The sequence below is a fragment of the Chiloscyllium plagiosum genome, unplaced genomic scaffold (assembly GCF_037043375.1).
Source record: "Chiloscyllium plagiosum isolate Xiang-an unplaced genomic scaffold, Cpla_swu_hap1 HiC_scaffold_42, whole genome shotgun sequence".
Taxonomy (NCBI): Eukaryota; Metazoa; Chordata; class Chondrichthyes; order Orectolobiformes; family Hemiscylliidae; genus Chiloscyllium; species Chiloscyllium plagiosum.
Genome location: NW_028270180.1, coordinates 79,869,568 through 79,941,656, shown reverse-complemented (window position 1 = coordinate 79,941,656; position 72,089 = coordinate 79,869,568). Strand labels below are relative to the sequence as shown.

At 45.4% G+C, this 72,089-nt stretch overlaps 1 protein-coding gene and 1 long non-coding RNA gene across 6 annotated transcripts; both read right to left on the bottom strand.

Moving 5' to 3' along the window:
* Positions 1 to 22,199: 22,199 nt before the first annotated feature.
* Positions 22,200 to 50,578, bottom strand: LOC148137945 (uncharacterized). Of its 5 annotated transcripts, none has more exons than XR_015754202.1 (6): positions 50,560 to 50,578; positions 49,900 to 50,006; positions 47,671 to 47,753; positions 39,913 to 40,012; positions 26,678 to 26,785; positions 22,200 to 22,360 (listed from the first exon to the last, which is right to left on the bottom strand). It is a non-coding gene; the product is annotated as an uncharacterized LOC148137945 (long non-coding RNA). The 5 variants fall into 5 exon arrangements; XR_015754200.1 differs by lacking the exon at positions 50,560 to 50,578 and adding an exon at positions 50,178 to 50,263; XR_015754203.1 differs by lacking the exon at positions 50,560 to 50,578 and adding an exon at positions 50,178 to 50,263 and having other exon boundaries at positions 26,678 to 26,729.
* On the bottom strand, positions 42,219 to 43,954 carry LOC148137946 (uncharacterized). The gene is made up of 2 exons (XM_087982013.1): positions 42,885 to 43,954; positions 42,219 to 42,368 (listed from the first exon to the last, which is right to left on the bottom strand). The coding sequence occupies exons 1-2, from the start codon at positions 43,952 to 43,954 to the stop codon at positions 42,341 to 42,343; spliced, it is 1,098 nt and encodes a 365-aa protein (XP_087838139.1). The 3' UTR covers positions 42,219 to 42,340.
* Positions 50,579 to 72,089: the final 21,511 nt, after the last annotated feature.

Sequence of the window (72,089 nt, the reverse complement as noted above, 5' to 3'; positions counted from 1 at the left end):
TGAGGGGCAACTGTTCTACACAGAGGTGGTATGTATATGGAATGAGCTGCCAGTGGAAGTGATTGAGGCGGGTCTGTTAACAACATGTAAACGACATTTGGACAAATACATGGATAGGAAAGTTTCAGAAGCAGATGAGCCAAGTGCATAAAAATGGGGTTAGCGTGGATGGACATTCTGGTCGGCATGGGCCAGTTTGGGCCAAAGGTCCTGTCTCTGCTGTAGGATTTTATAACTCTAAGTGCATCTGCTATTTCTCCCACTAACTCTGTTGGTATCTTGGTATGTATTCCATCAGGGCAATGAGACTTGTCCACCTTTAGCTCCATTATCTTGCCCAGCTCTAACTCTTTCATGATAATGGTCTTTCTATGTCCTCACCTTCCTCAGTCTCCTTATCAATTACTGGCATGGTCTTCGTATCCTCCACTGTGAAGACTGACTGCTGTGTCCTCATATTCCTGAACCCTGCTGGGTAGGAATAACTAGGCACAGAACTCTGAGAGGTCTTCTTTGAGTCTTTATTGATGAGACATGATAGTTACCTGGATATTTTACGTGCAAAATGCCTCCAGGCAGCATCAGGTAACTCCCTGCCTGTCCGGTGTACGGCTCCCATTCTTCAACCTTTGTGGTTTGTGACTTTGAATAGAGACTATCTCTCAGGATTATCTCCACGGCAACAGCAGTTTAAAAAGTCTAGTTCAGTTCAGCACTTTGTGGTTAAACCACACACCCCTCTCCCCACGCCCCTTTGGCTCCCTCAAGTATCTGACAGGCGCTTCAGTTTCAGTGGGGCTGTCTGTCAGGATTCTGATGTGGAGGAGCCGGGGTTGAGGTGGGATGGACAAAGTTAAAAACCACACAACACCAGGTTATTTGTTGTCTTGTTGTTAATTGTCTAACTGGCACATGCGTGGACCCTGTGGGCAATTTAGCATGGCCAATCCTTCAAACCTGCACATCTTTGGACTGTGGAAATAAACCAGAGCACCCAGAGGAAACCCACGCAGACAGAGGGAGAATGCGTAATATCCACACAGTCGCCTAAGGCTGGAATCAAACCCGGCTCTCTGACGCTGTGAGGCAGCAGTGCTGCCCTTTATTAACGTCCCCACCCCGCAATTGGCTGAATGTATATTCCTTCCGTCAGAACTCGGGTTGTCTAAGCAGATGTCTCAGTAAAACCCAGTGACAGCCCACATGTCCTGTGTGTCTGAATGGGGATCCAACACCCTCCAGCCCACAATTTTCATTCACTTTCCAGAGGTTTCATGGGGACAACAACTCCCACAATCCCTGAGGCAGGGACCACACATGTGTAGGGAAACCCGGCACTGTCCATGTACGGAATGTGGGCGAGTTTTGGAGCATGTGGTTTGGGTGACTAGCGGAAAGCATTTCACACTGATTGGCTGGAGAAGGGACGCATCTACTTATAGTATTGATCGGTTGGGAGGGGTCAATGTGCCATCACACCCACGTGGAACCAACTTCCATCCCCAACTCATTGTAATGCTGGGAATTGACCAGTGGGAAACAAGGAAGAATCTGACACCTTCTCCCATACTGAAGGTTCCTCTTCTGTCCAGAATCTGCCACCTCCCTGTCTGTTTCCTTTTGTTTAATTCTGCTGTTACATTACTGACTTGCAGCAACTGAAGGGAAAGGAAGTGAACCCAGAAAGGGTGCAGAGTCTAACCAGGGACGGGAAGTGGTGGCATGGATCTGTTTATCAGCAACTCCATGAGAATGGGGAGGGTGTACATTAGGGGTAGCAGAGTCAGAATGGAGGGAGAGAGTAGGTAGGCTGGAGGGTTACATCTTTGGGGGAAGAAAGGGGAAAAATATTCCAGAGAAACTAGAATTGTCTGTTCTGAATTTCTAACCTGTACATATTCCTTTATACGGGGTGCTAGATGGTGAAGATTTGCAGACTGAAATCTCAACATCACGTGCAGATCATGATTAAGTTAACCAGCATTTGAAGAAGCAAAGATGGAGAATCACTCGGCCAAAATCCTGCAACACTCTCCTTCCCAGCATTGTCAGTCTCTCTGCGCCAAATGGACTGTGAATGGTTCAAGACAGCAGCTCACTACCATCTTCTCAAGGGTAACTAGAGATGGGGTATAAATGCTGGCTGAGCCAGTGATGCCCATATCCTGGAAATGGTTTCTATCTCTAGTTGCTAAAACCCAGTTGATGTTACTGCAGGATGATGAGGGATGCTGAGTGCATCCTCCAGGAGGCAGCACCATCACATTACCCCTGCCTACACCCACACAGTAACACAGCAACGTCACTGAAACAAAAGGCAGTGAAACCAAAGGAGGACTTCGATGAATTTATCTCGAAGAACTATATCTAAGGGGATTGGGACACAGCAGGAACAGGAGACTGAGCTGGATGGTCAGCTGGTTCCCATTGGTTGGTGGAGCAGGATTGAAAGGCTGAATGGCCTCCTCCTGCTGCTATCTCCAGGTATGTATATAGTCATGGAGCCTGGGTAGGAAGAAGTAGGCAGGGCAGGGATTCTCCGGGAGATTGCACCTCCACATCAGTTTTCAGTGAGGGATGGTTTGATGGATTTTATTTAATATTTGTCTTTTACGTTTAAAAAAAATAAATTTGCAAACCTTGTGTTAAAGTTTATGCCAGAATAAAAGTAAAAGAATCGAAACGATCTGAATATAACAGTTTTTAAAATTTCAAACGCCCTGTAAAACAAAATCCTGTCTATTCCCGGACACAATCACTTCCCAGTTACTCAAATTCCAGGGAAATATTCCCTCCCTGACTGAACCATTGGTTAGATTTAACTGCTTTTCAGTTCTCGTTCTGTGAGCTGTGAAGCGTTCTTTTCCCCCCCATTTCTCCGACCCAGAAATGTTATCTCACACAGCTGTGCAACCTTCCCACCATCAACATCATCATTACTCCATTTTGCTTTTGGTTACCAGCAGTAAGCCACCCGTGTAACCAATTGAATATTTCCAAACAAGACCCCTTACAGGCAAAGCAAACCATTACAAGTGACAAAGTGAGAAGGGACTAAATCAAGGTAGAGCTGTAGGGAGGTGGCAGCGACAGAGAAAAAGCAAATATCCCCGGCAGTGCCCACCTCTATCTAAAGGCATTGAGAGCATTGATACACACCACATGCTTCTTCTCCAGGGACACCCTACTGTGTAGCATTTATCCTCAATCATAGAATAAAATCCCTACAGTGTGGAAGGAGAGCATTGGCCCATCAAATCCCACCGACCATCCGAAGAGCATCCCACCCACTGCACTCCATCCCTGTAACACTGCATTTCCCATGGCTGATCCACCTCGTCTGCACATTCCTGGACACCATGGGCAATGTAGCACGACTGATCCACCTAACCTGCACATCTATTGACTGAGTGTGGGTCCTTTGGTTTCCTCCCAATCGTGGGGAGAATGTGGAAACTCCACACAGGCCGTTGACCAAGGCTGGCCTCCGACCTTGTCCCTGGTGCTTTGAAGCAGAGGTGCTTCAATCCCAATTTAAATCAAAACAGATGATCCCTGCTCATTGTCACATTGCTGTTTGTGTCGCCTTGTGCTCAGAGAGACATCCTGAGGTTCAGAAAGTGGCAATATAAATTCAGTCAACTCCAGCCCAGTTATGTGGTTAACACCAACAACAACATCAATATTCCAACAGTGTCATCATGTACAAGGTCCACTCCTGATTCTGATTAACAGTAACTGCAGAATCAGAGTCCTGCAGTGATGTGTGAACTCTACCCCACACGGAGCAGAGGGATGACCACTTCCCTGTGTGCACTCACTGGGCTCTCAGTCATATTGAAGATGCAGCAAATCCCTTGTCACACTGAGAGTTAAACAACTCCTACCCAGTGTGAATCCTCTGGTGTATCAGCAGGAGGGATGATTCACTGAAACCCTTTACACACACTGAGCATCTGAATGGCCTTTCCCCAGAGTGGGCTCACTGGGGTCTCAGCAGATCAGAAGACTGGGTGAATCCTTTCCCACACATGGAGCAGGTGAATGGCCTCTCCCCGGTGGGAACGCACTGATGTCTCTGCAGGAGAGAGAATTGAATGAATCCTTTCTAACACATGGAGCAGGTGAAGAGTCTAAATCCTCTGTGCCCTCTCTGGTGCCTCAGCAGATTGCAAGAGTGAGTAAATCCCTTCCCATACATGGGGCAGGTGACCAGCCTCTTCCCAGTGTGACTGTGTCAGTGAGTGTCCCGCTGGGAGGGGTAAGTGAATTCCTTCCCACAATCCCCACATTTACACAACTTCACCCTGGTCCCATCAGAATGGTGTCTTCCCAGATCACATGACCAGTTAAATCCTCAACCACATGCACAACACAAATGGTTTCTCTGGGCTGGGAATACTGCTTTCCCCTTCCGTATTATGTATAATGTTCGGGACCTGCGGAATTGGGTGCGTTAAATGTGATGTTAAAGCTGAGTTTCCCATCTGTGAACTCTCTCTGTAAAACAAATTTATCTCCTTCATTACTACTGCTCCCAACACCAACTCTCCCTTTAGTTCTCCTGAAATTCTAAATTTGGACTAATGCAATAATGTGGCTTTCTCTCACTTGTTTCTGAAAGTAAATTAGGATGATTTTGAATAACTGGACTTTACTAGCCAAACTCGTTCCTACTCTATCATATACGACCTTTAATCCATGGGAAATGTGTTACCAGCTTCGATGACCGTTATAATGCTCTGACCACTTCTATGGAGTCGGTATAAGTTGATTCTAACAATTATCAATAGATTGTATCTAAACAGGATGCCCACACAACAGTGGGCGCTCTGACACTCAATGCCTGTAAGTTGTTATTTTTCTTAAAGTCCCACATGTGTCTGGCAATCTGACAATACAATTGAAGATAGTTTATACAGTAACCTTACAGTGTTAGTTGCCAATTCCAATCCATGAAGCAGTCAGTAACATTCCCCAGTGAATTGAATTCTATTAGCAGCTTTGTCCTGTCAGGAGAGATTGAGGATCATGAAGCTGTCTTCTCTGGAGGACTGAAATATGAAACACTTGAAATGAACAAAATTCTTCAAGAGCTCAATAGGATAGATATAGGACGATGTGCACCCTGGCTGATATGTCTTGAATGAAATAAGCACTAACTCCGGTATCTTTACCCAGCATCCCCTTTAGCTGCATAAATGTTCAAGATTTATTTGCTGCTCTAATTCCACTCTCTTATTGAATCCCATTTGTAATTTGTGTAATGTTGGTTGCCGTGCAAATTGGTAACATTTGATTCAATCTATCCTGAAACCTCTCTGTATCTGTGTCTCGCTTTTGTTCACCAAGACCCTCATTCCATCTGACCTCTTTACAAACCCTGCCCTGATATTTTCTTAGAGGGCTCAGAATTAAATGTCCACAGAATTGTTACTGCACAAAAGGAGGCTGATTGGCTCATCAGCTCTCCAAAGGATCACCTCACCGAATGCTATTCTTCTACCTTTACCCCATAAACCTTCCCATTCGTCCTCTTCCAATAACTGTTCTGTTCAATTCTATTCTCTTCATTATACCTGGCTCCCATTGTACTCTTTGGCAGTGCATTCCTGACCATAAACTTTCTCTGCATGAAAACACTTTGTATCATGTTACATGTGCTTCTTTTGTCAATCCCTTGACATCGGTGCCTTCTCGTTATTGATTCTTTCATGAAAGAGAGCAGTTTCTCCGGGTCTACTCTCAATAGATCCTTTTTGGAGGTATCTTTACCCAGTATCCCTCGGGATGGTGAATATCATCTCTCCGATCACAGGAGACCAGTGCGAGACCATTCAGTTGCTTTCACTGTGGGGCTGGGTTCAGGACACCATCCAGCCTCACTGCACTCCAGCAAATACACACTGGGGAGAGACCATTCACCTGCTCTGAGTGTGGGAAGCAATTCACTCAGATATCCAGCTTGATGAAACACCGGCGAGTTCACAAGTAACCACAGCGATTGGATTTATTTTGTTTGATCATGGGATCATGGCATCACGTCCTGGGGCAGCATTTGTCATCCATTCTGACTGCCCAGGAGATGGTCCAGGGTCAACCCCATTATTCAGGGTCTGGATTCACATGTAGGCCGGTCAAGGTCAGAATTAACACAGTTTCCAAGACCCAGTGACATGAAGAGGGAAAACACTCAGACACTGACCAACCCATCTGATTGTTAACTCAGACAGAAAGACAGAAAGAAAGATGCACATTTAGATAGCACCTTTGATGACCTGGGGAAATAAAACATGCTTCCATCCCAATGATTTCAACCACAAATCTCTGAAAACACAGGCACAAAGCTTCCTACTTGTACCAGGTTGTCTCTCAGCCTCCTCTTAAGTTTTAAGCTGTTTAGACTTTCCTGGTGATTATAACCTCTGTGTTCCTGTAAGATTTGTGACTGAACCTTTATTTTCCTGTTCCTTGTGAGTGATGCCAGCAGCAGAAACAGTTCTTGACCTGTGCGGGTTTCGGTTGGAGTATTTGTATTTAAAAATGCATTTTCACCCTCATGTACAGTGTGAAATTGCTGTAAAACAGAAGGAAAGGATTGAGTGAGAACCCACAGAAACACAAAGGCAGCGTGTGTACCTGAACTGAATGAACCTGGCATGAGGAAAACGTGACGACAATCACAACTAGTTAGAATCACAGAATCTCGTAGGTGCAGAAAGAGGTTATTCGGTCCATCAAGCCTGCAATGAACTGCTCTCCCACCCTACCTCCATAACCCCACATTTACCATGGCTAACCCAACCCGCTAAACCTGCACACTACAGGCCATGTTAGCACAGCCAATAGAGCAAACCTGCACATCTATGGGAGGGTCACAGATTACATCCAAATGCTCAGAATTGTGGATGAATTCTCACGAATATTTGACTCTGATACAAATGCTCTGTTTTAAAAAATAAAATCTGGGGCAAACTGCAACCAGAAAGATTTCCAATTATCTCTGGAGGAAGAGAATTCAAAACTCGTGCCATTGACCCAGGGAACACAGTGAAGTCACAGAGGTCTGGGAACCATCAGACATTTAACAGATTGTGAGCAAGGTGGGGGTGAGACAAGGACAAACAGACAGTCTGTCACACAGGGGAAGGCAGGAGAGATTAAACAGTGGAAATGGTAGTCCCTCAAGGCCACAGGGAACAGAGTTCAGGCTGAGATTGAAACTAGGAAACAAGGTGTGCAGCTGTCAAAGAAATACATTGAAAAACAGATAATAAGAACATAGAGGGCAGAGTTCACAGTCTGAAATTGTTGCTGTCAATGGTGAGTACAGAATGCTGTAAAGCCTGGATAGTTCTATTCCAACCAACACATACAGGATGGGCCAAGTGGCCGCGATCTGTGCTGTAACTTTCTGATAAATCTATTCCGACATTTGGATATCAAGTCTGATGATGCTCATAAATTCTCAAATTCAACTTGAGTTTAATATGCTGGAGAAATGTCAAATAAATCACATTGATCCCATTCTGCAGACTTTAGTCCGCAGCCCTGCATGTTCCAGCATCTCAGTTACATCCATAACCTTTTGTCCTAATGTGATGCTGGTTACTGCCTCTGCCACCCCATCAGTGAGTTCCTGCTCCTCACCATCTCCGAGTGAAATGAAGTCTCCCTTCCCCTTCTTGCTGAGAATTAGTTTCAATCTAAAACCTTCAGTTTCTGACCTCTCTGTTAATGAATAGCTCCTCCCTATCCACTCGATCTAGATTCTTCAGCATTTTATCACTTCAATTAAATCTCAGCTCATCCTCCTCAGAAATCATCCCCAGTCTATCCAACTTTTCCTCAGAGCAGAAATTTCCAATCGGAGAAACATTCTGATCAATCTCCTCTCTGGTGTGATCACATCAATCCTGGAATGTGGGGATCAGAAATGTGTGCAGTACTTTAACTGTGGTCAAACGAGTGTTCCTGACATTTCCCGTGTCACCTCCGTGTTCTTGTGGTTGTCGCTCACACAAGAAGTGTCTTGGATTTCCCACATGGAACTGGATGTGCACTCCATGAGGCTGGGATTCCCTACCATGTGTTTATTTGTTAACTAATCCTAAATTAACTTCAGATTAAAACAAGATTATCAGCTACCCACCAATCAACTTCTTCCATTATACTCAAGTCACCTTACTTGTTAAAAAATTCTTTAACATTATTACTATCTAAACACAACAGGCTTTAATTTGCTGATCAAGTATTCAGATGTCTCCACTGTTACAATCACTTGAAGATTATCTTTACCTTCAGCTACATTTGGTCAATTGAACACTGATTGTAAATATATGAATATCAAAAGGACGTGAGTTTTATGATGATTAATCCAGTCTGACATTCTTGTTGGTTAATATCTTGAAGAGAACTGTCCTCAGAACTCCAGCTGTGCTCGGACTTTATTGACAACAGTCCATGGCTGGACTGCAGATCTTCGATCTATTCTGTTGTTTCCCGGATTGCTTCACTCTGCCTATCACTTGCTGCTTATGCTGTTTGGAACACAAATAGTCCTCTTTGGGAACTTCATCAGGTTGACACTTCATTTTTAGGTATTCATGCTGCTTTTATTGTTTTGTTGGAGTATAATTTTACTGCTGTTGGTGGAAGGAAAGAGCTAAAATCTTACACTGTCGGCCCCATACCCAAGAAGCTACATGCAGTATCATGAACACTGAAAGGCCAAGACATGAAATACGAGCAACTCTGTACAATGATGTAGGATCACAACTGCAGCAAGGGGAGTTTAAGATCCAACCAGACATAGGAGTATGGAAAGAAGCAGCTGATCAGATTGTCTCATTCAGAGTCACAAAGAGACTCTGTGAGATTATTGTACTGTTGGGGGTGAGGATGGAGGAGGTTGGGGAGATGGAGAGCCCTTCAAAAGAAACTAATCTGCCTGAGAGTTATGGGATTGACTTGATTGCCATGCATTTAACAGAAAGCTAATTGAAACTGTTTTTATCCCCAATAGATAACAAGGCATCAGAAACAAAGCCCAGAATACATGGTTCCGAGATGGATGTCAATAGCCCATCAACATCCAACTCTTGCAATGAATAAAGGAAAATAAAAGTCTCTACCCAGTGTGAATCTGCATGTTCAACGATGTTGTGAACATTTCCAAAACTAAGTTCTCTATATGCAAAACTTTATGAACTGCCAAAACCATTGTTCATTACTTGGTGTGAACAAGAGAAAAAAAAATCCTTCAACTTGTAGTTATGAGTAAATTGACTGGTGTCTCAGCAGGATGGATGCCTGAGTGAATCGCTTCCCACCCCCCACCACACACACACACACACAGAGCAGGTGAACAGCTTCTCCCCAGTCTGACTGGTTTGGCCAGTTTTCAGGTGAGATGGGTAAACAATTCCCTTCTGGCATTCCCCACATTTCCAGAGTCGGTCCCTAGTGTGGCTGCACTGGTGTTTTGCCATTTCAGTTAAATGCTGGCAGACTGTTATACACACCGTTACACCCCCCTCCCCTCCCCCACCCCCGAACCCAGTATAAAACAGTAAACATTATCTCCTGCTGTGGAGGGACAGCCTGTGTTGGTCTGAGTAGGAACACTGAGCAGATTTACCTCAATGACAATTTAATCGGTGACCAGAGCAAGTTAAGTAGGTCCAAATAAAATGCATGACAGCACAGAGAGAGGCCCATCAAATCCAAGCTGGCTCTTTGCAGCAGAATCTCACATTCTCATTCCCCATACGTACCCCAAACTCTGCAAGTTTATTTCCCTCAGAACTGATCTAATTGTTTTTATCAATTATTCATCTTCTCCTCTGCCTGCACCACCATAATAGGCAGTATGTTCTGCATATTTCCAGCCAATACAGACAGCAGAAACAATGGCTCATCTCCCACTGTCTCAAAGTGGGGGTGGCGTTTTTGCCGGTTTGATGGTGAGTTTGGGGAGGCGCAGTGGTAGTTTGGCGCACTGATCTTTACACTGCTGAGGCTAAACGCCAGCTCACAGACACCTCCTCCTCCTGCCCCCTTGACCATGACCCCACCACTTCCCACCACCAAACCATCATCTCCTAGACCATCCATAACCTCATCACCTCAGGAGATCTCCCATCCACTGCCTCCAACCTCATAGTCCCACAACCCCACACCGCCCGTTTCTACCTCCTGCCCAAAATCCACAAACGTGACTGCCCCAGCCGACCCATTGTCTCAGCCTGCTCCTGCCCCACTGAACTCATCTCTGCATACCTCGACACGGTCCTGTCCCCCTTAGTCCAAGAACTCCCCACTTACATTTGTGACACCACTCAAGCCCTCCACCTCCTACATGATTTTCGCTTCTCCGGCCCCCAACGCCTTATCTTCACCATGGACATCCAGTTGCTATACCCCTCCATCCCCCATCACGAAGGCCTCCAAGCCCGCCACTTCTCCCTTTCCCACCAACCCAACCAGTACCCTCCCGCTGATACCCTCCTTCGACCGACTGAACTGGTCCTCACTCTTAACAACTTCTCGTTCCAATCCTCCCACTTCCTCCAAATCAAAGGAGTAGCCATGGGCACCTGCATGGGCCCCAGCTATACCTGCCTCTTCATCAGATATGTGGAACAGTCCATCTTCTTCAGCTACACTGGCACCACTCCCCACCTTTTCCTCCGCTACATCGATGACTGTATCGGCGCTACCTCGTGCTCCCACGAGGAGGTTGAACAGTTCATTCACTTTACCAACACCTTCCACCCCAACCTCAAATTCACCTGCACTGTCTCACACTCCTCCCTCCCCTTCCTCAACCTCTCCATTTCTATCTTGGGCGACTGACTCAACACAGACATTTACTATAAACCGACCGACTCCCACAGCTACCTAGATTACACCCCCTCCCACCCTGCCCCCTGTAAAAACGCCATCACATATTTCCAATTCCTTCGTCTCCACTGCATCTGCTCCCAGGGGGGACTAATTCGAATACCGAACAACTCAAATTGCCTCCTTCTTCAAAGACCACAATTTCCCCTCCGACGTGGTCGACGATGCTCTCCACTGCATCTCCTCCACTTCCCGCTCCTCCGCCCTTGAACCCCACCCCTCCAATCGTCACCAGGACAGAACCCCACTGGTCCTCGCCTTCCATCCCACCAACCTTCGGATACATCGTATCATTCTTCGTCATTTCTGCCACTTCCAGACAGACCCCACCACCAGGGATATATTTCCCTCTCCAACCCTATCAGCATTCAGGAGAGACCACTCCCTCTGTGACTCCCTCGTCAGATCCACACCCCCCATCAACCCAACCTCCACTCATAGAACATAGAACATAGAACATAGAAGAATACAGCGCAGTACAGGCCCTTGGGCCCTTGATGTTGCACCGATCCAAGCCCACCTAAACTACACTAACCCACTATCCTCCATATACCTATCCAATGCCCTCTTAAATGCCCATAAAGAGGGAGAGTCCACCACTGTTACTGGCAGGGCATTCCATGAACTAACGACTCGCTGAGTGAAGAACCTACCCCTAACATCAGTCCTATATCTACCCCCCCTTAATTTAAAGCTATGCCCCCTTGTAATACCCGACTCAATACGCGGGAAAAGGTTCATACTGTCGACCCTATCTAACCCCCTAATCATCTTGTACACCTCAATCATGTCACCCCTAAACCTTCTTTTCTCTAGTGAAAACAGCCCCAAGTGCCTCAGTCTTTCCTCATACGATTTTCCTTCCATACCAGGCAACATCCTGGTAAACCTCCTCTGCACCCGTTCCAATGCCTCCACATCCTTCCTATAGTATGGCGACCAAAACTGCACACAATATTCCAGATGCGGCCGTACCAGAGTCTTATACAACTGCATCATGACCTCAGGACTCCGGAACTCAATTCCTCTACCAATAAAAGCCAGGCACCTGGCACCTTCCCCTGCAACCACAAGAAGTGTAAAACATGCGCCCACACCTCCCCCCTCACCTCCCTCCAAGGCCCCAATGGATCCTTCTATATCTGTCGCAAATTCACCTGCACCTCCACACACATCATTTACTGTATCCGCTGCACCCGATGTGGTCTCCTCTACATTGGGGAGACAGGCCGCCTACTTGCGGAACGTTTCAGGGAACACCTCTGGGACACCCACACCAACCAACCCAACCACCCTGTGGCGGAACACTTTAATTCCCCCTTCCACTCCGCCAATGACATGCAGCTCCTTGGCCTCCTCCATCGTCACACCCTGGCCACACGACGCCTGGAGGAAGAGCACCTCATCTTCCACCTAGGCATCCTCCAACCACGAGGGATGAATGTAGATTTCTCCAGCTTCCTCATTTCCCCTCCCTCCACTTATTCAGCACCGCCTTCTTGACCTGCAATCTTCTTCCCGACCTCTCTCCCCCCACCCCCTCTCCGGCCTATCACCGTCACCCTCACCTCCTTCCACCTATCGTATTCCCAGCACCCCTCCCCCAAATTCCCTCCCCGCTACCTTTTATCTCAGCCCGCTTGGCGCACTAGTATCATTCCTGCAGAAGGGCTTATGCCCAAAACGTAGATTCTCCTGCTCCTAAGATGCTGCCTGGCCTGCTGTGTTTTTCCAGCACCACATTTTTCAACTCCCGCTGTCTCAAAACCCTACATCTGATCTTAATTCTTATGCCATCACCTATTGAATACAGATATTTTTGTCTGCTATATCTAGGTCTGTTGTAATCTTATACAGCTCTGTCAAAAATATATTCTACATCTTCACTTCAAAGAAAATAGCAATTTCTTCAAATCAATCCAGTGACAGCATTTTCTTCATCAGTGAACCACTCCAGTGAGTCTGTACTCCACACTCTGAAGATCACTCATATCCTTCATTGTTGATGTCTATTTTGTTCCACAAACCCAGACGACGCAAGTTTTCTGCACAACAGCAGTAGCTTTATTATTGGACAGCCGGCGAGAGTTTCAAAGCATCTCTAAAGTAGCTGAGTGTCTACTTGCAGAGGCTGTTCTTCCTGAATCTCTGCCTTACCCACAGAGACAGTATATTTAATAGGAATTAGACAAAGGCATATCAGTCACATGGGCGATTGTCAATAGATAGTTTAAAGTAGGTAATTATGACCTTACAAAGCTTGATGAATGGCGATGTCCTGTGATAACGTGTGAATGGATTACTTAAACTGATTATCGTATTGTTCATGTTTATGTGTTGATGGGAAGAGATTAAGGCAGAAGGGTTCTTCCTTCAGTTAGTGGGGGATTCACTTACCTATGCTCATATGGAGGGGAGGTAAGATAATGGGACCGGGAGGCAGTTTAACAGGCTTGTGCCCAGGGCTCTCAGTCTTGTCTGGCAAGGGCAAATCCGTCTGTCTGGGGTTATGGTGGATTCACATGTCCTGAAAGAGAAGCAAATTATGGAACTGGCCCCTCTGTGGTATTTTAACTTCCTCATTCTGATCAGGAATCTGTTGACCAGAATTGGATGCAATGATTGACTGTGACCTAACTAGAGCTTTGTCAAGGGTTAGCATCTTTTCCGTGTACAAAGTTAAAAATCACACAACACCAGGTTATAGTCCAACAGGTTTAATTGGAAGCACACTAGCATTCGGAGCGACGCTCCTTCATCAGGTGATAGTGGAGGGCTCCTGATGAAGGACCGTCACTCTGAAAGCTAGTGTGCTTCCAATTAAACCTGTTGGACTATAACCTGCTGGTGTGTGATTTTTAAATTTGTACACCCCAGTCCAACACGGGCATTTCCAAATCACAATTTTTCCGTGAGTTTGTTATCATTCCCCCTATTAATGAAGCCAAGCATCCCATATGTTTTCCTCAAAACAATTTATGTTCTCTCTCCATTAATGATATGTACACTTTGTTCCCCATTCCTGCTGTCCTGCTTTCTGTATCTGTGCCATTCAAATTATATATTCCCTTTCTACATTGCTTCTCTCAAAATGCATCAACTTACTGTATGTTCTAAAGAAGAGACATATTCCATTCAAAATATTATCTCTCGTTCCACGCATTCTACCCCCTGGAAAACAGAACAGCACAGCACAGGAATAATCGGCACACCATGTCTGTACGGATCATGATGCTATTCCAAACTAATGCAATCTCCCTGTATATGATCCATATCCCTGACAACGCATGCCTGCTTATGTGTCTGTCCAAATGCCTCTTGGACGTTGTGATTGCTTCTGCTTTTACTAACTCCCAGGGAGTACATTCTAGTCACTGACCACCTTCTGCTCAAGAAATTTGTCTGACACAGCTTCCTTTAAACTTGCAAAGATGTTGTTAGAAATGCTCAGCAGGTCATGCAGCATCTGTGAAGAAAACTCAGTTAATGTTTCGGTTCTGGTCACCCTTCAACAGAAACGTTAACTCTGATTTCTCTTCACAGATGCTGATAGAACTGCTGAGTTTTTTTCCAGAAACTTCTGTTTTTCTTTCTGGTTTACAGCATCTGTTGTTCTTTCGGTTTTCATTTCCTTTGAACTTCCTCCTCTCCCCTTAAATCTATGGCCTCTCGAATTTATCATTTCCACCATGGAAAAAGATTCAGATTATTCACTCTGTCTGTGTTCTCGGATTATTCCGCAGCCACTGACTTTCCAAAGACAGCAATTCAAGATTTTCCAACCTCTCCCAATCCAGGCAACATCCTGGTAAACCTGTTTCCACCCTCTCCAAAGCCTCCACATCCTCCTTATAACGTGGTGATCCAAACAGCACAAAATCCTCCAAAGGTGGCCTAATGACAGTTTTATATTCACTCCCCTGACAGAAGAAAGCTTTATTCCTGATGAAGGGCTCTTGCCCGAAACGTTGATTTTACTGCTCCTCGGATGCTGCCTGAACTGTTGTGCTCTTCCAGCACCACTAATCTAGAAGAAGGCAAGCCTGCCATCCAGCTCCTTCACAACATTCCGGGAGCTGTGAACTTGCACCTGAAGATCCCTCTGTATCCCAATGCTGATCAGGGCCCTTCCGTTTAGTGCATACATTCCTCTTACAATGAGCCTCCCAAACTGTATCATCTCACACTTATCTGAATAAAAAATTATCTGCAATTTCTCCACATAACCTTCCAACTGACCTCTTCCTTGCTGTATCCTTCGACAACATTCTTCATGATTCACAACTTCGTGAGTTTGTACAATCTACAAACTTGCTAATTAAATCATTTACATTTTCAAACTAATCATTTATATATTACAAACAACAGATGTCCCAGTTCTGATCCTTGTGGAACAGCACTAGCCACAGACCTCCAGCTGGCAACTTGCCCCAATACAACTGTTGCTGGGAGAAATATCAAAGAGGAGCCTTCAGTTCTGTGCTGTGCAGCACGACCGACGTTTATTCAGAGCTCCTTACTAATGCATGATGGGAGAGTTCCCTCTCTGGCTCCCCCAGCCAAGTCCAGCGTTTTGCTGCATTTCTTTCATACGTTCCAGTAATATATACCCCCTGACCCAATCTCTTGGGTTTGGGATGTCAGCTTGGAGGTTTCTCTGCTCCCTTTTCCAATTTCTGATTCTCTACCGTTCTGCAACTTCACCTCTCAGCTCATGCATTTGCTTAGCCAGTTCTTTCACAAATTGTTTAACCCTATCCTTACCATTGCACATCTTGTGCTCTCCCACTGCCACACCCTCTGGTAGCTGCATAGTCCATACAATTCAAAGGTGAACAGCCCCGTTCCCTTTGCTGGGGTTGCCCTCAGTTTCATTGGGATGATGGGGAGTACTCTAACCATCCCTGCCTGTCTCTGTCAGGGCCTTAGTCAGACTAGCTGTCAGTGTCTGCTTCATTCCTTCCGCTTTACCTGAGCTCTGGGGGTTGTGTGGGAGATGGGATTTCTGTTCAGTAACAAATAGGGCACATATGTGTTTAACTACGTGTCCCTTGGTCAGAATCTGCAGGAGAATGCTTCCACCCACTGCGTAAACCTATTTATTAAGATCCAGCAGGATTTCCTTCCCTGGGCTTGGGATGGAGGTGTATGTAAAATCCATCTTAATTATTCCCATCTCCTTCTGGGTCTCAGCTGCTCGATCCACTTTATCCTGATTGATTTCTCTGGCTCACATAGTGTACAGACTACACACCTTCGACAAAAACCTCTCCCTGTTCCAGGTCACCCCGGTAGTGGGTCATCTGATATTGCATGGTATCCTGACCAATATGGTTCAGCCCATGATATGTTTTTAATAATGTTTGTCTTATACAGTGTAGTGGCACTGCTGGATCATCCAGACTCTGCCGTGTCCTATTATTGCCCCACCCTTTTCCTGTTCCTGTTTCTCCAGTTGTGTGACTGTTTATAAGAATGTCTTTAAACTTTCCTTTCTTGCTTCTGTAGCTACTGTGACTGCCACTTCCTCAAATGTCTGCACTGTTTCAGTCAGTATTTTACCTGCCTTACCCACATACTCACTGCCCTGTTGGTGTGGAGTTTCTACTTTTGTGAGCTTTAATCTTCATCATTGTTGCTTCACTGGGAAATTCAGCTGTTCCACTAACTCTCTGACCTGTTCCTGATGCTCTATGTGGCTGCCAGAGGGTGATGTACCCTCACAGAGCCCAGGCAAACAGATGGTCATGAACAATGTCAAAGGCATGCTGTGTACATGTTTCCTCCCTGTCCCCTGGCTAATGCCAGTGCTTCTTTCAGGGCTTTAGATGGCTCTGCCAATTCTGGATATTACTTACAAAATTCCCACGGTAGTTAAACAATCCTAAGGTTTGCCTTATGCCCTTCACGGTGTGCGGGTGGACAGTTTTAATATCATAGTTTTTGGTTCTGCTGGGACTGTCCCCTCACGCTTCATGATTTGATCTCCCCAGTATGATATTCCTACCTTCCCAGTTGCACTCTCTGTGAGTTAATTTTAAGCCCAGCCTGGATGACCTGACCCAATACTCTGTTTAATATCCAGAGATGTTCTATCTCACCGACTGAGGTGATAAGGTGTTGGTAAGATCAATGTGACTAACTCCAACAGCCATATACCGGTGGGATATACTGGAATATTGTGGGATCCCTGAGGTAACTGGATCAAGGTGTACTGTTTCCTCAGACAGCTATCCGGCTTCTGTCAATTAGTAAGGGATACTGTCAGTCTGACGATTCTCTGCTGCTCTCAATCTGTCACTGTCACAATTACAACCTCCTCAGCCCCAGCTTTAAAGGGATCCTGTTTGTGTGGGGAGTGAGAGGGTCCTCGATCTTTACAGGATCTACAGATAATAACCCACATTCCTGTTTGGGTTACCAACACCGCTGAGTGGGTCTTAGCTGTAACTCCCAAGATTCCCTGACTGTCCCACTCTCCCTGCAATTCAGCTACTTTGGTGATGTCGCCTCTTATTTTTTTCCTGTCCCATTACTGGCTGGAGCGTCCCTATGTCATAGTCCAGGTCTCTACATCAATAGTTGCTCCTCATTGTTCTAAAATGGCAACTACCAGAATGGTCCTTTCCTCAGTTTCACACTCCCATATCTGAATGTATTTTGTCATATTCCTGATCCACATCGGGACAGGTTCCTCCAGCTTCATCCAGCTTCCTCAGTTCCCACTCCGACTGCTCTCATTTTAGTAATTGAGAGGGTAAGGGGTAAATCCATATCGGTAACTGATATAGATGCTCCTGTGTTAACATCATGTGTTGCTGGAGCCCTAACAGCGTGTCAATAAATATTCATGGGCTATGCATATGCACACGTGAACACAGGCCACACACAATGTGAACACCTATCTCCCTCTCTCTGCCTACGTTCCTTGTCTATATGCCCTTTTCTGCTTCCCTTGCAACATTGCGAGTCTGGTTCCCCTCCCTGTACTGCAGCTATTCCCTTGTGTTTCTGAGTTTGCCTCAGCTCTCATGGCCCAATTCAGAATTTGTTTAGAATTATCTCCCACTGGGAGTCCCATGTTTATAATTACAGTTACATGGGGTTTCATGTCATCTTTTAAATACATCAAACAAATTTCATCATCACAGATTGAGGTTTGGTAATCCCGTGTTCCTTATACACCTCAAGCTGCCTCTCTGTACGATCCTCGATATTACCCCTGGGCCCTGAGTCACTCAGGTTATTTTAGCCCATTCAGCCTGTCCCCTCCCCAGTGTGTCCCTGTAATATCTGTAAATGCCTGGAGCCACTGATCGGCTGTGCACTGGGGGGAACCGGCTCCCACCCCCACCCTCTCATTGCAGGGACAGGTTCTGCTGTACACGTTAGGGCAGCTTGGCCTGAAAGGATTTGGCCTGACATCCTCATCAGTGAGATTGCGCACTTCAATTAATTCATCCATATTCTCCCAATAAGACCCATTATAACAATTTCTCTATCAGGCTGGGTGTTCATTCACCAACATCTATCATTCAGCCAGGTAAACGGTTCGGGTTTGGTTTCTGTCAGTTCCCTTTGTTGCCCCCTCCTGTCTGCCCAAGTTTGAGTTTTGATGCCAGGCGGTGCCATAGACACGGCCTTCTGGACTTTACAGGGCGGTGGGTCATCCCACCCAATGCGGCCCTCTCTCTATACATACAGTCATAGAGACATAGAGATGTCCAGCATGGAAACAGACCCTTAGGTCCAACTCGTCTCTGCCAACCAGATATCCCTACCCAATCAAGTCCCACCAAACCTTTCCTTTTCATATACCCATCCAAATGCATTTTAAATGTTGCAATTGTACCAGCTTCCACCACTTCCTCTGGCAGCTCATTCCATACACATACCACCCTCTGCATGAAAAAGTAACCCCTTAGGTCTCTTTTATATCTTTACCCTCTCACCCTAAACCTATGCCCTATAGTTCTGGACTCCCCAACCCCAGGGAAAAGACTTTGCCTATTTATCCTATCCATGCCCCTCAAAATTTTGTAAACCTCTATAAGGTCAACCCTCAGCCTCCGACACTCCAGGGAACACAGACCCAGCCTGTTCAGCCTCTCCCTATAGCTCAAATCCTCCAACCCTGCAACATCCTTGTAAATCTTTTCTGAACCCTTTCAAGTTTCACAACATTTTTCCGATAGGAAGGAGACCAGAATTGCACGCAATATTCCAACAGTGGCCTAACCAATGTCCTGTACAACCGCAACATGACCTCCCAACTCCTGTACTCAATACTTTGACCAAGAAAGGAAAGCATACCAAATGCCTTCTTCACTATCCGATCTACCTGCGACTCCACTTTCAAGGAGCTATGAACCTGCACACCAACGTCTCTTTGTGCAGCAACTCTCCCTAGGACCTTATCATTAAGTGAATAAGTCCTGCTCAGAGTTGCTTCCCAAAAATGCAGCACCTCGCATTTATCTGAATTAAACTCCATCACCACTTCTCAGCCCATTTGCCCATATCCTGCTGTAATCTGAGGTAACCTTCTTCGCTCTCCATTACACCTCCAATGTTGCTCTTATCTGCAAACTTTCTAATTGTACCTCTTATGCTCGCACCCAAATCATTTATGTAAATAACAAAAAGTAGAGGACTCAGCATCGATTCCTGTGGCACTCCACTGGTCAGAGGCCTCCAGTCTGATAATCAACCCTCCACCACCACCCTCTGTCTTCTACCTTTGAGCCAGTTCTATATCCAAATGGTTAGTTCTCCCTGTATTCCATGAGATCGAACCTTGCTAATTAGTCTCCCATGGGCAACCTTATTGAATACCTTACTGAAGTCCATATAGATCACATCTATTGCTCTGCTTTCATCAATCCTCTTTGTTACTTCTTCAAAAAACTCAATCAAGTTTATGAGACATGATTTCCCATGCACAACGCCATGTTGACCATCCCTAATCAGTCCTTGCCTGTGTTGGCTGTAATAGAACTACCTAGGCTTTACAGCATTCTGTATTCACCGATGAGAGCAATAATTTCAGACTCTGAATTCGGCCTTTCATGTTATAACCTGTTATTTCATTGACAGCTGCATACCATGTTTCCTTATTTGTTTCCCAGCCCTAACTCCATTCCCCGTGGCTTTGAGGCACTACCATTTCTGCTATTTAATCTCTCCTGCCTTCCCCCGTGTGACAGACTGTCATTTTGTCTTTGTCTCACCCCCACCTTCCTCACAACCTGTTACATTTCTGATGGTTCCCAGGCCTCTGTAACTTTTACTGCGCCCCCCTGGGACAATGGCACGAGTTTTGAATTCTCTTCCTCCAGAGATAATCGGAAATCTTTCTGGCTGCAGTTTTCCCCCGATTTTATTTTCAAAAACACAGCAATTGCGTCAGTCAAGTATTTGTGAGAATTCATCAACAATTCCAAGCATTTGGATGTAATCTGTGACCCTCCCACAGATGTGCAGGTTTGCTCTACTGGCTGTGCTAACATGGCCTGTAGTGTGCAGGTTAGGTGGGTTGGGTTAGTCATGGTAAATGTGGGGTTATGGGGATAGGGTGGGAGAGCAGATCATTGCAGACTCGATGAGCTGAGCATCATCGAAAAACTTTAAACATCAACAGAAAGCTAGATGGGATTGGGGGAGAAAAGTGATGAGTAGCTATCCCCAGGGACAGAATAGCAGTTTACACTGCTAGAGGGGAACCTATTGTGTGGGGAACATATGGCCTCTGTAATTGTTGAAGTACTTAACTGTTACCACAGAGATAATCCTGATCACATTACAAATCACAGCACACTCCAAAAGCCTGTACTTCCAAATAAACCTGTTGGACTATAACCTGGTGATGTGTGGTTTTTAACTTTGCCCACCCCGCTCCAACACCAGCTCTTCCACTTCAGAATCCTGACAGAGAGCCCCACTGAAACTGAAGCGCCTGTCAGACACCTGACTGAGCGACAGGGGTGTGGGATGTGGTTTAACCACAAAGTGTTGAGCTGAACTCGACTTTTTAACTCCCATTGCCATGGAGATAATGCTGAGAGACAACGTCCATTCAAAACCCCAAGCCACAAAGGTATAAGAATGGGAGCGGCACATCGGACAGGCGGGGAGTTCCCTGATGCTGCCTGGAGGTGTTCTGCATGTACACTATCCAGGGAACTGCCATGCTCATCAATAAAGACTCAAAGAAGACCTCTCAGAGTTCGGTGTCTAGCTATTCCTATCCAGCAGGGTTCAGGAATATGGGTACATAGCAGTCTTCAAAGTGGAGGATACGAAGAAAATGCCAGTAATTGATAAGGAGACTGAGGAAGGTGAGTACCAAGAAACTATTATTATCACGAAAGCGTTAGAGTTGGACAAGCAAATGGAGCTAAAGGTAGACAAGTCTCTTGCCCTGATGGAATGCATCCCAGGGTGCTACCAGAGATAGCGGGAGAAATAGTAAATATACTTGGAGTCAGAGTCCTACAGCAGAGACAGGCCCTTTGGTCCAAACTGGCCCATGCCGATCAGAATGTCCATCCACACTAACCCCATTTGCATGCACTTGGCTCATCTGCTTCTGAAACTTTCCTATCAATGTATTTGTCCAAATGTCTTTAAATGTTGGTAACAGACCTGCCTCAACCACTTCCACTGGCAGCTCAGTCGGTATACATACCACCCTCTGTGTAAAACAGGTGCCCCTCAGCTTCCCTTTCATAATTTCTCCTCTAACCTTAAACTGATGCCTCCACTCCTTGATTCCCTGGGGAAAAGACTGAATGCATTCTCCTTATCCAAGCCTCTTATACACGTCCAGAAAAGATCCCCCCTGTTTCCTCTGCTCTAAACAAAAAAAAATCCTCCCTTGCACAACCTCTCCCGATAACTCAGACCCCTGAGCCCTGGCAAAAATCCCTGTAAATTTCTTCTGCACTTTTTACAGTTTAATAATTGAAACCTACATTGCATTCATCACATTTCCAGTGTTTCCCAAAGGCACTGGAGCCGAAGTGACAACGCCAATGGATTAAAAGCCATGATCGATAATTAAGCCCTTTACAACAGTCCCGCTTTCATAGTTTTTTTTTCCATGGTGCAGGTATCGTGGTGTCTTTCTGGTTGCATGATTAATTAAAAACTTGTCCTCATACAAAACAATTCTGTAGCTTAATTGTTCCTGGGAAATGTGCCATGTTTTTTCAGACTTTTAAAAACAAATGAACTCTCTCTCCACAGTCACCACACTAACATGGACTTGGCTGCGTCTCAGTAATGTTTCCAGTCACACTGACATTTGAAATATTCGCCCATGGACAGAATACACACCTTTCCTTCCACTTGAAAAGGCCAATGATATTCAGATCGGCACGGATCAAGTAACCATCAAAACGGAACAGGAAGTTCAATTTGAATTTCTCATCCACAAATCCGCCCTTTCAGAACCCTACAATAGAGAAAACAGGTCACCACCGTTAGCACAGGATGGAAATTCATAAGACAATTATAGTAATACATTGTAGTTTCTTTGTTTTCCCCAAAGCTTAAAATCTCAGTCTCACAATTGCTCTCTTCTGTGAACTGAAATCCAAACCAATCTCCTCACTCCTTCCCACCACACCCATTTCCAACACTCTCTCCTCTCTTTTAATTGAGTTTCCTCGCTCCTGCCTGCAGACTAAGAACCAAAAAAGTGGGCAGCACGATGGCACAGTAGTTAGCACTGCTGCCTCATAGCACTAGGGTCCCAGATTCGATTCCAGCCTCGGGCTCATTTTCTCCATGTCTGCGTGGGTTTCCTCCGGGTGCTCCAGTTTCCTCCCACAATCCAAAGACTGATAGTGCATCAGGTGAATTGGCCATGATAAATTACCCGTAGTGTTAGGTACTTTAGTCAGAGGGAAATTAATCTGGGTGGGTTGCTCTTTGGAGGTTCCGTGTGGACTGGTTGGGCCAAAGGGCCTGTTTCCACACTGTAGAAAATCTAATCAAATCAATGAGTCTGACTCAGAGCCTCGTTGGTGTTGATGAATACTTCCCCCACCTCCCAGGGTGTCCTTCCTGGTCAGATCCACATTGATGTTTTCCCCCCAATCTGGAACGTCTTACTCATTTCCCCCACTCCGACCTCTGATGAGAACCATCCTGCACACACTGGCCAAATCATATCTGGTTGAACTAAAATGAAACAGATTAGAACTCTAATTACAGGTCCACCCCTGTCCCTTTCCATAACATTCCTGAATCATCATAAGAATGCTTCCCCATTGACACTTTGGCCACTCGTCAGGATACCAGGGGAGGGGCCATTCCGCTGGGTCCTGTTTTCAGAGGGAGGAACTGCCAATGGCAGATTAATCCCACACACCCACAGCCTTCCTGGCACTGACCCATACTGCACATACGCCAACAATTGCCGAGCACTGCGCCTGTGCACTGGTCTCCCCTCCTACATCACATGCTCCAGATCACACGGGAGCCTGGGTGATTGACAGCAGCTGCTGCCCAATAGGGTGGAGAGGGCGGGGCTGGCGGACTGGGACAATGGGATTGTAAACAATGAATGAATGTGGAGGACACTGGGGGATGGACAGGTCAGTGAGGGACAGGAGCAGTGTAGCAGCAGGAGGGGATCCTGGACAAACTGAGCAATGGGAGAGTCTGACAGGAGAGAAACTACAGGAAGGTTCTGTTTGGAGGCTCAGGCAGGGACAGCTGGAAGACAGTATGGCCTGGTGGCTTGGGCACGTTTTCTAATCAGCCTCTTCAAAGCCGCTGTTACCAAACCCTGAACCCAAGAGGCAGATGGAGTTTAATTTAGATAAATGTGAGGTGCTGCATTTTCGAAAAGCAAATATTAGCAGCATGTATACACTTAATGGTAGTAAGGAGACTATCACCACTTCTTTGTGGGCTAGTGGAAAGAAGGGAAGATTTTCTCAATCTCACTCACATGGAAACTCCATGAACTCCTCCCACTTACTTTCTACGGTGGGGATGGAGACAGAGCAGATGGGAGAGGGGTTAGGGATATAGGGACTGCCTTTCAAATGGAACTCACCTGTGTTTGTGATATCAACAAGACTCAATACACAGTCACTAACACAAAGCTGGCGTGCGTGAACTTTATCCAGAATATTAACATCTATAACTGGGTGACGCAGACCCCAATGTACAGAGTTAAGTCCTGGATATTATAACGGCTTTGTGTGTGAGAAATCACGTCTCATGAACTTGAGTCAATTTTTTTGAAGTAACAACAAAGAGGATTGATGAGGGCAAACCGGTGGAAATGATCTACATGGACTTCAGTAAGGCGTTCGACAAGGTTCCCCATGGGAGACTGGTTGGCGAGGTTAGATCTCATGGAATACAGAGAGAACTAGCCATTTGGATACAAAACTGGCTCAAAGGTAGAAGACAGAGTGTGGTGGTGGAAGGTTGCTTTTCAGACTGGAGACCTGTGACCAGTGGGGTGTCACAAAGGATCGGTGCTGGATCCACTAATTTTCATAATTTATATAAATGATTTGGATGCGAATATAAGAAGTAATGTTAGTAAGATGACACCAACATTGGAGGTACAGTGGACAGTGAAGAGGATTATCTCAGATTACAACAGGATCTTGATCAGATGGTTGAATGTGCTGAGGACAGACAGATGGAGTTTAATTTAGATAAATGTGAGGTGCTGCATTTTAGAAAAGCAAAATATCAGCACGGTGTATACACTTAATGGTAAGGTCCTCGGGAGTGCTGCTGAACAAAGAGACCTTGGAGAACAGGTTCATAGCTCCTTGAAAGCAGAATCGCACGTAGATAGGATAGTGAAGAAGGTGTTTAGTATGATATCCTTTATTGGTCAGAGCACCGAGTATAGGAGTTGGGAGGATATATTGCGGCTGTACAGAGCATTGGTTAGGTCACGCTTGGAATATTGCATGCAATTCTGATCTCCTTCCTATCAAAACAATATTGTGTAACTTGAAAAGGGTCAGAAACAAATTACAAGCATGTTGCCAGGGTTGGAGGATTTGAGCTACAGGGGGGAGGAAGAATACACTGTTTTCCCTGGAGGTTCAGAGGCTGATGGGTGACCTTTTAGAGGTTTATAAAATCAGCAGGGGCATGGATAGGGTAAATACACAAGGTCTTTTCCCTGCGGTGGGGAGGAGGTACGATGGGAGGTTGGAGACAGAGGGGAGAGACCGAGAGCGGAGGGTGACCGTTATTTTGTAGATTACAACGCAACCCTGTTCCTGTTTTCTCCCTACCCCCTTCAATCTCTCCGAAGGGCTCAGAACAAGTGCACAGTCCTTGGAAAGTAGAGCTTCAGGGTGATCAAGTGCTGAAGGTTGTATTTGGGGTGCTGAAGGTTGTATTTGGGACGCTGACCTTTATTGGTCTGTGCACTTATCAATAAATGGACCTGGGTTCAATTCCACTGTCTGGATTCATGTCTGTGGCCACAGACACGCCTGTCTCTGACCATGACTACTGGATCCCCTGTCACTATAGCTCTGCCATTCTCCTTCCTGCAGTTCTGTGCAGCGGAGCTGTCTGTGGTGTCATGTCATCATCTGTTGCTGATTTCCCCTGAGACCCCAATCCACCTGTTCCCCACTTGTAGAATCCCAAGTGGTGCACAATATCTGTCTGAGAAGGGGAACGATGACTGGGGAGTCCTGCACTACCTTCCTGAGCCTTTTACTTGATCTGATGGTCACCCATTCCCTTTCTGCCTGTGTAACCCTCACCTGCAGTGTGACGAACTCACTAAACATGCTGTCCATAATATTCTCAGTATTGCTCCACAGTGAGTCCACTCTCAGTTCCAGGTCTGAAAAGCAGTTTCCCAGTAGTTGCACATGGGCACTCTTCCTGCACACATAGCCGTCACGGACACTGGAAGCGTTCCTTATTTCCCATATTTTGCAAGAGGAGCACACCACTGGTCTGAGGTCTCTCTCTTTTCAGTTAGTTACTCCCATTAGGAGAATTTAAATGAGCTAGTAACCTTCCTTCTCTTCAAACATTTCCATTATAATCAAAAGTCCCGATCTTTACTTAAGCTGACATTTTATACTTTAATAACTGTTTTAAAAAAAAACTCAGCAGGTATCGCTTACAACTTGGCTGTTCCCATTGGGACCATGTGAATTTCTGAATGGCCTGCACTAAAACTGAAGCTGTAGTTTACATTCTCCCTGTCTCCCCTCGCTCTGTTTACAACCAACTCCAAAACACTCTCATTGAGCCAATCAGCACCCACAGTGCAGCCCTATCATTTTCATTGTCTGCTCGCACCTACACTGCCCCAACCTCCAATGCGTCTCAATGGGAGCTCAGGAACAGCATCTCATCTCTCAATTCAGCCCTTTATAATCCCAGAGTCAACATGGACTTCAGCAGTTTCTGAATGAACAGACAGTTGTCAGAACCTGGAACATTCCACCTGAAATGGTGCTGGAATTTGAGTCCATAAGGAATTTTAATGAGAAGTTTGCAGGAATTGAAAATAAGGAGTTTACAGATTAACATCATGAAGTGCGTGATTGGGTCTAAATCTGACAGTTCCTATAAAGAGACGAGGTGTAATTTGGATAAATCTGTGCTCTCTCTTAGGCCAATACCTCCTTCCACAGCTGCAGGGCCAAGAATTGAACACAAACCCCAAGGGTGATCCAACCACAAATTTGAACATTTTTCTGCTTTTTGCTTGAAATAAAAACCAGATACTTGCCCACAGACAGAACAGACACACCTGTCTCCTTCCACAGTTAAATGTCAATGGTATTCAGATCCAGATGACCCTGCTGACGATAGAAAATTGCTTTTGAGATCCCTGTCTCAATTATTCTCAATTAATATCCTATAAAATGAATTGACAAAACAAAACTCACAGTCAGTGCAGGCTGAACAGGAAAGACAAATATTTCTCTTGGTATGTGTTTGATGTGTAAATGCTCCTCTTTCAATCACCCCACCCCTACCCTGGAAGAGGACATGTCCATGTGCCTCGCTGTACCTTGCCCCCAATAAAGATGGCGGCCATAACCCAGGACCTATCACTGCCTGAGAGTCACAGCCATTTTCCCATTTGCTGTAAACATGGGACCAAGAGTTTCTAATTCAGGCCTAACTACCTGTACAGAGTGCAATTAAACCCTCCCAGTCTAAACCAGATCCAACTCCCCTTTCCCGTTTCCTCCTCCTGCACACACCAAGGGTCTTTCTAGGTCCAGTGACCCTTCCTCAGAACCGATGGCAGCTGGGAAAATTAGAATCCCTACAGTGTGGTAACAGGCCATTAGGCCCAACAAGTCCACACCCACCCTCTGAAGAGTTTCTCAACCAAACCCATTCCCTGACCCTATTATTCTACATTTCCCCTGACTAATGCACCTAACCTATACATCCCCGAACACTACTGGAAATTTAGCTGGGCCAATGCACCTAACCTGCATATCTTTGGAGATAGGGTTTAAAGAGTAAATAATAGGTGGGGATGGAGCCCAAAAGAGTCAGTAACATTTGAAAAGTCAAAGGAGTGGATAACAATCTAGCTGGGAGGGTGCATAGCTGTTAATGGTGGGGGCAGGAACCTGTGTCTGGCAGCATCTCAGTGTAGGTGCTGGAAATGGCAGCTGATGATCTACGTTCTGCTGCAAAACAGACCCTGAACGTCCAGTCGCCTGTCACTTTAACATGCGAGCCTGTTCCCTGGCCAACATCTCTGTCTCATGCTTACTGCAGTGTTCCAGTGAAGCTTGATGCAAGCTGGCAGAACACTCCAGAAACATACTAAAACGCCCAGTATTTCAAGGACTGCAATTTCCCCTCCCATGTGGTCAACAATACTCTCCAGTGTATCTCCATCAGTTCCCACACCTCTGCCATTGAAGCACTGTCTCCAACTGCAACAAGGATAGAAACCCCCAGTTCTCACCTTCCACCCAGATACAATGCATCATCCTCCGCCATTTCCACCACCTACAATCAGATCCCACCAGAGATATATTTCCCTCTCCATTCCTTTCAGCATTCCACAGAGACCATTCCCTGTGAATTCCAAGTCAGATCCATGCTCCCCAACAACCCCAATCCCAGCCCCTTCACTTGCCAATGCAAGAGGTGTAAAACCTGTGCCCACACCTCCTCCCTCACCTCCAAAGGACCTTTCCACATCCAGCAGAGATTTTCCTGCACATCCAAACACCTCATCTATTACGGCCTTTGCTTTCGACGTTGTCTCCTCTCCACTGGGGAGTCAGGACACCAACTTGCGGAATGTTTCAGGGAACATTTCTGCGATGCATGCACCAACCAACCCCACCATCCTGTGGCCGACCACTTCAACTTCCCCACCCACTCCGCAAAGGACATGCAACTCCTGGGCCACCTCCACCACCAAATCCCAGCCGCCCGACGCCTGGAGGAAGAAAACCTCATCTTCCACATTGGGACACTTTAACCACAGAATCAAGGTTTCCTCAGCTCCCCTCCCCTGCCTTATCCCAGATCCAACCCTCCAACTCGACACCACCCTCTTGAACTGTCCCACCTGTCCATCGTCCTTTACAATTATCCACTCCACCCTCTCTCCATTACCGTCCACCTACATCTACCAATTGCCTTCCTAGCTCCCTTCCCACCAACCACACACATCCCTCTTATTTATCTCTCAGCCCTCTTACTACTCCCCCTCCCCCACCAATCCCGGTATTCCTGATGAAAAGAATATGCCCAAAATGTCAATTCTCTTGCTCCTGAGATGCTGCCTGACCTGCTGTGCTTTTCCAGCGGCACACGTTAACGCAAGCTGGAAGAACAGCACCTCATCTTCTACTTGGGGACCCTGAACCCCTCTAGCCCCAGTATCAAATGCAATAATTTTAGGTTCTGAACTCTCCAATGTCCTAGCGCCCTAGCCTCTTAACCCACGTGCCAGGCCTTGTTATCACATAGCCTACCATTACACATTACCTATGGTTAGCCATTAACAGTCCCCATAAACAGCTATTCACCCTCCCCCAGCCAGATCGTTGTCCACTCCTTTGTCCAACTGCTCCCATCTCTTTGGACTCAATCATCACTTATCATTTACTCCTTAACGCCTACCTTCTGCATATAAACTGACATTTCTTTTCAGTAACATCAGTTCTGAGGAAGGATCAGCAGATCCAAAATGTTAACTCTGATTTCTCTTCACAGATGCAGCCAGACCTGCTGAGCTTTTCCAGTACCTTTTGGTTGTTGTGAGAGATTTACAGCATCTGCAGTTCTTTTGGTTCTAATTTACAAGGAATTTCTAATTCAGGTCTAGCAGCATAAAACCCTGTGTTTTTACACACTTCCAGTCCACGATAGCTCCATTTCTTCCCCAGAATTTGCAGTCTCTCCCACTCCCTTCACACTCACTAGGTCCCCTCTCACCGTAACACTGCGCCTGCACAGCTCATGGCCACATGTTGGCCTGCTGGACCCACCCCAATTCACTCCCATTGGCTGGAGGATCACGCCAATTCTCCTATTGGTCTGAAGCTGCTGTCAATCACCGGGGCCCCATTGTGACATGAGTGGGCTCCTCCCAAGAGCATCGGATGCTGAGGGGTGACCTCAGGGTTTTATAAAATCCTGAGGAGTGTGGATGGGAAAAATAGACAAGGTCTTTTCCCTGGGGTTGGGGAGTCTAGAACGAGAGGGTGTAGGTTTAAGGTGAGAGGGAAAAATTTAAAAGGGACCTAGAGGCAACTTTTTTCACACCGAGATTGGTGCAAGTATGGAATCTTCTGTTCAGGGAAATGGTGGAGGCTGGTACAATTAAACCATTTGGCATCTGGATGGGTATGTGAATCGGAAGGGTGTAGAGGGATACGTGCCAAGTGTTGGCAAATGGGACTAGATTAGGTTGGGATATCTGGTAGGCATGGACCAGTTCGACCAAAGGGTCTAATTCCATGCTATAGGTCTCTATGACTCTGCCCTGGGATGAGCTTCATCATTCACAGTGAATGGGGTAGTAACACTGAGCACAGGGGTTTGGGGCTATTCAGCCCAATGGGGCTGTACTCTCCCCCGCTGGAGATGGTGCCAGTCTATCCCAACTCACCTCCCATTTATCTGTAGCCCTCCAAATCCTTCCTTAAAAAAGTTAAATTCCAAATTTGTTTTGACAATAACTACTGAATCTGCATCCAGCTGTTGGTCAAACTGTTCAAGATGATCAGAACCTAGTGATTAAAATAATCTTCACATTTTTAACCAGCATTATTTGCCAGTTACCTGAAGGTAGTTACTAAAAATTGTGACGTTAATAATTTCTCCCTGTCTCTCTGTAATTTAAATATCCTGGAAACACATCTGCTCCTGGTCAAAATCACTGCCTAACCTTCTCAACTCCAAGGAAAATTATCTGATCTTCTGCTAACTCTCCATAAAAGAGAAACCCATCTTAATTTTATTAGTGCCATAAAGATGTATAGCAGAGAAACAGACCCTTCGATCCAACTTGTCCATGCCGACCAGATATCCTAAATTAATCTCATCCCATATGCCATTTTTTGGCCTATATCCTTCTACACTTTTGCTAATCACATACAACATCTCACAGGCATAATTGGGTAATTGTACCAGCCTCCACACTTCCTCTGGCAGCTCATTCCATACACGTACCATGTTCAGCTGGAAAACATTGCCCCTTAGATCCCTTTTAAATCTTTTCCCTCACACCTGAAGCCTGTGCCCCCAAACTTTGGACTCACATATCCTGGGAATAAGACCCTGGGATTTCACCCTATCCATGCCCCTCACAATTGTATCCGATGCTTCAGGCAAAACAGCCCTAGCCTATTCAGCCTCTACCTATATAGCTCGAACCCTCAACCCTGGCAACATCTTTGCGGATCTTTTCCGAACCCTTTCAAGTTTAAAAATTTCATACCGATAGCGGGGAGACCAGGACTGAAAGCAGAATTCCAGAAGTGACTGAATCAATGTGCTGTGCAGCCGCAAAATTGCGTCCCAACTCCACTACTCAATGCACTGACCAGTAAAGGCAAGTACACCAAACACCTTCTTCACTACCCTGCCTATGGCTCCACTTTCAAGGAACTATGAACCTGCACTCCAAGGTCTCTTTATTCAGCAACACTCTCCAGGACCTTCCCATTAAGTGTATAATTCCTGCCCTCATTGGCTTTTCCAAAATGGAGCACCTCACATTTATCTGAAATAAACTCGATCTGACAATCCTCAGCCCATTTGATTGAAGTCCCATTGTACTCTGAGGTAACCTTCTTTGTGTCCAGTATACCTCCAATTTTGATGTCTACTGTAAACCCACTAACTATACCTCATATTTACACAGACATCACTGATATAAATGATGACAAGCAGTGGACCCAGCACCGATCCTTACATTATATTGCTCATCACAGGCCTCCAGTCCGAAAAGCACTACCCTCCGTCTCCAACCTTCCAGCCAATTTGTATCCAAATAGCTGGTTCTCTCCGTATCCCATGGTGTCTAACTTGCTAACCAGTCTGTCATGTGGAACCTTTTTGAATGTCTTTCTGAAGTCCAAGTTAGTGATTTATGTACAAAGCCATGCTGACTATCCCAAATCACTTCTTGTCTTTCCAATTACATATAAACCTGTCCTTTAGAATTCCTTCAAACAGCTTGTCTGCCACTAACCTCAGGCTCACCAGTGTATTATTCCCTGCCCATCCTCATCATCTTTCTCAAATGATGGCCTGTCTTGCAGCACCTCACCTGTGGCTATCGGTGATAGAAATATCACAGCGAGGGGCCCGGCAATCACTTCCCTAACTTCCCACAAAGATTTGGGATACATCTGATCAGGTCCCACAGATTTACTCAGCTTTATGTTTCAGACATCCAGTACAACCTCCTCTGCAATATGGATAGTTGTTAACTTATCACTATTTATTTCTCCAAAGTCTCTAACTTCCATCTCCTCTTTCAGTAAAAGCTGACATGAAATCCTTGGATAGTATCTTTCCCACCTTCTGTGGTTCCACAGACAGCCTTGATGATCTTTGAGGGTCCCTATTCTCTGCCTGGTTACTCTTTTGTCCTTAGTGTTTTGTAGAATCTCTTTGGATTGTCCGTAAACCTCTTTCCCCCCAAAGCTATCTCATGTATCCTTTTTGCCCTCCTGTTTTCCCTCAAGTGTACTCCTACTGCCCCTACACTCCAAGGGATTCACTCAAACCTAGCTGTCTGTACCTGCCATATCTCTCCTTCATCTTTTTGACGATACCCTCAATTTCACTAGACACACAGCATTCTCTATACCTACCAGACTTGGAAATAACAGGAACATTCTGTCTCTGTACTCTTGTTGTCTCATTTTCACAGGCCTATGGAGGCAATGGCAGATGAGGACATGGAAACAGTCATTCTCAGTAAAGATGTAGTGTTGGGAAAGATAACAGCCCAAAAGTACACGGGTCTTCTGGCCGTGATCGAATGCATCCCAGGGGACTAAAAGAGATGGTGAAGGGTCTAATGTCCCTCCTTGCTAGAGGGATGGTTATGCTGCAGCTGTACATGGTGCTGGTGAGGCCACACCTGGAGTACTGTGTACAGGTTTGATCTCCTTACTTCAGCAAAGATATACTGACACTGGAGGGGGTGCAGAGGAGGGTCACTAGTTTGAGTCGGGAGTTGAGAGGGTTGGTGTATGTGGAGAGACCGAATAGACTGGGACTATACTTGTTGGAATTTAGAAGAATGGGAGGTTGTATTGGAAAAAATAAAATTAAGAAGTGAATGGATAAGATAGAAGCAGGGAGTTTATTTCCATTGTGGGGGAGGGGTAGCGGGTCAAACTAGAGAGCATAGCGTCAAAATAAGGGGGTATGTGATTTAGGACAGAGTTGAGGAGGAACTTCTTCAGCTAAAGGGTTATGAATCTGTGGAATTCCCTGCTGAGTGCAGCAGTTGACGTTATCAACTTGAATGTCTTTAAGACAAAATGTAGATTTGTGAACAGGAAAGGAATGAAGGATTATGGTGAGAGAGAAGGAAAGTGGAGCTGAGGCCACGAAAAGATCAGCCCTGATCTTATTGAATGGCAGTGCAGGCTTGAAGGGCCAGATGGCCTACTCCTGCTCCTATTCCGTCTGTTCTTATGTTCCCACTTTCCAGCCGTCCCTTTACCTGGGGGTCGCAGAGAAATATTGAAAGTTCTCGCCTTGTACCTTCAAAATTCACCTTTGTCCAATTTAGAAACTTAACTATTAGATCTGGTCTATTATTTTCTGTAACTATTTTAAAACTAGTAGAATTATCGTCAGAGAATCCCAAGTGTGGAAGCATGCCATTCAGCCCATCACATCCACACCGACCCTCTGAGCCTCGTATCTTACCCCTGTAATGCTGCATTTCAAATGGCCAATCCACCCAACCTGCAGATCCCTGAACAATATGGGTAATTTCACATGGCCAATCCACCCAACCTGCACATCCCTGAACAATATGTGCAATTCAGCCTGGATTATCCACCCAACCTGCACATCTTTGGACTGTGAGAGGAAACCAGAGCACCTGGACGAAACCCACACAGACAGCCTCAATAAGGTGATCATCCTGTTCTTATTTCCCAGTTCCACCCAAGTAAGTTCACCGGGTGAACTCCCATGAATATTCCCCCTCTGCACAACAATAATGTTATCCCTCATCAAAAACACCATTCCACCTTCTCTCTTATTCCCCCTTTCTATCCTTCCTCTTACATCTATTCCCTGGAACATTAAGCTACCTGTCCTGTCCAACCTAAGCCACGTTTCTGTAATACCCACTATATCCCAGTCCCATGTTCAAAACCATATCTTAAGCTCATCTGCTTTCCCTGTCAAACCTCTTGCATTGAAATAAATGCAGTGCAGTGCTATCAAAAGGACAGACTAATGGGCAGAGGGGGTAAGATGGCCCTGTTGGTGAGTGATGACGTTCAGTCCCTTGCGAAGGGGGAGACACAGAATCAGGAGATGTAGAGTCAGATTGGAGGGTGACTAATGATTAGATTAGATTACTTACAGTGTGGAAACAGGCCCTTCGGCCCAACTAGTCCACACCGACCCGCCGAAGCGCACCCACCCAGACCTAACACTACGGGCAATTTAGCATGGCCAATTCAACTGACCTGCACATTTCTTTGGACTGTGGGAGGAAACCGGAGCATCCGGAGAAAACCCACGCAGAGAATGTGCAAACTCCACACAATCAGTTGCCTGAGGCGGCATTTGAACCCGGGTCTCTGGCGCTGTGAGGCAGCAGTGCTAACCACTGTGCCACAGTGCCGCCCTAATGTTTTCCCACTTTTCAAGAAAGGTGGGAGAGAGAAAACAAGGAATTATAGACCGGTTAACCTGATGTCAGTGGTGAGAAAGATGCTGGAGTCAATTATAAAAGATGAAGTTACAGCTCATTTGGATAGCAGTAATAGGATTCGTCAGAGTCAGCATGGATTTACAAAGGGGAATATACTGACTTGGATTGAAAATTGGCTGGCTGACAGGAAGCAAACAGTAGTGATAAACGCTTCCTTTCGGAATGGCAGGCTGTGACTAGTGGAGTACCACAAGGTTCGGTGCTGTTTGCAATATACATTAATAATATAAATGAACATAGTAAAAGTAATATTAGCAAATTTGCTGATGACACAAAGCTGGATGGCAGGGTAAAATGTGAGGAGGATGTTATGAGAATACAGGTTAACTTGGACAGGCTAGGTGAGTGGACGGATGCAAAGCAAATGCAGTTTAATGTGGATAACTGTGTGGTTATCCACTTTGGAGGTAAGAACAGGAAGGCAGATTACTATCGAAAAGGAGTCAAGTTTGGTAAAGGGGAAGTACAACGTGATCTAGGTATCCTTGTACATCAGTCAATGAAAGCAAGCATGCAGGTACAGCAGGTAGTGAAGAAAGCTCACTGCATGCCGGCCCTCATAACAAGAGGAATTGAGTATAGGAGCAACGAGGTCCTTCTGCAGCTGTACAGGGCCCTGGTAAGACCGCACCTTAAGTATTGTGTGCAGTTGTCGTCTCCACATTTGAGGAAGAACATTGTGGCTATTGAGGGAGTGTTGGGTAGGTTCATGAGGTCAATTCCCGGAATGGCGGAATTATCATATGTTGAAAGATTGGAGCGACTGAGCTTGTATACACTTGAGTTTAGGAGAATGAGAGGGGATCTGATTGAGACCTACAAGATTATTAAAGGGTTGGACACTCTGGAGACAGGAAGCATGTTTCCAGAACCAGAGGACACAGTTTAAAAATAAGGGAGAGGCCATTTAGAACAGAGTTGAGGAGAAACGTCTTCACCGAGAGAGTAGTGGCCACATGGAATGCTCTGATCCAGAAGGCAGTGGAGGCCAAGTCCCTGGATACTTTCAAGAAAGAGATGGATAGAGCTGTTAAAGATAATGGAATCAAGTGTTACAGAAATAAGACAGGAACAGGATACGGATTGTGGATGATCAGCCATGATCATAATGAATGGTGGTGCTGACTCAAAGGGCAGCATGGCCGATTCCTGCACCGATTGTCTATTGTACCTTTTCAGTCCGATCTCATTCTGTGCCTTACCCTTGCCTGCCTTGCCTGTCTAACTTCTCAACTGTACCAGTATCAGACTTACCTCCTTTCTCACTGCCTCTTTAGGTTTACCCCCCACTCCCTCACTGGTTTAATGCCTCCCGTGTAGCACTAGCAAATCTCCCTGCTTGGATATTAGACACCTTCCAATTCAGGTGTAATCCATCCTTCTTATGCAGAGATTCCAATGATCCAAAAATGTGAATCCTTCTCCCCTGTATCAGATCCTTGGCCACGCATTCATCTGCCGTACCCTGCTAGTCCTACTCTCACTAGCATGTGGTACCGGGAGTAATCCAGATATTACTACCGACAAGGACCTGCTTATTATCCTCCAGGCTAATTTGCAATATTCTCTCATCAGGACTTCATCCTTTTCTCTTATGTCATTGGTACCAATGCACAGCGACCTCCAACTGATCATTCTCTCCTTTCAGAATACTCTTCACCCTCAGAGCCATCCTTCACCCAGACAGTAGGGAGACACCACCCCATTCTGATGTCTCACTGTTAGCTACAGAAACTGCAGTCTGTGCTGCAGACGAGAGAGCCCCCTATCACCATCGATCGTGTGGAACTGGATATACCTCATATTACACTAGATCTATTACACTAGGAACTTGGCTGTCAGTGCGATAGTCCCCTGAGAGTCTGTGACCCCGACGCTTTCCAAAACAGTATACTTGTTTGAGATGGAAATAACCACAGGTGACTCCTGCACTACTTGCCCTCCACTCCTCCCTTTCCGAGAAGGAACCCATCTACCTGACTGGATCGGCAGTTTTCCTACCTTTCTGCAACTGCCACATATCACACCCCCCAGCTCCTGTAAATTCTCCATTACCTTTAAACATCGCTCCATCTGGTCCATGAAATCCTACAGGATTTGCATCCTCACTTCCTGCAGACAATCAGGATCACTGAAACTTTCCTTAATCTCCTTCATCCAACAGGAAGAGCACATCACTGTACAAATGGCCATCCCTGCACCTTAACAGTCCACAGACCCAGAAAAAGGCACACAGTCTTACAGCTTTACAAAACACTACTCTAGAATAAATTAGTACCAATATTTTATATTAAAAAAATTAATCAAAGTATCATAAGATGTTTATTCAAAGAAATAAACCATCACCCTACTGAATGTTGTAGCTTTACTAAAATAAAACAGACTAAGATTTATCTTTGAAGAGACCGAAACCCACAGAGCTGTGAGTCACAGATGAACAGCACTAAACAGAACCTTCGCTCAAATTTGTCCATGTCGACCAGATATCCGAACCTAATCTTATCGCTCTTGCCAGCACCTGAGCCATATCCCTCTAAATCTTTCCTATTCATGTCAAGTATCCAAATGCCTTTAAAATGCTATAATTAGCAGCCTCCACCACTTCTTCTGGAAGCTTATTCCATACACGCACCACTCTCTGCGTGAAAAAGTTGCTCCTTAGTTCCCTTTTATATTTTTCCCCTCTCACCCTCAACCTATGCTCTCTATTTCTGGACTCCCCTACTCAGGGAAAGACCTTGTCTGTTTACCCTATCCATGCTACTAATGATTTTATAAACCTCGACGGAGGTCACTCCTCAGTCTCTGATGCTCCAGGGAAAGAAAGCCACAGCCTTTTTGCTCTCTTCCTGCAGCTCAAACCCTGGCAATATCCTTTTAAATCTTTGTTGAACCCTTTCAAGTTTCACAACATCCTTCCGATTGACGGAGAATATTTGCACACAATATTCCAAAAGTGGCCTAACCAATGTCCTGTACATGACCTTCCAACATCTATACTCAATGCTCTGATCAATAAAGGAATGTATTCCAAACCCTTTCTTCAATATCCTATCTACCTGCAACTCTACGTTCAAGGAAATATGAATCTGCACTGCAAGATATCTTTGTTCATCAACACTATCTAGGAATTTGCCACTTCGTGTATCAGTCCTGTTAAGATTTGCTTTTCCAAAATGCAGCACGTCACATTCATCTGAATTAAACTCCATCTGCCACTTTTCACCCATCTGAACAACATCCTGTTGTAATCTGAGGTAACCCTCTTCGCTGTCCACTCTACCTCCAATTTTGGCGTCATCTGCAAACTTACTAACTATACCTCCTATGCTCATATCTAAATCATATATATAAACGACGAAAAGTAGTGGACCCAGCAATGATCCTTGCGAGACTCCACTGGTCACATGCCTCCAATCTGAAAAAACAACCCTCCACCACCACCCTGCCTTCTACATTTGAGCCAGTTCTGTACCCAAACGGCTTGTTCTCCCTGTATTCCATGAGATCTAACCTTGCTAACCAGTCTACCATGGGGAAGCTTGTCGAGCGCCTTACTGAATTCCATAGATCATGTCCACCTCTCAGCCCTCATCAATCCTCTTTGATACATCTTCAAATAACTTAATCAAGTTTATGAGACATGATTTCCCACGCACATAGTCATGCTGACTATCACTAATCAGTCCTTGCTTTTCAGAATACACGCGCATCGTGTTCCTCAGGATTCCCTCCAACAACTTGCCCAGCATCAATGTCAGGCTGACCGGTCGATAGTTCCCTGGCTTGTCCTTACCACCTTTCTTAAATAGCGGCACCACGTTAACCAACCTCTAGTCTTTTGGCATCTCACCTGTGATAATCGATGATACAAATATCTCCGCAAGAGGCTCAGCAATCACATTCCCAGCTTCCCAGAGTTCGAGGGTTCACCTGATCAGGTGCTGGGGATTAACCAAGCTTTACGGGTTACAAGACACCCAGCACGTCCTCCTCTGTAAGATGGACATATTTAAAATGTCGACATCTATTTCCCCACATTCTATATTGCCCATGTCCTTCTCCACAGTAAACACTGATGCAAAACATTCAGTTAGTATCTCTCCCATCTCCTGCGGCTCCACGCATAGACTACCTTTCAGATCTTTGAGGAGCCCTATTCTCTCTCGAGTTACTCTTTTGTTCTTAATGTATTTATAAACACCCTTGGGATTATTCATAACCCTATTTGCCAAAGCTATCTCATGTCCCCTTTTTGCCCTCCTGATTTCCCTCTTAAGTATACTCCTACTGTCTTTAATGCTCAGGGTTTTTGGGAATTTTTGGATTGGAATAAATGCAAAATATTACATCTTGATAAAACAAACAAGGGCAGACTGACACTAATTAAAAACAGGGCCTCAAGTAGTGATATGGAACAAAGAGGCCGAGGGGTTCGGGTCTTTCAGGTCTGTGTCACATGTAGACAGGGTGGTGAAGAAGGTGCTTAGCACACTTGCCTTCATTGCTCAGACCTTTGAGTACAAGAGTTAGGACATTATTTTGGATGTTGGGGAGGCCTTTTCTGGAATTCTGTGTCCAGTTCTGGTCATGCTGATATCGGGAAGACATTATGTAGTTGGAGCGGATTCAGAAGAGATTTACCAGGATGTTGATGGGAATGGATAGTTTGAATTATAAGCAGAGGCTGGATAGGCTGCGACTTCTTTCACTGGCGCGTAGGAGGCTGAGGAGTGACCTTATTAGACGTTTCTCAAATCATGGAGGGGTGGTATCAGTAATGTGAACAGCAGATGTCCTTTCCAGGAAGGGACGCGATTCAAGACTGGGTACATACCTTTTAAGGTGACAGCACAACAGCTTTAAAAAGGCGTTCGGGAATTTTTTTTTTATTTTTGTTCAGATAATGGTTTATGTGTGGAATGAACTATCAGAGGAAGTGGTAGTTGTGAATCAAATTACAATTTTAGGTTGGCACAGTGATTAGTACTGCTGCCAGGACCCCAGGTTCAATTCCAGCTTTGGACAACTGTCTCTGTGGGACTTGCACATTCTCCCAGTGTCTGCATGGGTTTCTTCCAGGGGCTCCAGTTTCCTCCCTAATGAGAGAGCAGCCCTATGGTCTGGTAGGACAATGCTGCCTTTACCTTTTACACAGTGATGCCACTGTGTCTCTGGGGTGGGGAGAGGGAATGCTGAAGGTAGTGGATGGGACACCACTCAGGCACAGTGCTTTGTCCTGGAGGATGTTCACTTTCTTTAATAGTGTTGGGGGGGGGGGTGCACTGATGCAGGCAAGTGGAGAATGTTCCAACACAACCTGATGTGTACCCTATAGAAAGCAAACAGACATTGGGGAATCAGGGGTTTGGGGAAACTGAGGTGTTCTCATTGGAGCAAAGGCAATTGAGAGGAGCTGTGACAGAGGGGTTTAGAAAAGTTACACGTTATAATAATAAAGCTTATAACCATCAGCTCATTATACAAGGATTACAGGACACACATTAAAGGTTTGGGAAGATTCAAAGGAGAACTTTTATGCAGCAAATGGGATTCGGATGGAATACAATACTCACACACAATGAGAATATCCAAGTCCTGATGAATTGAGTAATTCAATCAGAGTTAGGTGTTACAATGACTGAGATTACCATCTGAATGTCCACCTGTAGTATCCTGTAATACAAGTTTATAAAATCCATCACTGTCAGTTCAGGTTAGAAACTCGCACCATCCCCTCCTCCTGGCCCAGGATGACTGGACACATTACCCCTTGTGGAGGTCAGCAGTCAGTTCAGGTTGAAATCTATGTGGGTTTCTCGGAGTTTCCACCTTGGAATTTCATGTGATTGAACAGGGCAGATCTTTGACACATGGGACAGAATATTCCAAGAGTCAGTGAGATGTGGAGAGCAGGATTTGCTTCTTTTTTTTTCCTTCCATGCTGCCGCTGTGCCTCATCAATAAGACATGGGGAGTGAAAGGCTCATGCAGCTCGATGGGCACGTTGCCTCCACTCTGACCAATGGGCAGCAAGCTCCTCCCATAGAGTATCTCTAAAAACAGAGCAGCTCTGCATGCTTCACACTGCCCAGTGCTCCCAGTAAATGTTTGGGGGGGGGGGGGAACTCCTGGAAAAGGCATAACTGTAAAGTTCTAAGAGGATTGTGAAGAGAGAGAGATGTACTGGAGAAGGGGGCAACAAGTTGCCAGATGGAGTATAATTTGGGAAAATGGGAAGTTGGTCATTTTGGAGGGGATAATAAAAGAACAGAGTGCTATTTAAATGGTGGAAACTGTAGAAAGCTGCACCACAAAGGGACCAGGGTAATTGTGCAGGAAACACTGAAAGCTAGCAGATTCTGGGTCAGTCACGAAATCAAGGGTTCATTTCAGATTCACCAAGTTTAAGGTAACACCGACACGGGTAAGGGGTTTCAGTAGCAATGGAGCTGTGGTGAGGTGGAGACAAGCAACATTTGAGAGTTTGGAATTCCTGGTGTTTGAGATTGCGTAGATGTCTGATCAGAAGGTCACCTTGGGGTTACAGATATGACAGCAAAGTTGTGAAGTCTAGTTCTATCTCAGACTGCACCCAGTGAGAGGGAGGGGCTCAGCAGTAAGGGAAAGGAATTTGTAATAGCAACTGAGGGTAATGGATTTAACCGTAACAATGTTTCTTTGGAGGAAATTGCAGTCAATCGAGTAGTGGGAACGTAATAAGCAGTTTGGTAACTGAGTAACAGTGGAGCAATGGAGAGGGATGGTGGGGAGGGAGAGCTGGGCATTGTCAGTGTACATGTGAAACCTCACACTGTGCTTTTGGACAATGTCACCTCCTGGCAGTGCGTAGGTGAGAAACAGGAGGGACCAAGGATAGATCCTTGAGGGACACCAAATACAAGAATTCAGAAAGGAAAGGGAGAGTGGAGATGGAGCAGGATTTACAAATGATGGTGAGGTCAAATGTTAGTTTTTTTTTTGCAGAATGGATGAGAAGAACATAACCAGAAAAGACAGATAGACAGAACAAGGAACAATACCTGTGAATTGGCGAGGGGGAGTGATGAGGAGGAAACAGAATTGGAATGTCTGTAGTTTAGCGAGACTAGTAAAAGATCAAGGTGAGCTCTGATAATGCTTGACAAGAGACCGGAGAAAGGTGTAAGTTTGGGACAAAAATCAGGAACACCATGTGAGGCAGTTTGTCTCGGTGGGCTAGTGGGAGGGAGGGAAGCAGCAGAGTGTTTTATAAATTCTCAAGGATCGGGTTCGCAGGAGAGTAGTCTGACACAGACCAGGAGAAAAGAACTGAGAGACGAGTTTGCTAGAATATGAGTATTTTATTCCCCGCAATGTCGCCTCAACCAGGTCTCGTACTTACAACGGGTCTGGTTTATACTCACTCTACATGTTACCGGAACTGGGAGCCGTCAGTTCTCGTAGAGCGGTTGCCAACAACCCACGCTCGGCGGTTAAACGTAACCCCGGAGCAGACTCTACCGAACTGGGGACTTTCCCAGCTTATATACTCTTTCGAGATCTAAACATTCATGCGAACAACAGGGCAAGACTCTTTACGAGTTTCAGCTGGAACCAATTAAGCTTGCAACATCCTGTTTGACAGTGTCTGTTCCTTATCAAGGCTGGTAGCATAAATACCATAAGCAACACCTTCCATTCCGGTAACATATTCATGCGAACAACAGGGCAAGACTAAGCAACACATTCCATTCCGGTAACATATTCATGCGAACAACAGGGCAAGACTAAGCAACACATTCCATTCCGGTTACATATTCATGCGAACAACAGGGCAAGACTAAGCAACACATTCCATTCCGGTTACATATTCATGCGAACAACAGGGCAAGACTAAGCAACACATTCCATTCTGGTTACATATTCATGCGAACAACAGGGCAAGACTAAGCAACACCTTCCATTCCGGTAACATATTCATGCGAACAACAGGGCAAGACTAAGCAACACATTCCATTCCGGTTACATACAGATAATAAGATCCACACATGTATTGGGACATAATTTTAACCCTTTCACCACATTCCACTGATTGGCCCAATACATGTGTTACATCATGCCCATATATATCTTTTCCAACAAGCGTCTACGTACACGCCAAATATACAAGCAAGTCAGGATATTACAGCATGTTACGATCACCAGGACTCCTACCAGGATCGATGAGGGTGGGAATAGGAACTTCCCCGCAGTGGAGGACATACCACTGAACATATCCCACCAATGATGAGCTGACTCTACTTCCACTACATGGGCAGCGTGTACTACCTCCTGTCCATGTATAAAGGTAGACACTGTAACCTTGGTGACATTGGTTTGATGCTTTCGTAATATCTGCTTAAGCTCCTCGGATCGGTCCAATGCTTGCTTAAACCGATCCAGGGAAATGTTCCAAGGATTCATCAGCACTTTCCACTGCACCTTGGTAAAGTGGTGAGCACTGCTATAATTGGTTAACAGATAGGTCTGATTCTGCCATTGCCACTGATAGACATTTGAAAGGCATCCCGAGAACGGTACTGTGGGAAGCGTAGGATGTGGGTTATTGGTAGCCACACAGAGCGTGTGTGGCCCAATCTGCCACATCATGTCCCTTGGAGTTTCAACAGTCCATTCGCACAGGGCCGTTCCCTTAGTCAAGCAAGGGTCCCGATATCTGTCCATCAGTAGGCAAGTTTTTCCCTGATCAGTCTGTTCACAAGCGGACAGATCATAGGTAATATTGGTATCTGGGCTAAACCACTGCCCCCTTGTCTTCAGAAAATAATATCCAGAAGATGTAATCACTGGTAATACATAATATCGACAGACCGTAACAGTGTGGGTTACATTCATGGTAACAAAGTATCCTCTACACATAGTTGCGTTACACCATGTTCTTTCTGGATGGGTTATCATCCACAATTTCTCAGATACATTCCATATTCCCCTCCACGCTTGTACATTGGGGGATGTTACCACACGCAAAAATCGTTCTTTCTGTATTTGTGCATGCAACATGTTAATATGACAGGCAGTCCAATTTAATTGAGCTGTAATGTTTTCAAACAGTTGTTGAGTAGCGTTCCAAACATTCAGTTCCCATTGTCGGGATTGCATCAATATTTTAGCTGTTTCTTCTTGAGTCATCATCACAGAAGGCATCCATCTCCCGATGGTGTGCAGCCCTTGTGAAGTAGCCTGTCCTGTGTTGGATAATTTAGTACGGGTTACCTCAGAGTCAATAGCATTTGAGATACCCATGACAGTTCCTGCACCTCCCAGTAGGGTGTCGTACCATGCACGCCGCCTCCTCTTATGTTGGCATTCTGGGATAGCCGGCAGCCGCACCTGCCAGTGAACATCAGTGTGCAGTACTGCCTGGGCCATCTGCTGACAAGTTGACATAATGGGAGCCAACTGTGTGCGGTGCGCGTCAGAGACGTTAGGGCGCACCAAGATCAGCCATAACATTCGAGTCCGGTTTTGAATAACTGTTCCATTGCTGATCCAAATGTCCTCATCTCCAGTCGTGATGTTCCATCGTGTCCCGTTTGAGCTTTCACATTCACGAGCGGTTATATTCCAATGACACATATTCACCGTTGCATTCAACATCAATGTACAGTTAGGGGTTAGCAAAGTTACATTTCTCCCTTTACAACATCGTACACAAGTATACATTTGACAATCACTCGTGAGATCTAAAATTGTACACCATTGATTTGCCGCGCACTTAAAATCATCTTGCTGTCGTTCCTCACTACTAATTTTCCAACCTACATTTTGTTTCGATAAGGGTACCAACGACTGAGCTGGCACACTCCTCCAGACTGATTCCCCAGGATACATAATGGTGACCAGACTGTCTTTTCCTTGGGCTATGATCTCTGCCGGTTTGGGGGGACCAGTTGTCTGGCGTACCCATACCTTGGCACCCTTAGTGTCAGTAGACCCGAATCCCCCCGTCCCACGCTCAGTAACCTTAACGGGAGCTCCCGTCTCTTCCACCGTTGTAAGGTTACATGGTTTAATAACTAACTGTGCTATTCTGTCTCCCTTCTGTATCACATAAGGTTCAGATGTGATGTTGACCAGGACTACTCCCAATTCTCCTTGGTAGTCCGCGTCAATTACTCCTGCCATTACATCAATCCCCTTTAGTGACAATCGCGATCGCGGGAGGATATGCCCATAGGTTCCAGGGGGACAAATCAATCCTAATCCGGTCTTAATCACCGTAGGTTTTTGTTGGACCAAAGTCTGTGTAGTTAACGCTCGTAAGTCCAGTCCAGCCGAAGCCGGTGTGGCCCTTACCATATTAGCTTCCTTATATTAGCTTCCTTATATGGCCCTTATATTAGCTTCCTTAGCAAATTTGCACATTTTAATAGGCTGTGCCTTTGGGGTATCACACACCCGTATCATCCGATTCAAGGGCGTCACCCCGTTTCCCAATGGGCGGTTATTAATTTGCTTTACTACCCGAATCAATTGTTTCTTCCAACCTGTTAAATTATTACATCCTCCTGCCTTTCGCAGGGAGGATTTTAGAAGCCCGTTCATTCGTTCAATAAGTCCCGCAGCTTGCGGATGGTAGGGCACGTGATAAATCCATTCCACGTGGTTATCATGACACCACTGCTTTACCACCCTTCCTGTGAAATGGGAGCCATTGTCACTCTGGACCTGTATGGGCAATCCATAAAATTGTTCAATCAAATCTAAACATCGCAAGGTAGCCTGTTGATTGTTATGTCGACAGGGATGGGCTACCAAAACCCCAGACATAGTGTCCACAGCTGTACATATATGGTTACATCCTTGTGAGGAAGGTAATGGACCCACAAAGTCCATTTGCCAGCTCTGTCCCGGTCCCTCTCCTCGGTGTATATGTCCCATCATATGTTGGGGCACTCCCTGCCGTTGATGCTGACACTGCTCGCATTGATTTACTGTAGTCTTGACATCATCTACCATAAGATCTATTCCCCGATCTCGAGCCCACTGCAAGGTTCCTTGCACTCCCCAGTGTCCGGCCTTAAGGTGTGCCCATCTAGCCAAGTCCACTGATGTGCCCCTTTGTACACTCATGGCTCGGACAATGCCGTCTACATATCGGTTATGTAAAGCTTCCGCATCATTTCGGGATGTATGAGCGTCTACATGGGTAATATATATATCTAGATGTCGAGCCTTCTCCCATATATCTTCCCATAATTGTTTACCCCATACCTCCCTATTCTGAATCATCCACTGATTGGCCTGCCATGTTGGCATCCATTGGGTCATGCCATTAACCACTGACCAGGAGTCAGAAAACAAATAAACTCCCATGACCCCCGCTTGCATGACCACCATATGTACTGCTTTTAATTCTGCCCACTGACTACTTTTCCCCTCGCCTCGTTCTTCTAGGGTTATACCTTGTTTCGGATTAAAAGCGGCAGCTTTCCATCTACGTTGTCCTGCCTTCCATTGGGCTGACCCATCTACAAACCAAGCCGTGGTTTGTTCATCCAGGGTCAGTTCATCATACCGTTTGCCCATCTTGACGGGTGATTCTTCATACTCAATCACCTCAAACCGCTTTTCCCCTTCCTCAGGGGCCTCCGCCACTTGCTCATGCAGGACTGACACTCCCTTTTGTCCAGTCCGCACTCTTTCTGACACGTTCCATTTCCATTTGATAATGCTGCTCTCTTGGGCGGTTCCTATCCTGTGGGTAGTGGGGTCACTGAGTACCCACGGGAGGATAGGAATAGCTGTTCTCATGATCACTTCATGTCCAATAGTTAGAGCTTCAGTTTCCACCAAGCTCCAGTAACATGATAACAATTGTTTCTCAAAGGGGGTGTATCGTTCCCCTGCCGGGGGCAATTTCCGGGACCAAAATCCCAATTCCGCAGGAGGCTGAGCCCGCGGTAATTCATGCATAATTGCCTCCCCCTGTTCATTCCGTATGGGATTCCCTTCCCCATCTAACATTACTTCCCGCTGCACCGGGAGGCGTCTCTGGACTTGTTTTCTCCTAACTACTGGTTTAGCCTGGAGTACGGGTGGGTCATCTTCATACTGATCATCTGAATCTCCCCAAATATTTCCGTCCCAATGGTCGATATCCCATCGATCCCCATTATTTAACTGGGCTACAAACGCCCGTACTTGTACTGGGTCCGGGGTTCGAGGGACCTTCATTTTCTCTTTCCGTTTCTTAGCAGACAGATACATAATAGTTCGTCCTGCTAGTTCAGTTAATGCTGTCAATTCAGCCTTTAACTTCATAATTTCCTGCCTCAACAAAGAGGCATCTCCCGAACTGAGTCCCTGCTCATGTTTCAGGAGGGCTAATTCTGCTTCAGCTTTTTGGCGCTTGTCTGACTGTTGTCTACAAGCCGCCGCACATGCCCACATCCTCCGCTGTACCCCAGGCAAGGGGTTCTTCGGCAGGACTGGGATCCTCTCAAGGGTGGACAGCAGCGACACTGGGGTTCCTACGCCCTAGGCTTCCCAGTTTTCCGGTCGTCCCCCACCATTCCTCAAACAAACTGCCACGTCATGCCACGGTCCCTGCCATCCCGGGACGGTTGGGACCTCCACAGTTTGTTCTTCTGGTTTCTTAGTCCTTTTCCCAAACATTGTTCTGTATCAAAATCTCTCCCCAATTGCGATGTATCCTGCCGACTACGCCAAAAATGTTTAAAGAATTTTCAAGGATCAGGCTCGCAGGAAAGTAGTCTGACACAGAACAAACTACCGAGAGACGAGTCTGCTAGAATATAAGTGTTTTATTCCCCGCAGCGTCGCCACAACCAGGTCTCGTACTTACAACGGGTCTGGTTTATACTCACTCTACATGTTACCGGAACTGGGAGCCGTCAGTTCTCGTAGAGCGGTTGCCAACAACCCACGCTCGGCGGTTAGACGTAACCCGGAGCAGACTCTACCGAACTGGGGACTTTCCCAGCTTATATACTCTTTCGAGATCTAAACATTCATGCGAACAACAGGGCAAGACTAAGCAACACCTTCCATTCCGGTAACATATTCATGCGAACAACAGGGCAAGACTAAGCAACACCTTCCATTCCGGTAACATATTCATAATAAGATTCACACATGTATTGGGACATAATTTTAACCCTTTCACCACACAGGCAGCTGATCGGATTGTCTCAGTCTTAGTGACAGAGAAACTCAATGTGCTCCTTGCTCTTGTCGTTGGAGGGAAGGATGAAGGAGACAGGATGATGGACAGTGTTTTACAAAGAAACAAAACCAGGGTTAGTGATATTTAAAATGAGTGAACAAACCTAATATATTTAACTTTTATCCAGAATATTAAAATGTACAACTGAAGTCCTTGCTCGCATCCCAGCTCGGCAGATGGTGGAATCTGAATTCAAGAAAAAAATAACTGGAATTAGGAATCTCCTGATCTCCATGGAACCATTGTCAATGGTGAAAAACATCCTGCCAACCTGACAGCAGCCCAGCCAGCTACTCACTGTATTAATCACTGCAAAGTCTCAACACAGGAATGAAACTGGATGGACCATGTGGCATCTAACAAGGCACCAGACATTACAACCACAGAATCAGCCCTCTCAATGCTGCAACATCCTGCTCACTAACATCTGTTTTTTTTGTGCCAAAACGTGGCGAGCTGTCTCACAGACTCGTCAAGGAACAGCCTGACATAGTCATACTCACAGAGTAACCCCTTACAGATAATGGCCAGACACCACCATCACCATCCCTAGATATCGAGATTGTGATGATGGAAAAGCACAACAGGTCAGGCAGCATCCAAGGAGCAGGAGAATCGACGTTTCGAGCCTAAGCCTTTCATCAGCCTGACCTGCTGTGCTTTTCGAGCACCACACTTTCGACTCTGATCTCCAGCATCTGCAGTCTTCACTTTCTCCTGAAATCTCTGGATATGTCCTGTCCCACCAGCAGGACAGACCAGGCAGAGGTGATGGCACAGTAGTGTACACACAGGAACCATTTGCCCTGGGAGTACTCATGGACTCCAGGAAGTCTCATGGCTCCTGCTGATTACCACGTACCGTGCTCCCATGGCTTATGAATCAGTGCTCCTCCATGTTGAATAACACTTCGAGGAAGCACTGAGGCAATAAAATGGTGATACGCCTACTCTGGGTACAGGATTTCAATGTCCTCTACCAAGAGTAGCTCAGCAGCAGGATTACTGACTGAGCAGGTCGGGTCCTCAAGGACATAGCTGCTCAACTGGGTTTGCAGCAGGCGGTAACGGAACCAGCAATAGGGAAAAAACATACTAGATCTTATCAGTATGAATCTGCCAGTTGCAAATGCATCTGTCCATGACAGTATCGGTAAGAGCGACCATCCCACAGTCTTTTTGGAGACAAAGCCTCACCTTACAGTTGAGAAACACCTCCATTGTGCTGAGTGGTACTATCCCCGTGCTAAATGGGACAGATGTAGGAACTCAAACTGGATCTCTCTCAGGCACTGTGGGATAACAACAGCAGAACTGTACTCCAGCACAATCTGTAATCTCATGGGTTTGTACTGATAGCTTGTGCTCCAGAACTTGCCACTCACCAAGCTACGTACCGCTCCAGCACTGTCATCGACCGACAATGTAGAACATTGCCCAGGGCTGTTCAACACAAAAACACAGGGCAATCCAACCCAGGCAATTTCCCTCTGTCAGTCCACACTCGATCAGCAGTAAAGTGATGGAAGATGTCATCAACAGGGCTATCAAGCAGCAGCTGCTCAGCAACAGCCAGCTGAGTGACACTCATTTTAGGCTCCACCAGGGCCACTCAGCTCCCGATTGTGTTCCCGCCCTGATTCACAATCTGGCAACCAGCTGAATCCCAGAGGTGAGGTGAGAGTGACAGCCCAGTCCCACCCCAAGATCACTAATTCTAGCTGGTTCCACCCTCATCTCAGCTCATATACTGAAACTCTCATCCATCGTGTGTTATTTCCAGACTTAATTATCCAAACACACTCCTGGCCACCCTGTAATCTCAAGAAAAAAAAATGAAAGGTCTATCGCGCACGTGCTCACTTCTCCCCAAACATGTTCATCAGTCAAAAGGCTCCTATTCATAAGCAACAACAATTTAAAATTCTCATTCTTGATTTGATTCCTGGCTGTAATCATCCCTAGCTCCCTGCACCACACATTCTTTATCGAGGTCTCAACCCATTTTCTTTGAGACTCCCAACGATTTGTTAATTCATTACTTCAACTGTGTGGCTGATTCTACAGTTACTAAAGCAACATGGTCTGGAATTTGCAGAAAAAACCTCACAGGTCTGCTTTCTACCTTTAAGACATCCCTCAAAACCTGCTTTTTGGCAATGCTTTTGGTCACCTGACCTAATATCTCCATCTCTGGCCTTATATCTAAAGTTCTCAATAGTATTTTTATGAAATTATAAGTATGATAATAAAACTACAAACTGTTGTTGATTTGGACATTATCTTCAGATCTTTACTGTTGCTGTAATGAATAATCTGTAACATCTCTTACCCAACCACATTGTGGGAGCACCTTCACCACACAAACTGCAGCTGTACAAGAAAGTCAAACATCACCCTCTCCACAGGCAACAGGGCTTTGGCATTAATCACTGGTATCTGTGGAAGGAGAAACACAGTTGATGTTTCAGGGAGTGCAAAATGGATTACAGGGAATGAAAAAGAAAAAAGTAATCTGATAATAGAGCAACACATGGTCAGGGGCTGGGCCTCAGTCAAAAACTCATTTACAAAGGGTCTATAAAAGTAATAATACAGTAATAAACAGACCAAAAATACACCCATGGTTCGAGACTGAGGAAGCTAGATATTGACAAAGTGGTCATGAGGGAGCCCAGAGGTGAATCAGAGCAGTATGGGCTGCTATGAGCCCAATGACTCTATACCAGAGAAAGGCTGCACATGCGCCTGGCTGCACCTTGCCCCCTACAAACATGGCGGTTCCGCACGTGTCCAGTGAATCGTTGTCCCGAATAAAGATGGCGGCGCTCACTCAGGCCTGCAGCCGCGCTGAGGCAATTCCCCGTTACTGCAAACACGGGACTGGGACGTTCAAATTTGTATTTTCCGACATGCACAATTTGTTTGTAAAACCTCTCCGCTCATGGCAATACAGTTTTTCTCCCGTTTCCCTGTTTATTTCTTTCCTTACCGTATCCTTTCTCTCCATAACTTGCCGAGCATTCATTACAGCGAATGTGCGCCGCCCGTGAGGGTGATCACATGGTTTAGTTTAGCTCCGCCCTTCATTCACTTTGATTGGTTGGAGGACCAACATCCCGCTAGGTCATCCAGCTCCGCCCACCGTCCTTTCATTGGTCCGGTGCTGACATCAATCACCCGGAGTCCCTTTGTTGGCTAGAGCATGCGCAGTGCGTCCTGCTTTAGCTGATATGTTGGGTCATGTGATGGGAGAGTTTGCTGAGGGTAGAATTCCCTTTGTGTGAGCTCTGCATTAGATTTCCTTTATTCATGGAGGGAATTGCCTTCCTAGTCATGACTGAATAGCTATGATTGATGAATCAATGCCATCTGAACCAGTACATAAACACACCATTTTCACAACATCTGAGATCTTTAGCACATTGTATCATGGTCTTCTTTGGAAACAACAAAAAAAAACATGAAATGGAGCCTCCAGGAATCGGAGCAGGAGTAGGGCATTCATTCCCTTCAGCTTGTTCCCCTATTCTATCAGATCATGGCTGGGCCAACCCAGACCTCAACACCTCTTTTATGCTTGATCCGCATAGCCTTCAACTGCTCAATATTTCAAAAATCTACCTGCCCTCTTTTAAAATAATTTGAGATAGAATCACAGATACCCTACTGTGTAGAAACAGGCCCTTCAGCCCAACAAGCCAGAACAACCCTCCGAAGAGTAACCCAACCATTCCTCTCCCACATTTAACTTTCACAATTGTTTAGGTGAGAAAATTCTATCCATTCACTGAGAGAAAAACATCTTTACTTTTTCTAAAATGAATGTTCCCTTATGTAATGTCCCTGGTTTGAGACTTCACTGGTGCTAGAAGATCTCGTCAACATCTTCCCTGTCAAGTTCCTCAGAATCTTGTTTCCATAAGATCACCCCTGCTTATCTATTCTTGATAGGTCAACCCTTTCATCCTCAAAGCAGCTAAGTGAATCTTTTTTGAATGGTCTCCGATGTTGGTTTACCCTTTATTAAATATAGGAGCTAACATTGTATACAGTACTCCAAGTAAGGACTCAGCAACAGCCAGTGTGGTTAACCAATCCTCAGTCCATGCCAATGCATTACCCCGATAACATGAGCTCCTAAATTGTGCAATTAACTTTTATGTAGCACCTTATCATTTACATTTTTAAAATCCAAATACAGAACATCATTGGATTGCCCTTTATTAGCTCTGCTTGTTATCTCCTCAATGAACTGTCGTAAATTTGTCAAATATAGTTTCTCTTTCACAAACCCCAGTCTACCATGTTTAATGATAAGCTTTTCTAAATGTCCTGCAATTTCTTTCTTTAATATTCGACTCTGTAGATTCTTTCAGTAGATTTGCTAAGTATGATTCCCCTCTCTTAAATCCATGCAGACTCTGTCCAATCCTGTCACCGTTCAGGAAGAAACCTGACTGTACTCCAATATAGTTAGTAAATGTATCTGTATTTATTTTTAAAAATCGATTACTTATAAATGCTGGACCCATGCAATATCAATGAATTAGTGACTCTGAATTTGGGTTATCATGTTTTTTTTTGTTCATTCCTTTTTGTACTGTGTTATGCAGACAGCACCAAGTGATCACTCTTAATTGTGAGTAACTTTGAAAATAATATATTTTAAAAATGACATCCCAAAATGCTGCATCAATATTGTGCAAGGAGGAATTTGCATTCAATAGTTTGCAGATAAAATTGAACAGAGTTTTGCTGCAATTTGGCCAGATTGCAGGTTACACCAAAGAGGCAACTCTGTTGTCAAATTCTTACTTGACACTGCCCAAGGCGATACTGATGGGACTGATTTGCCATTCTTGTTCACCAGCTTTATTTCCAGGTTTAATCGTATAATCATTCTAGAGCTTGTAATTTTAGACAACTTCTCTTTTAGGTACATATGTAAATATCATACTGAAATGTTGCACTGAATGGTACCAAATTTGAAATTAGTCTCTAATATGATAGTAACATGTTCTGACCCTTCTACATATGTTTTGGCATAAGTCTATGCCAGTTATTTTTCTGAAGCCTGTGATTCCTGATGAAGGGCTTGTGCCCGAAACATCAACTCTCCTGCTTCTTGGATGCTGCCTGACTTGCTGTGCTTTTCCAGCATGACACTTTTCGACTCTGATGTCCAGCTTCTTTGGTCATCACTTTCTCCTTTGATCAACAAAAATTATTCTTGGTTTAATCTTCTCAAAGTGCAATACGAACCAATTCATGAAATTCAGATATCTCACATTTACCTTAAATATGTGAAGGCTAAGACATTACTAAATTATTATCAGTAATTGAAACCGTGCTGACAAACTTGTGCAGTATCAATGCCTCACCTTTAGAGTGTTCCCAGATATCGCGCAGCTGCAGTATTTTGTTTTGCACTCAGCTATATGTTGTTCTCACTTGTTTCTTTGTGAAAGATTATAAAATTAACTTGGATGAATGAACTTATGATTTCTTTAACCAATGTTGGGAGAAAAAAAAGTCAGTATTTCAAGTGCTGATAAAGTAAAATAAACTGATAATCAGTAGAAAGGGTTTAAGATGGATATGCAACAAATGCTGGCAAATGGGATTAGATTAATTTTTGATATCTGGTCAGCATGGGCAAGTTGGACTGAAGGGTCTGATTTTGTGTTGTACAACTGTGACTTCATTCTCTCAGTTATTCAAGAAGTTGAATACTTCGAGGAGGAAAAGGAGAATTTATGCAGAGATTGCACTTGAAATGATAATTGAGGTATATCAAACTCACATTGTTTCATGACCTTTTCCTCTGGGTTCTTCAATGAACAAACTTGTTTTATTATCTGAATAACTACATATCATGTGATTTGTTTTGCACAAAATATTTCGTTAGGATCTGGTGAACTATTAAGAAGTGTTCATGTTTAAAATTTAGGCAGCGTGATTATTAAGCAAGAAAAGGTTAGCGTTTTACTCCCAGTGAATCATTGCTCTATAAAAGATAACAAGCTTTTTATCTTTTCTGGGCACTGAATATATGGAAGTCAATTCTGAAGGAAAAAATCCTCGCCGGTAATGTTCCCACATATGTGGAGTAATTGCTTCTGGTCATCCTTCAGGTTATAGAGGCTCGGAAAGAAATGAGTTGGCCAAAGTTAGCAACATCATTTGGATGGACTATGCTCATTGGGGAAACTTGCAGGATCTGTAGAAGAAACACGTGTTTCAGAGTGTATGCAATAAACCTGAACATTGTTATTTCTTTCATAGAGCTTGGGACCTGACTGGAGCATCACCGAAGTTAGTATTGTTTGTTAAATTTCCAAACTTGCCAAATTATTGTTGGTAAATGCAGGTGACTTTATCAAAGCACATTTCACACTCCCCAGCCAGGACTTTGATCCCAATTCTATCAGTCCATCCATTCCTATGGATAACAGGTATTTTAAATGTGAGTACTCCATTTAACTATTTGAATTGAATACTTCAGTGGTTACGTCCTCTTGGATTCTTAATTTCAAATTACTCAATGTGATTTTTTGTCCCCCCTGAATTTGCCAAGCACTGGGCAGTTCTGGGATATTCCAAATATTTACAATAGATGCATTTACATATGGAAGGCATCCTGGCAGATTTGAATACATTTCAGGTAGTCAACAACAATACATAAGTAACTTTATGGATTGCTTACTGTACACCAACAACGCAAGCCAAGTATTAGTGAAACCACAGATTGTTTCCCATGGATTCCCAAATCTAAACAGTGCATTGCAGATATGCTCACGATCACCATCTGGGAGCAGTCTCCCAAAATGCTCCCAGAATTTAGGAAGCGCACACACTGCCCTCCAAAGCTAAATCTGCTGTCACAGGCTTCACTCTTATTGTATACAATGACATTTATTGTCCAGTTCTTTAACGTGACAAATGATTTTACAAACAATTTATAAAATACTTTAAGTCCTGAGGAAATGTGATGTCAGCCCTTTGTAGAAGTGAATGGAAAGTATGATGTTTGCTTGACCTTTGGCTCTATTTATCAGGCCGAACTGAACCTTTAGCAAGATGTGGGATGCTTCCCACACACTTTGTTTTAAAAAAACAAAGATTATGCCCTGAGATTTAAATGTTCAATCAGGTTCAATAAAAATCCTTCCAAAAATTGAGTTTTCAATTTTTGGGAGAAGATTTGTAGCTCGGCAGCTCGTTGCTGTGGTTCTGTTCGCCAAGCTGGGAATTTGTGTTGCAAACGTTTTGTCCCCTGTCTTGGTGACATCCTCAGTGCTTGGGAGCCTCCTGTGAAGTGCTTCTGTGATGTTGCCTCCGGCATTTATAGTGGCCTGTCTCTACTGCTTCCGGTTGTCAGTTCCATCTGTCCGCTGTAGTGGCCGGTATATTGGGTCCAGGTCGATGTGTTTATTGATAGAGTCTGTGGATGAGTGCCATGCCTCTAAGAATTCCCTGGCTGTTCTCTGTTTGGCTTGCCCTATAGTGGTAGTGTTGTCCCAGTCGAATTCATGTTGCTTGTCATCTGCGTGTGTGGCTACTAAGGATAGCTGGTCGTGTCATTTCGTGGCTAGTTGGTTTCATGGATGCGGATCGTTAGCTGTCTTCCTGTTTGTCCTATGTAGTGTTTTGTGCAGTCCTTGCATGGGATTTTGTACACTACATTGGTTTTGCTCATGTTGGGTATCGGGTCCTTCGTTCTGGTGAGTTATTGTCTGAGAGTGGCTGTTGGTTTGTGTGCTGTTATGAGTCCTAGTGTTCGCAGTCGTCTGGATGTCAGTTCAGAAATGCTCCTGATGTATGGTAGTGTGGCTAGTCCTTTGGGTTGTGGCATGTCCTCGTTCCATTGTCTTTCCCTTCGGCATCTGTTGATGAAATTGCGAGGGTATCCGTTCAAAGTTTGTGAGAATATTTGAAGCTCGGGTGCTCGTTGCTGTGGTTCTGTTCGCCGAGCTGGAAGTTTTCATTGCAAACATTTCGTCCCCTGTCTAGGTGACATCCTCAGTGCTTAGGAGCCTCCTGTGAAGCACTTCTGTGATGTTTCCTCCGGCATTTATAGTGGCCTGTCCCTGCCGCTTCCGGTTGTCAGTTTCAGCTGTCCGCTGTAGTGGCCGGTATATTGGGTCCAGGTCTATGTGTTTGTTGATGGAGTTTGTGGATGAGTGCCAAGCTTCTAGGAATTCCCTGGCTGTTCTTTGTTTCGCTTGCCCTATAATGGTAGTGTTGTCCCAGTTAAATTCATGTTGCTTGTCGTCTGCATGTGTGGCTACTAGGGATAGCTGGTCGTGTCATTTCTTGGCTAGTTGATGTTCATGTATGCGGATTGTTAGCTGTCTTCCTGTTTGCGAGGATATCAGTTTTTTGCGAATACCTTGTATAGGTGTTCCTCTTCCTCATTTTGCAGTTCTGGTGTGCTGCAGTGTGTTGTGGCTCTTTTGAACGGTGTCTTGATGCAACTTCGTTTGTGTGTATTGGGGTGGATGCTTTCATAGTTCAGGACTTGGTCTGTGTGTGTGGCTTTCCTGTAAACCTTTGTGGAGAATTCTCCGTTCGGTGTTCTCTGTACCAACACGTCTAGGAATGGGAGTTGGTTGTCCTTTTATTCCTCTCTAGTGAATCGGATTCCTGTGAGTGTGGCGTTGATGATCTGGTGTGTGTTCTCTATTTCTGTGTTTTTAATGATTACAATAATTAACCCAAACTCTGGGTCAGATATGTGGATGACACCGTTGTAATAATTAAAAACACAGAAATAGAGAACACACACCAGATCATCAACGCCACACTCACAGGAATCCGATTCACGAGAGAGGAAGAAAAGGACAACCAACTCCCATTCCTAGATGTGATGGTACAGAGAACACCGAACGGAGAATTCTCCACAAAGGTTTACAGGAAAGCCACACACACAGACCAAGTCCTGAACTACGAAAGCAACCACCCCAACACGCACAAACGAAAGTTGCATCAAGACACTATTCAAAAAAGGGCCACAACACACTGCAGCACACCAGAACTGCAAAAAGAGGAAGACGAACACCTGTACAAGGTATTCGCCAAAAACGGATATCCTCGCAATTTCATCAACAGATGCCTCAGGGAAAGACAATGGAACGAGGACATGCCACAACCCAAAGGACTAGCCACACTACCATACATCAGGAGCATTTCTGAACTGACATCCAGACTACTGCGACCACTAGGACTCATAACAGCACACAAACCAACAGCCACTCTCAGACAATAACTCACCAGAACGAAGGACCCGATACCCAGCATGAGCAAAACCAATGTAGTGTACAAATCCCATGCAAGGACTGCACAAAACACTACATAGGACAAACAGGAAGACAGCTAGCGATCCGTATCCATGAAACCAACTAGCCACGAAACGACACGACCAGCTACCCTTAGTAGCCACACACGCAGATGACAAGCAACATGAATTCGACTGGGACAAAACTACCATTATAGGGCAAGCCAAACAGAGAACAGCCAGGGAATTCCTAGAGGCATGGCACTCATCCACAGAGTCAATCAACAAACACATCGACCTGGACCCAATATACCGGCCACTACAGCGGACAGCTGGAACTGACAACCGGAAGCGGCAGGGACAGGCCACTATAAATGCCAGAGGAAACATTACAGAAGCACTTCACAGGAGGCTCCCAAGCACTGAGGATGTGACCTAGACAGGGGACGAAACGTTTGCAACACAAATTCCCAGCTCGGCGAACAGAACCACAACAAAAATTGAGTTTGACTTCAGCTCCTTTAAAGATTCATGCTCTTGGCCTTCAATTTTGTGACATGTGATCATTCTTTGGTCAAGGTGGCTGTGTGCAACACTGCAGGATGTTGTGCTGAAGTGCCTCATTGGGTGGATGAGCTTTATTACTGGTGTAACTTGGCTCACTTTGAGATGGAATATTATTTTGAGTTAAATCTTGTTTTTAAACTGAGTTGTGCTTCTGTAACTCAAGTGTGGAAACTATGCTCATGTTTGCAATGAATCTTTCACTTTTGGAGATTAGTATTTTTCCGATCTGCTTTGTAAATAAAGTTCAATATAGAAAACACAGTGCTGGAGAACAGCATCTCTGAGGGGAATAAAACATTGTAAGTTCCAAGTCTCATGACCATTTGTTCGTTCAGACGAAGAGTCACTGAAATTGAAATGTAACATTATTTTTCTCTTCACCGATGCCATCAGAACTGCTGAGTTTCTCCAGCACTTTGTTTCTGGGGTTCAGATCTCCAGCACCTGCAGTTTATTGTTTTGTTATAGATCCTATGATTTGACTTGGGGAGTGAGAGGCAGCAAATGTGATCAACGAGGATAAAACTCCCCAACCATGGAAAACAAACCGGTTCTTTTTACTTTGCAAAACACAACTGTAAATAAGAAATGCAATTAAGCTAAGTGCAAGATGGTATACCACCTGCCTTGTCTCAAACTTGCTACTCACCTTTGAGGACTAATCTGGCAGAATTGTGTTTGCTCACTTCCTTTGAGATCATAGTCCACAAATGTCCCAGTTCCAATTCCTGGGCCAGGCCCAGTTACCACATTGCTGTGGGGTGGGGAGCTTTGTGTCAGCCTGAAGTTTTTGTTAATAACAACATTGCAGGTTGAAGTTGACGGTTTTGACGAATATTGCATCATCAAACTTGGAGGAGATCCTTCCGAATGTATTGATTAACTGGACTGAGCCTCCTTACATGCAGCCCTGTTAGTAGTGCTGTAATATTCTCAGTTAATAATCACACACCAGGTTATAGTTCGACAAGTTTAATTGGAAGCACACTAGCTTTCGGAGCGCCGCTTCTTCATCAGGAGATTGTGGAGGACACAATTCTAAGGCACAGAATTTATAGCAAAAATTTAGTGTGATGTAACTGAAATTATCCCATTGAAAAATACCTTGATTGTCTGTTGAGTCTTTCATCTGTTCAAATACCATGATAGTTTCATTTCTTTCATGTGTAAATCACGAAACCTTTTTTGAAAAGTTGTATTCCTGTCAGTGGCCCATCAAATCACTCATTGTGTTAGTCACTGCACAGTCTCAACAAAGGAATGAAACTGGATGGACCACATTACATCTACCAATGCACTAGCAAATACAACCACACAATCAGCCCTCTTGACCCTGCAACTTCTGTCTCACTGTGTGCCAACAACAGCAGACTGTACTCCAGCCCAATCTGAAATCTCATGGCCTGGTATATCCCCCATTCAACTATTAACATCAAGCCAGGGGATCAACCCTGGTTCAATGGAGAGTTCCGCAGGGCATGCCAGGGGCAATACCAGGGATACCTAAAAATGTGCCAAATTGGTGAAGCTACCCAACCTGCATGCCTAACAGTGCAAGCAACACCAAATAGAACTATGTGATCCAACAACCAATGGATCAGATCTGAGCTCTGCAGTTCTACCACACCTAGTCAGGAATGGTGATGGGCAATTAAACAACTCACTGCAGGAAGCATCACAGATATCCCCAACCTTACTGATGGAGGGGTCTCACACATCCATGCAACAGACAAGACAACAGCATTTGCAGCAATCTTCAGCCAGCAGTGCCAAGTGGATAAGCCTTTTACATTGGTCCCTGACATCACAGACGTGAATCAATTTGGTTGAAAACTTATTTCAAATCAGATCAAGAAATGGAGAAGTAGTGTAAAGGCTGTCGGCCCTACCAACATTGTGGCAATAATACTGATGGCTGTGCTCCAGAAATTGCTGCCCACCAAGACAAGTCCAGTACTGGCACCTACTGACATTGTGGAACATTTCCCAGGGATGCTCAACACAAAAATGCAGGACAGAGCCAACCCAGCCAATTTCCCTCCATCAGTCCACACTCGCTCAGCAGTGAAGTGATGGAAGGTGTCATCAACAGTGCTGTCACGCAGCTGCTCAGCAATAACCTTCTGTGACACCCAGTTTGGGGTCTGTCAGGGCCACTCAGTTCCTGATCTTATTACAGACTTGATTCACAAACTGACAAACAGCTGAATTCCAGAGGTGAGGTGAGGGTGATAGCCCAGTCCCACTCCAAGACCACTATTTCGACTTCAGTGATATCACCCGACCTCACCACAGTCTCAGCTCATTTACTGAAACTCTCATTCATTCATTTTGCTAACTCTAGATTTCATTATCTCAACCCACTCCTGGCCAGAATCCCACAATCACCCTCCCTCTAATCTCCAGAATTATTGAAAACTCTACAGCCCAAGTGCTCACTTGTTCCAGAACTTGCTGATCCATCAAAAGGCTCCCATTTATGAGCAACAACAATTTACTTTCACACCCTTGACTTAATTCCTGGCTGTAATCATTCCTATCTCCCTGCACCACACACCCTTTCATATCTCAAGAACTCATTTTAGTTTAGACTCCCAATGATGTGTTTATTTTTGAGTTCAGCTGTGTGACTGTTTCGATAGATTCCAAGGCAGCATGGTCTGGAATTCCCACCCTCTAAGATCTGCTTTCTTCCTTTAAGGCGTTACTGAAAAATTGCATATTTGGCAATGGTTTTGGTCACTGGACATAATATTGTCCAGCTGTAGCCTTATGTCAAAAGTTCTCAATATTTTTGTGAAATTAAAAACATGTTGATTTGTACAGATATCTTCTACTTTTCACTATCGCTGAGTGAATAATCTGTAATGTCTCTTACCCAACCACGTTGTGGGCGCGCCTTCACCATTCAAACTGCAGCTGTACAAGGACGTCAAACATCACCCTCTCCACAGGCAACACGGCTTTGGCAATGATCACTGGTGTCTGTGGAAGGAGAAATACACATGATGTTTCAGGGAGTGCAATGTGAATTATAGGGAATGAAAATGGTGCAGAATGTGACTGTCAGAAATGGAAGAAAAATCCACTCACTATTGGAAAAAAGAATTCTTGACCGTCAAAGATATTGTGGAAAAAATAACCTGATAATGGAGCAGCATACGGTCAGGAGCTGGGGAACAGTGGACAATTCATTTACAAAAAGGTCTGTGAACGTAGTAGTAAAATACTAAACATGGCAAAAATACACTCATGTGAGACTGAGGAAGCTAGAAAACGAACAAGTGGACATCAAGGAGCCCAGAGGTGAATCAGAGCCGTGTTCACTTTTATGATCCCACAGTCAGAGATGTCTAGCACAAAAACAGACTCTTCAGTCCAATGCATCTATGCAAACCAGATATTCTAACCTAAACTATTCCCATTTGTCAGCACTTGACCGACATCCCTCTGAACCCTTCCTATTCAAATGCCTTTTAAATGTTACAATTTTTGTTGCCCTTTAGGTCCTTTTGAATTTTCCCCTCTCACCCTAAACCTATATCCTCTAGTTCTGGGCTCCACCACCCCAGGGTAAACACCTTGTCTATTTACGCTATCCATGCCCCTCACGATTTTATAAACCTCTTCAACATCACACCTCAGCCTATGACACTCCAGGGAAAATGGCCCCAGCCTATTATGCCTCTCCCTGCAACTCAAATCCTCCAACCCTGGCAACATCCTTAAAAAATCTATTCTCGAGGGGATCCAAGATGGTGCTCCTCCCAAAACTTGGGTACAGTGGGTCACCCACCCCCTACCATGCTCACCAAATCATTTATAATAGTTGTGTAATTTAATTAGTTGTGTAATATTATATTTAAACAATTTAATCCGAAGTTAAAATGACTAAAGGGAAGGGAGCCCGCAGCTCTCAGCAAGCAGGAACCCCTCCCCCACCCTCTACAGCTGCAGCAGAGGCGTCCACAGCCGCCCCGGGGGACTTACCAACAGTAACAAGCCTTGCAGAAATGATTTCCAAGCTTGACTCGAAGATCGATGCCTTTATTGCAGAATCCAGAAATTGTTGGGAGTCACTCTCGGCCGCGCTGCAGAAGCACGACCGAGAGATTCAAGAAATTGAACGCCGAGTCGGAGGGGTGGAGCTAAAGGCCGCGACCTCCGAAAATACCGCTCAATTGGCCGTGGATCAGGTCCGGACTCTCGAGCAGCGAGTCCGGACCTTGGAAAATCATATTGACGACCTCGATAATCAAGGTCGTCGAAAAAATATTCGTTTGCTGGGCCTTCCCGAACAGGAAGAGGAAGGCCAGCTTACAGCATTCCTGGAGCAGTGGCTGCCACAACTTTTAAATCTGCAAGCCGGATCAGGCCAGGTAAGGGTGGAATGGGCCTACCGGGTCGCAATACACGGGCCCGGTTCGAACCAGCGCCCACGCCCGGTCCTGTTCCGGCTGCAGAGCTGCAAGGAGAGGCAGATACTCCTAGAAGCCTCTAGAAATCTCGGAAAAGACCCCCAAGCCATGATCTACAAAGGATCCAAGATCATGCTATTTCAGGACTTTTCCCCGGCTCTGGTTCGAAAGAGGAAGGCATTCGACGAGGCGAAGAAGCGTTTAAGGGACTTAAATATTCAGTACTCCTTACGCTACCCAGCGACATTACGCTTTAAACATGAAGGATCCGTATATAACTTTGGATCACCAGAAAAGGCTAAGGAATTCTTGGACTCTCTTAGATAAACTGTAAGACATAATGCTTGTTAGTCTGCCTTTCCCCCCCGCTTTGGTTTATATCCTCCCCTTTTTTTATCTTTTCTCTTACCTTACTGTTTAATATTATCATGGGGGGTGGGGAGAGGGATTTGATTTGCTCCCCTCATTTTCTCTCTCTCGCATGCATTCGCTCTCTCTCTCCCACACTCATTCTCTCTCTCATGCACACATTCTCTCTCTCGTGCACTCATTCTCTCTCTCACGTACACATTCTCTCTCTCTCAAAGACGCATTCTCTCTAACACACATTCTCTCTCTCGCACACACACATTCTCTCTCTCGCACACACGCATTCTCTCTCTCTCTCTCACACGCAATCTCTCTCGCACACACGCATTCTCTCTCTCTCACACACACGCATTCTCTCTCTCAGACACGCATTCTCTCTCTCTCACACATGCATTCTCTGTCACACACGCATTCTCTCTCTCTCACACGCATTCTCTCTCTCACACACATTCTCTCTCTCACACACGCATTATCTCTCTCTCACACACGCATTCTCTCTCTCTCACACGCACGCATTCTCTCTCTCCCACACTCATTCTCTCTCTCACGCACGCATTCTCTCTCTTGTGCACTCATTCTCTCTCTCACGTACACATTCTCTCTCTCTCACAGACGCATTCTCTCTAACACACATTCTCTCTCTCGCACACACGCATTCTCTCTCTCTCACACACGCATTCTCTCTCTCTCACATGCATTCTCTCTCTCTCTCTCACACACATTCTCTCTCTCTCACACGCACACGCATTCTCTCACACACGCATTCTCTCTCTCGCACACACGCATTCTCTCTCTCACACACACTCATTCACTCTCACACACATTCTCTCTCACACACTCATTCTCTCTCTCTCACACGCATTCTCTCTCTCTCACACACACGCATTCTCTCTCACACACGCATTCCCGCTCTCACACCCACACACATTCTCTCTCACACACACTCATTCTCTATCTCACACGCACACGCATTCTCCCTCGCACACACACATTCTCTCTCTCACACACTCATTCTCTCTCTCTCACAAACATTCTCTCTCGCTCACACACACAATCTCTCTCACACATGGATTCTCTCTCTCACACACGCATTCTCTCTCTCACACGCACACACATTCTCTCTCACACGCATTCTCTCTCACACACACTCATTCTCTCTCACTCACACATTCTCTCTCTCTCACACACATTCTCTCTCTCACACACACACATTCTCTCTCTCACACACACACATTCTCTCTCTCACACATTCTCTCTCACACACACACATTCTCTCTCTCACACGTGCATTCTCTCTCACACACACATTCTCTCTCTCTCACACGCATTCTCTCTCACACACACATTCTCTCTCACACATACACATTCTCTCTCTCACACACACACATTCTCTCTCTCACACATTCTCTCGCACACACACACACATTCTCTCTCTCACACACGCATTCTCTCTCACACACACATTCTCTCTCTCACGCACACATTCTCTCTCTCACACACACACATTCTCTCTCTCACACATTCTCTCTCACACACACACACACATTCTCTCTCTCACACGCGCATTCTCTCTCACACACACATTCTCTCTCCCACACACGCATTCTCTCTCTCTCACACGCATTCTCTCTCTCTCTCACGCATTCTCTCTCACACACGCATTCTCTGTCTCTCTCACACGCATTCTCTTTCTCTCTCTCTAACACGCATTCTCTCTCTCTTGCACACACGCATTCTCTCTCACACACGCATTCTCTCTCACACGCACATTCTCTCTCACACACACATTCTCTCTCACACACACATTCTCTCTCTCACACACGCATTCTCTCTCACACACACATTCTCTCTCTCACACACGCATTCTCTCTCACACACACATTCTCTCTCTCACACATGCATTCTCTCTCTCACACACACATTCTCTCTCTCACACACGCATTCTCTCTCACACACGCATTCTCTCTCACACACGCATTCTCTCTCTCTCACACACATTCTCTCTCACACACACATTCTCTCTCTCTCACACACATTCTCTCTCTCACGCACACATTCTCTCTCTCACACACACGCATTCTCTCTCACACACGCATTCTCTCTCACATGCACATTATCTCTCACACACACATTCTCTCACACACACATTCTCTCTTACACACACATTCTCTCTCACACACGCATTCTCTCTCTCACACACATTCTCTCTCTCACACACACACATTCTCTCTCACACACACATTCAATTTCACACGCATTCTCTCTCGCACACACGCATTCTCTCTCTCACTCGCACACATGCATTCTCTCTCTCTCACACACATTCTCTCTCTCTTGCACACACGCATTCTCTCTCTCTTGCACATACGCATTCTCTCTCTCACACACATTCTCTCTCTCTGACACACATTCTCTCTCACACACATTCTCTCTCTCACACACGCATTCTCTCTCGCACATACGCATTCTCTCTCGCACATACGCATTCTCTCTCTATCTCACACACATTCTCTCTCGCTCTCACACACGCATTCTCTCTTGCACACACGCATTCTTTCTTGCACACACGCATTCTCTCCTACACACACATTCTCTCTCTCACACACACATTCTCTCTCTCACACACATTCTCTCTCTCACACACATTCTCTCTCTCTCACACACACATTCTCTCTCTCACACACGCATTCTCTCTCTCACACACATTCTCTCTCTCACACACATTCTCTCTCTCTCACACACATTCTCTCACACACACATTCTCTCTCTCACACACACATTCTCTCTCTCACACACATTCTCTCTCTCACACACATTCTCTCTCTCTCTCACACACACATTCTCTCTCTCACACACGCATTCTCTCTCTCACACACACATTCTCTCTCTCTCACACACATTCTCTCTCTCACACACGCATTCTCTCACACACACACATTCACTCTCTCACACACGCATTCTCTCACACACACACATTCTCTCTCTCTCACACACATTCTCTCTCGCTCTCACACACACATTCTCTCTCTCACACACATTCTCTCTCACACACACATTCTCTCTCTCACACACGCATTCACTCTCTCACACACACATTCTCTCTCTCTCACACACATTCTCTCTCTCACACACGCATTCTCTCACACACACACATTCACTCTCTCACACACGCATTCTCTCACACACACGCATTCTCTCTCTCTCACACACATTCTCTCTCACTCTCACACACACATTCTCTCTCTCACACACATTCTCTCTCACACACACATGCTCTCTCTCACACACACATTCTTTCTCTCACACACACGTTCTCTCTCACACACACATGCTCTCTCTCACACACATGCTCTCTCTCACACACACATGCTCTCTCTCTCACACACATTCTCTCTCTCTCACACACATTCTCTCTCGCTCTCACACACATTCTCTCTCTCACACACATTCTCTCTCACACACACATGCTCTCTCTCACACACACATTCTCTCACACACACATTCTCTCTCACACACACACATGCTCTCTCTCACACACACATGCTCTCTCTCACACACACATGCTCTCTCTCACACACACATGCTCTCTCTCTCACACATTCTCTCTCACACACACATTCTCTCTCTCACACACGCATTCACTCTCTCACACACACATTCTCTCTCTCTCACACACATTCTCTCTCTCACACACGCATTCTCTCACACACACACATTCACTCTCTCACACACGCATTCTCTCACACACACGCATTCTCTCTCTCACACACACATTCTCTCTCACTCTCACACACACATTCTCTCTCTCACACACATTCTCTCTCACACACACATGCTCTCTCTCACACACACATTCTTTCTCTCACACACACGTTCTCTCTCACACACACATGCTCTCTCTCACACACATGCTCTCTCTCACACACACATGCTCTCTCTCTCACACACATTCTCTCTCTCACACACGCATTCTCTCACACACACACATTCACTCTCTCACACACGCATTCTCTCACACACACGCATTCTCTCTCTCTCACACACATTCTCTCTCACTCTCACACACACATTCTCTCTCTCACACACATTCTCTCTCACACACACATGCTCTCTCTCACACACACATTCTTTCTCTCACACACACGTTCTCTCTCACACACACATGCTCTCTCTCACACACATGCTCTCTCTCACACACACATGCTCTCTCTCTCACACACATTCTCTCTCTCTCACACACATTCTCTCTCGCTCTCACACACATTCTCTCTCTCACACACATTCTCTCTCACACACACATGCTCTCTCTCACACACACATTCTCTCACACACACATTCTCTCTCACACACACACATGCTCTCTCTCACACACACATGCTCTCTCTCACACACACATGCTCTCTCTCACACACACATGCTCTCTCTCTCACACACATTCTCTCTCTCTCACACACATTCTCTCTCCCACACAGGCATTCTCTCTCCCACACACACATTCTCTCTCACACACACATTCTCTCTCACACACACGCATTCTTTTTCTCAAACACATTCTCTCTCACACACACATTCTCTCTCTCACACACACATTCTCTCTCACACACACACATTCTCTCTCTCACACACGCATTCTCTCTCACACACACATTCTCTCTCTCACACGCGCATTCTCTCTCACACACACATTCTCTCTCTCACATACGCATTCTCTCTCACACACACATTCTTTCTCTCACACGTGCATTCTCTCTCACACACACATTCTCTCTCTCACACACACATTCTCTCTCTCACACACACATTCTCTCTCTCACACACGCATTCTCTCTCACACACACGCATTCTCTCTCTCACACACACATTCTCTCTCTCTCACACACATTCTCTCTCTCACACACGCATTCTCTCTCACACACACATTCTCTCTCTCACACGCGCATTCTCTCTCACACACACATTCTCTCTCTCACACACACAATCTCTATCTCACACACACATTCTCTCTCTCACACACACATTCTATCTCACACACACACATTCTATCTCTCACACACACATTCTATCTCTCACACACGCATTTTCTCTCTCTCACACACATTCTCTTGCTCACACACACATTCTCTCTCTCACACACACATTCTCTCTCTCACACACACATTCTCTCTCTCACACACATTCTCTCTCACACACACATTCTCTCTCTCACACACACATTCTCTCTCTCACACACACATTCTCTCTCACACACACGCATTCTCTCTCTCTCACACACATTCTCTCTCTCACACACATTCTCTCCCTCACACACACATTCTCTCTCTCACACACACATTCTCTCTCTCACACACACATTCTCTCTCTCACACACATTCCCTCTCTCACACACACATTCCCTCTCTCACACACATTCTCTCTCAAACACGCATTCTCTCTCACACACACACATTCTCTCTCTCACACACACATTCTCTCTCTCACACACACATTCTCTCTCTCACACACACATTCTCTCTCACACACACACACATTCTCTCTCTCACACACATTCTCTCTCTCTCACACACACATTCTCTCTCTCACACACACATTCTCTCTCACACACATTCTCTCTCAAACACGCATTCTCTCTCTCACACACACACTCTCTCTCTCCCTGTTCCTCTCTCTCCCTGTCCCTCTCTCTCTCTCCATGTCCCTCTCTCTCTGTGTCCCTCTTTCTCTCCATGTCCCTCTCTCTCCCTGTCCCTCTCTGTCTCCCTGTCCCTCTCTCTCTCTCTCCCTGTCCCTCTCTCTCTCCCTGTCCCCCTCTCTCTCTCCCTGTCCCTCTCTCTCTCTCTCCCTGTCCCTCTCTCTCTCTCTCCCTGTCCCTCTCTCTCTCTCTCCCTGTCCCTCTCTCTCCGTGTCCCTCTCTCTCCCTCTCTCTCTCTCTGTCACTCTCTCTCCCTGTCCCTCTCTCTCCCCCTCTCCCTCTCTCTCTCTGTCCCCCACTCTCTCCGTGTCCCTCTCTCTCTCTCTCTCCATGTCCCTCTCTCTCCGTGTCCCTCACTCTCTCCTTTTCCCTCTCTCTCTCTCCGTGTCCCTCTCTCTCTCACTGTCCCTCTCTCTCTCTCTCCCTGTCCCTCTCTCTCCCTCTCCCTCTCTCTCTCCCTGTCCCTCTCTCTCTCCATGTCCCTCTCTCTCTCCCTGTCTCTCCCTCTCTCTCCGTGTCCCTCTCTCTCTGTGTCCCTCTCTCTCCGTCTCTGTCCCTCTCTCTCTGTCCATCTCATCTGACCACAGAAGGTCAGTGTTGGATTTGAGAAACCCTTCAATTTGGGATAAGGCCTAGCCTAGCCTAGCCTGATCAAACACTGCAAATCTACAATTCAGTGGCTGAGCTCTTTCAGGTTTTGTATATAATGTTTCTCTCATATAAACCACTCTGAACCCCTCAATTAGACTCCATGCCTTAACTCACTCTGGGATACCTGTTATTTTGTATATGCACCACCCATTGATTTGATTTCACTTCATGTCATGTTAAGCTTGGAAACTAAGGCAGACTTTACTGGAATGTCACATTGTCTCTCCGCATTCACTGTAAACAGGTCCTGGGATTTGCATTTTAATCCCCTTCAAAGAGCTGTCTCCATTTCCTATCTCTGCTAGCATCAATGAATGGAAATGGCTTTTGACACATTGCCCCCTCTCCCTTGCTGAAAGTATTCCTGACACAAATCAGTCAGGCAGACATTTTAAATTTGTCCACAGCCACCATTTTATATCAGCAAAACGATGACATTGAGTTCATAAATAAGGAAAAGCAAGAGAGACTGGCAACATCAATGCAGTTTGAAAATATATAAAACATTGAACACGCACACAGAATCGCACACAAACAGACATACACAGACAGACAGAATCACACACACACAGATACAGACAACTTCCAGAAGCTGTCTCCATTTCCTATCTTGCAAGGGAATTCATGTTATGATGATGCATTCAAGCTGGACAGTAAACAGCTTTTGAGATTTTCCCCATTGTGACAGAAATTCAGCCCCAATCTGAAACTTGGAGATATGTAACAGAACAGAAATGAAACAGCAGATTTCTCTGTTCCTTCTCCCAATGTAACATTAGACCATTTAGTTTATCTTGTCTTCGGTCTGACATCCAACAAGGATCACTTCACTGATCCAATACCACATCCCCAGGAGTGAGTTCCAGACTGGAATCTAATTGAGGGGTTGAGGGTTTACAGACAGAATATGAGATACCCAGGAGTGAGGGACAGAATGGAATCTAATCGAGGGGTTCGGGGTGGATGATATACAGCATATGAGATACCCAAGAGGGAGGGAGAGACTGAAATCTAATCGAGGGGTTCCAGGTGGTTTTTATACAGCATATGAAATAACCAGGAGCGAGGGGCAGACTGTAATCTAATCGAGGGGTTCAGGGTGGTTTACATACAGCATATGAGATACCCAAGAGTGAGGGACACACTGTAATCTAATCGAGGGGTTTGGGGTGGTTTATATACATCATATGAGATACCCATGAGTGAGGGAGAGACTGGAATCTAATTGAGGGGTTCAGGGTGGTTTACATACAGCATATGAGATACCCAGGAGTGAGGGAGAGTCTGAAATCTAACCGAGGGGTTCGGGGTGGTTTATATACATCATATGAGATACCCAGGAGTGAGGGAGAGAATGAAATCTAATCGAGGGGTTCGGGGTGGTTTATATACAGCATATGAAATGCCCAAGAGTGAGGGAGAGACTGAAATCTAATCGAGGGGTTCAGGGTGGTTTACATACAGCATATGAGATACCCAGAAGTGAGGCAGAGACTGAAATCTAATCGAGGGGTTCGGAGAGGTTTATATACAGCATATGAGATACCCAAGCGTGAGGGGCAGACCGGAATCTAATCGAGGGTTTCAGGGTGGTTTATACACAACATATGAGATACCCAGGAGTGAGGGAGAGACTGAAATCAAATCGAGGAGTTCGGGCTGGTTTATATACAGCATATGAAATGCCCAAGAGTGAGGGATAGACTGGAATCTAATCGAGGGTTCAGGGTGGTTTACATACTGCATATGAGATAACCTGTAGGGAGGGAGAGACTGGAATGTAACCGACGGATTCGGGGTGGTTCATATACAGCGTATGAGATACACAAGAGTGAGGGTCAGACTGTAATCTAATGGTGGCGTTCAGGGAGGTTTACATGCAGCATAAGAGATACCCAAGAGCGAGGGGCAGACTGGAATCCAATCGAGGGGTTCAGGGTGGTTTATACACAACATATGAGATACCCAGGAGTGAGGGAGAGACTGAAATCTAATCGAGGGGTTCGGGGTGGTTTATATACAGCATATGAGATACCCAAGATTGAGGGACAGACTGGAATCTAATTGAGGGGTTCAGGGTGGTTTAGATACAGCATATGAGATACCCAAGAGTGAGGTACAGACTGGAATCAAATTGAGGGGTTCAGGGTGGTTTAGATACAGCATATGAGATACCCAGGACTGAGGGAGAGACTGAAATCTAATCGAGGGGTTCGGGGTGGTTTATATACAGCATATGAGATACCCAAACTTGAGGGGCAGACTGGAATCTAATCGAGGGGTTCAGGGTTGTTTATATACAGCATATGAGACACCCAGGAGTGAGGGAGAGACTGAAATCTAATCGAGGGGTTCGGGGTGGTTTCTGTACAGCATATGAGATAACCAGGAGTGAGGGAGAGACTGAAATCTAATCGAGGGGTTCGGGGTGATTTATATACAGCATATGAGATACCCAAGAGTGAGGGACAGACTGGAATCAAATTGAGGGGTTCAGGGTGGTTTAGATACAGCATATGAGATACCCAGGAGCGAGGGAGAGACTGAAATCTAATCGAGGGGTTCGGGGTGGTTTATATACAGCATATGAGATACCCAAGCTTGAGGGGCAGACTGGAATCTAATCGAGGGGTTCAGGGTTGTTTATATACAGCATATGAGATACCCAGAAGTAAGGGAGAGACTGAAATCTAATCGAGGGGTTCGGGGTGGTTTATATACAGCATATGAAATGCCCAAGAGTGAGGGAGAGATTGGAATCTAATCGAGGGGTTCGGGGTGGTTTATATACAGCATATGAGATAACCAGGAGCGAGGGAGAGACTGTAATCTAATCGAGGGGTTCAGGGTGGTATAAATACAGCATATGAGATACCCAGGAGAGAGGAAGAGACTGAAATCTAGTCGAGGGGTTTGGGGTGGTTTATATACAGCATATGAATTGCCCAAGAGTGAGGGACAGATTGGAATCTAATCGAGGTGCTCAGGGTGGTTTATAAACAGCATATGAGATAACCAGGAGCGAGGGAGAGACTGTAACCTAACCGAGGGGTTCGGGGTGGTATTTATACAGCAAATGAGATACCCAAGAGTGAGGAACAGACTGGAATCTAATCGAGGGGTTGAGGGTGGTTTACATGCAGCATAAGAGATACCCAAGAGCGTGTGACAGACCGGAATCTAATCGAGGGTTTCAGGGTGGTTTATACACAACATATGAGATACCCAGGAGTGAGGGAGAGACTGAAATCAAATCGAGGGGTTCGGGCTGGTTTATATACAGCATATGAAATGCCCAAGAGTGAGGGACAGACTGGAATCTAATCGAGGGTTCAGGGTGGTTTACATACTGCATATGAGATAACCTGTAGGGAGGGAGAGACTGGAATGTAACCGACGGATTCGGGGTGGTTCATATACAGCGTATGAGATACACAAGAGTGAGGGTCAGACTGTAATCTAATGGTGGGGTTCAGGGTGGTTTACATGCAGCATAAGAGATACCCAAGAGCGAGGGGCAGACTGGAATCCAATCGAGGGGTTCAGGG

Bases quoted from the DNA above. Each gene is read 5' to 3' on its own strand.
- LOC148137946 (XM_087982013.1), bottom strand. From the start codon at position 43,954: ATGTGTCATTGGAATATAACCGCTCGTGAATGTGAAAGCTCAAACGGG. The intron at 42,369-42,884 runs ATGCCTTTCAAA...ATGTCCCAATAC, and splicing joins CCCACAGTACCGTTCTCGGG to ATGTGTGGATCTTATTATCT.